Source organism: Cantharellus anzutake, assembly GCF_015039405.1.
Source record: "Cantharellus anzutake strain C23 chromosome Unknown EI90scaffold_48, whole genome shotgun sequence".
In the NCBI taxonomy this organism is placed as follows: Eukaryota; Fungi; Basidiomycota; class Agaricomycetes; order Cantharellales; family Hydnaceae; genus Cantharellus; species Cantharellus anzutake.
In genome coordinates, this window is record NW_024066998.1 from 498145 (window position 1) to 569530 (window position 71386).

At 50.5% G+C, this 71386-nt stretch overlaps 3 protein-coding genes and 1 non-coding gene across 4 annotated transcripts; all 4 read right to left on the reverse strand.

Annotated features, from left to right (window-relative positions):
* Positions 1–10304: 10304 nt before the first annotated feature.
* EI90DRAFT_3128266 (uncharacterized protein) lies at positions 10305–12284 on the reverse strand (the record flags this gene model as incomplete). The annotated part of the gene is made up of 6 exons (XM_039064077.1): positions 10305–10750; positions 10813–11089; positions 11149–11258; positions 11294–11503; positions 11553–11636; positions 11687–12284. The coding sequence occupies 6 exons, from the start codon at positions 12282–12284 to the stop codon at positions 10305–10307; spliced, it is 1725 nt and encodes a 574-aa protein (XP_038912738.1).
* Positions 12285–13039: 755 nt separating this feature from the next.
* On the reverse strand, positions 13040–14340 carry EI90DRAFT_3071564 (uncharacterized protein). The gene is made up of 2 exons (XM_039061317.1): positions 14053–14340; positions 13040–13971 (listed from the first exon to the last, which is right to left on the reverse strand). The coding sequence occupies exon 2, from the start codon at positions 13933–13935 to the stop codon at positions 13393–13395; it is 543 nt and encodes a 180-aa protein (XP_038912739.1). The 5' UTR covers positions 13936–13971; positions 14053–14340; the 3' UTR covers positions 13040–13392.
* Positions 14341–15652: 1312 nt separating this feature from the next.
* Positions 15653–15725, reverse strand: EI90DRAFT_t190. Its single transcript has one exon. It is a non-coding gene; the product is annotated as a tRNA-Thr (tRNA).
* A 70-nt stretch (positions 15726–15795) lies between these two features.
* On the reverse strand, positions 15796–19570 carry EI90DRAFT_3071566 (sterol-sensing domain of SREBP cleavage-activation-domain-containing protein). Its single transcript, XM_039061318.1, has 6 exons — positions 18923–19570; positions 18647–18870; positions 18540–18594; positions 18232–18483; positions 18028–18180; positions 15796–17976 (listed from the first exon to the last, which is right to left on the reverse strand). The coding sequence occupies exons 1-6, from the start codon at positions 19412–19414 to the stop codon at positions 15946–15948; spliced, it is 3207 nt and encodes a 1068-aa protein (XP_038912740.1). The 5' UTR covers positions 19415–19570; the 3' UTR covers positions 15796–15945.
* Between the last annotated feature and the right edge of the window lie 51816 nt (positions 19571–71386).

The following is a 71386-nucleotide window of genomic DNA, read 5'->3' on the forward strand; positions in this document are numbered from 1 at the left end:
TGTGGTCTCCCATGTGTCATCATTTGACCCCTCCGCTTGCAGCTGCCTTGTGAGTTGACTTCTGTCCTCCTTGCACTGCATTCCCGAACTCCGCGGTCATGTTGAGTGGACTCTTGTCCTCCATGCGCCGCACCTCTGAATCTGGGACATGATGTGAGTTGCCCAACCGGCCTCCATCTGTCGCCTCCGCACCCTTCGGGCCAATTAGGCCACTTCACTTCCGCTACCCAGATCCCTGGACTCATAGGAAGCATGGTAGGGAGGCCAAGTTTGAGTTAAGAGACAAGTCCACTAGCTTGTTCTCCTCCGACCTCCCAGTCCATCATCGCTGACCCCATCTCCGACTTCCATTTTGAGTACCATATCAATCCCGCGCCGACTTCGCCTCCGTTTGAGGCATTCTGCTTTTCCTGCGCTGCCGCTTGCGGCGTTCCGACTTTGTCTCCTTGAGGGACACCCTCTGCCGTACCCTCTGCTGATTCCGGACTCGGTGCCACATGCGCTGACTGGATACCGAAGCAAGGTACCGTGCCCTTGTCCTTTTATGGACACCAAGCCCCTGCCGAGATGTCGGCAGCATTCATCTTGCACCTTTTTCTCTTCCGACCCCGGTGCTGTGCTGTAGCTGGCATTCCTGACATCACCACTCTTAGGCCTTCAAGGGTTCAGGCCCTAAGAGGGGGATACTGTCACGACCATGCATCCCGGCCCGTTAGCCGCCCGTCCCGATGCTGCCCGAGCCTATTCCCGCTGTGCGAGCGTGAGCGCGAGCCCCGACCTCAGCCCTATCCTCCCTGAGGGCCCCCTGCTCACTCCCCCACTTGCCCCTAGGCTCCCCTACACTTGGCCGACTCCCCCACAGCCACACCGACCTCCCTGCCCCGAGTCCGCCTCTGGTACCGACCTAGCGTGACTCCGCGACATCGCCTACTCCGCTATGATACCATCGCCGCTATCGCGGCCCTACACCCCTTCATTTATTTATCTGTTATTGTTTGTTTTGACCCTCGGTCATTGCCGGCCGCGGTGCGGCCAACCCCGCTCTTTGTTCCTATTTGCTTCCGGACCCTTCGGCCTTCGGCCCGGGTCCGCTTCTATTCATTCCACCTTCATATATATATCCTGTATACTACATTATAGTACCTTAGCTCTAATATCGATGTGACCACGACCCCTAAGTCCTGACCCCAACAAGGCAACCCCAGTGAGTCCGAAATGAGGGCCAAGAGACAGCTAGGGGGCACAGCACTCCCTTTAGAGTTGCTGAGGCCAAATGCCCTACCCCCGGGCCTTGTCTGAGGCATCGCGGCCATTGCGGCCAATAGCGGCCCGCATCGGCGACCTTCGGTGCCGACCCCCGGACCAGTGTCTAACAGCCAGCCAGGGTGGCATAGGAACGTCATCGGAAGAGAGGAGGACGTAGTATCAACCAACGGGATGAGGTCCGGAGGAAGATGGGGCCAGATGGGATGGAAGCAGAGCATGGCTCGCTATCCCGGAGTAGGGTGCTCAGCATTACTGATGGAATGCCAGGCAGTGGGGAGTGCAACGGGGAATCGGGTGGAAGCGTCTACCATAGGACAAGGAGTCCAAAGTGGAGACTGGGGGGTGATCACGGAATGGCAGACTGGGTTGTTCCAAAGCACAGACTAGGTAACTGCTCTTAAACCCGTCGATCAACGGATCGAAGTTGGGCGAGTCAGTAGGTGTCCCAGAACTTAAGGGACAAGGACCATCTGCGAGTGACGAAGGTTCGTCCAGGTTGATTCAGACCGAAGCGAAGCGGATGGGGTAAGTCGAAGGCCTGGGTACTGGCGTGCCAGCAGTGCCTAATCGACAGTTGAGTGATGACCAGCAAGGAGCCGGTGCATCGGAAGGTGGGGGAGGTCAAGGACGAGGTGTCCAAGACAGGGGTGTGGAGGTCCGGAAGGACCGAGAGGCAGGGGGAAAACGAGGGGCGAGGTGTGGGAGTGAAGGTGATAGAAGGCGGCTCCCAGGGACCTAAAAGTGGTGTCGGGGCGCGTGTCAAACGCGTCCGACAGTGTCGAAGGGTATGGACCAGACTGGTCCGTACGATGGAAGGCAGTTCCCATGCGACGCAGCGGGTGTACTGCGAAGCGACAAGGGACCGAGGAAGAAGGAAGGTGGGGGTTGGGTGGCTTACCCGAAGCCAAGACAGAGGGTGCGGTTGACTGCTGGAGGTGGAGGCAGTCGGGCGCCAGGTGCTCGATGTCGGAACTAGACAACAGCAACGTGGAGTCCGAAATACTGTTAGAATGGGCGGAAACGGACGACTCCGGAGTGGAATCGGAGACTTAGCGTGGAGGGACCTTGGCCTCAGCGACTCAAGCGGAGCGCTGTGCCATTGCTGTTTGTCCATTTGGTCCTTAATTTCACAGTAGGTGAGCAGGAAGTCTCTTGGGGGCATTTCAGGTCGTAACTTGGCGGAAGGGTGGTGGAGGAGTAACGGAGGGAGGAGAGAGTGGCAGAAAGGAGAGTAGTCAGGTCCAAAGGTGAGTATCGGAGCGGACGGGGGAAGCGTAGGAGGATAACGGGAGGGTGGAGGTGTTGTGAAGGGGAGCGGAGTAGTAGGAGGAGGTGTGTTGCCAGGACCGAAGGTGAGTATCGGAACGGCAGCGGTAGGTTATGACTCCGGAGGTGAAGAGGGTGGAGGTCCGGAAGTCGGGTCGGGGTCGGGTATGCACGGATATGACAGTACCTACGTTGTGTGTTGGTGAATTTTTTGGACATGAATGCAGCCGGGCGGCAAGTCTGCCACTTTTTGCCTTGTCCAATTAATGTGCCCATGCCCGCTGGGCATGTGTCTGTTATGACCCAGACATGGAGTTTGGTCCTCTCTTCTTCTGAGAGGCTTTCCAGTGGATTCCACTGGACAGGCTTCAGGATCAGAGCCCTGCATGCTAGACGTTTGATTTCATCGAAGCATTTTTGGTGGAGTGGTGTCCACCTGAATGTCTGCTTGTTTGAGCAGATTGTTTGCAGTGGTCCTGTGTAACCGCTGACATTTGGCATGAATATCAATAGATATTCTACCATTCCCAAGAATCTTAGGACTCCTGTGTGGTCTACTGGCTCTTGCCAGTTGCGGATTTTTTCCATTTTATCCGCTTGAGCGTGGATGCCCTGTGTTAGAACGGGCAGATTCGGACGACTCCGGAATGGAATCAGAGACTTAGCATGGAAGGACCTCGGCCTCAGCGACTCAAGCGGAGCGCTGTGCCATTGCTGGTTGTCCTAGGGGTCCCTAATTTCGGATCTAGCAGAGGGAAAGTCTCTTGGGGGGAATTCATGTCGATTTCGGACTGAGGTTACAAGTTACTAGGTACATTGTATATAAGGAGGGGTCCGGAATCAAAAGGAACAAGGGTAGGACAAAAGGAGACAAAGGGAGATGGAAAGAGGAACAACACCGAGGGTCAAGTGTTTGACTCAATGGTGTTTCCCAAAGGAGGAATGAAGGGCCAAGGCCCAAGAAGGAAGGAAGGAGGATGGGAGTCGGGAATGGCTAGCTGACTGAATAGAAAGGAAGCAGCAGCCCAAATAGGAATGAGGGAGAATAGCGGAATTGAAATGGACAATGCAATAGTTGCAAGGTCCGGAGTAAGTCCGGAAAGTCCGAACTCGGAGGTTAAACTCCGGAATATTGGCAAAGGTAATTAAATGGAATGAGCTAACCAATACAATGGATATAAGCGGAGGTGGGGTCAAAGTCCGAGGTCGGAGCTAAGACCAGAGGTTCCGGAGACGGAGATGCGAACGGGATTCCGGAGCGGAGGTCCGGAGTCGGGAGCATAGGTTTTGCGTACTCGTCTGGAAGGTGTCGAGGTTGGGGTCGGACCCGGAATGTTCCGGAGTCGGACCGAAGGTGGTGTTGGAGCCGGAGGTGGGATAACCTCTTGGGAGTCGGCAAGGAGAAGGTGACGGAAGGGAAGGAGGGCTCCAGAAGTCGGAGTTCGGAGTTCCAGGAGCCCGGAGCGGAGGTCGGGATTGTATGGATATGACACCCTGTTCATCCACTCGGCTTCCTAGAACGTCTAGGATTGGGGCAAATGGCTGGAATTTTTTCCGGCTTATGTAGAATTTCACCCCTTTTAGGCAAGTGAATAACCACAATAGTGCTTTATTGTGGTTTTCCACTGAGCTTGTGCTGGTGAATATATCGTCGAACCAGACATGTAGGCGTCTGCCTACTTCTCCTCGTAGTTCCCAGGTCAGTGCGCGCTGGAAGGCACAGGGAGCGTTGCAGTCTCCTTGCTGCATCGTGTTCGAGTTGTACATCCTGTGGGGCGTGGAGAATGTCGTCCTATGGACGTCGTCTGGATCCACACGTATTTGTTCGTACGCGTCCGACATATCGATCTTGGATCGGTATGTTGCTCTGGCGACTGATTCTTGGATCAGTCGCATGTCTGGCATTGGTGTGACGTCGAGGATCGTGTTTGAGTTACGGTTCCTCGCATCTATTACCGTGTGCAAAGATCCATCTGCTTTGCGGATGCACAGTAGCAGGCATGCTCGCTCGCTGTTTGCGGGATACCACCATCCTGCTTTTACATAGCGATCTATTTTGGTCGCTAGTGCTTCCTGCAGTGCTGTGGGACATCTCGGGGTGTTTTCCCAAAATTTCTTGTTCGGATCCTTCAACGGGATTTGATGGTTCACCTCCCTCAAGGGAGGCATTTCTAATGGCACTGGCACCATTACAGTTTCAAATTTTTCTCTCCACCATTCCCTGAGTATTTCGAACTCGGGGTTGTTCATGGAGAGACCTTCCAGGTGTGGTACGTCTGGAAGTTCTAGTCCTTCCAGACTAGGATTGGGCCAACCTTCAGGGTATTTTCTTTTGATTACCCTGAGGTGCATTTCAATCCCACCTCCCTGTCAGGGGGGCTTCTTTTTTGGTTGTTCTCGGGCTCTTGCTCGAGTTTTCCATCCATGTGATCTCGTCACACGGTCTTCGCTTATTCCAACTTGGGTGTCTATGTTGCCCTTGTTCACCGTTCTCACTTTGTGGGACCGGAAGTCTAAGCTTACCTGGTTTTTGTTTAACCAGGGGGCACCGAAGATGGCATCATATCTGTCGATGTTAATTACATCGAAGTAGTGTTTTTCTATGTGGCCGTTGATCTCAATGTCCATGTTGGTTCCGAACAGGATCTGTGATCTTGTTCCTTTTGTCCCCATTTGAAGGATGACTGGGTTCTCCAATTGGAGAATTGGGATGTGGACCGCACAGACAAAGTCCGGCGATAAAGCGTCTGTTTTGGCTCCACTATCGAATAGCGCATAGGCTTTTATGCCTGCTATTTTTATGTGAGCCGTTAGCATTCTCTTCGTTGAGAGCGGTCTGTTTGTGGGGTATTTTCCCGCGTCTTTTGAGATGTGGAATTTCGCATCAAACAAGGGGGACTGGGTTTCGATGGACTTTTGGTCCTTCTTCCCTTTGTCCTTGTTTTCCTTGGGTACTTTGGTGTATTTCCCCAAGGCGTCTTTTCTTGGTGCTTCCACCAAGGCTTCGGCAACTTTTTCATCTGCCATGTTTTCTAACTGGTGTGCTACAGCCAGTTTGATTTTGTAATTTATGTCGTTGTGATCGACGACTGACATTGGGCCCATCCTTATGGTCCCGACGTTGACTTCCTCACCCTCTGAGTCAGGTGAGTATTGAGGTCCTTCATATGGGTCCTCTACTTCGAAGCTTGATGCTTCGGAGTTACCAGAGTTGTTCTCTAGTTTCTCATCTGATGAGCCTTTCGACTCTTCATCCGTTGAGTTCGCAATCTCCATGGCAGCTATGCGCCTTGGTTTTTCATCGCTCGTTATATTGTGTCTTGGGCAATCTTTCATTTGCCCTATTTTGCTGCATTTGCCGCAAATTGGAACTGACTTTTGGTCAGTTTTCCTCGAGTTTTTCGAGGATGTATCCTCTTTCCATCTGGGTTTCAGCTCTTCCGCCTTCTTTCCTGATGGGAGGGCTCTGCTGCAGCTCGTGGTTGCCGTGGTAGTTGTTCGGGTATAGTAACCTGATTTGTAGGCTGAAGACATCTTCAGCCCGTCAATTATCTTGTCTACACGAGATATTGCTTTTAACATCTCCTCGTTTGAGGAGAAGTCTGCTCTGATTCTATCATGAGCAATCATTTCCCTCTTCCATTCAAGGGGAATGTAGTTTAGGAACCTGGCGTTGAAGGATGCCTGGTCTGGTGGCGTCACCATCTGGGACGCTGCTTTTGACAGTTCTAAGTAGAACTGTTTTAGGCCTTTTTCCACTTCGTATTTGACGTTGCGGTATTTCTTTGTCGCGTTCAACGCGGCGGAGGCTTTGATGAAGGTTCTCATCAATATGTTGAGAACTTCGAGGAACATGCCCTCGTCTCCTCTGAGGAGAGTTTCGTCTCGGAGTCTAATTCCGAGGTCGAACACGGGCCCCCCTAATCCACGAATCAAGCAGTCCAGGTGGACTTCATCAAATTGGGGACCTTTGCATCCTCACAAGGTGAGGAATCCCATGTCAGGGCCCGGCCTCGGACTCGGAGGCTCCCTGACCTCAACCCCCATCTAACCTGTCCTCACACTATGCAGGGCATGAGATGTATAGTAAAAGAAAGGGAATATATACACTTGCCTATGCGGGGCATGAGATGAGAAGAAGGGTAAAGGTCTCATCTCCCCGCATGGTTGCTATATAAAGGAATGGGTCACATGCCCACAACTATACAGCTCCTAGAGTTGTGTAGTGTGACCCGGAGGGAACATCCAGGTGGCAGTGCCCAGTAAGCGTGGGAACGTTCTGGGGGAGTTGCTCGCCCAGAACTGTGGCTGTGACCCATGGGAACATTCTGGGCGAGCTGCTCGCTCAGAAAGTTCCCACGCTATCCCGTGCGTGCGTGTACACAATGCACAAAGGCAACAACAAGGCAACAGTCAAAGAATAAAAGGGGGTAAAGTAGGTGGGGAGTCCGGGGCACCCTAAGGCAGGGTGCTGAACCCTGACATCCCAGTAGTTCTGTGAACCACTGCCAGAACGATTCCATGTTGTTCTCCCCTGACCATTTCTTGTCAGGGAATGCTGGCCCATTCTTTAGGGCTTCTGGCTTCACTCCTTCTGGGTAGGGAGTGAGTATTCTCACTTCGGCCATTCTTATGGCCTTTTCGTACCATTTCTCCAGGTACTCTTCTTGCTCCCCTGCCTTCGTGGGGTCACTATCCAATGGAGATCTCTCCTTTGGGGGGTTTTTGCTGGGGGAAATCTTCCTCACAGCGTTTCTTTGGTTTCAGGCGAATTCACCTGAAGTTGTATTTGTATTCTCTCATTGTTTTGAGAGGGTGTGAATGAGTTACCTCTCTGTTTGAGAGGTCCATCATAAGTGGACGTTTGGCCGAACCTTTGGTACGTGCCAATTCTCCTCCTAATCTCTGAACGATGCCTTCTTTCGGCATCGTCTTCTCCTATCCTTGGGAGAAGGATCTCCTTAGCGTCTCTGTCGAGTTGCTGATGATATTCCAGTGTGCTTTCACTGGTGGTTCTTTTCGTGAATTTTTCATGAGTTCTATTTATGTCTTGGACTGTGGTCCAGGGGTGTTTATTTGTTTCCTCACTTTTTTGTGAGAAATTTATTTCCTTCAGCAAGTCTGTTTGTTCGCTGATTTTTTCAGTCAATGCATCGATTGCGTTGGCCATTCTTTCTAGAGTTATCTCTAGACGAGCCATACTATTATGGTTCGTTTCCTCGATCTTTTTTTGGATCGAGTTTATCATGTTTATTATGTGCGATTCCTGGTTTTCCAGGAGGAAGTTTGGTTGGGCGAGCAGAGACTCTCCCCAGTTGACATTTCCGCTTCTGGGGGTTCCAGAATGGGTTCTTGGAGTGAACACTCCACGCTCACTTTGTTTAGGCGAGGCCATTGCGGAGGGTGCTTCCCTTTCATAGAGGGGTCTGTTCGCTGGTTTTTCCTTACTTTTACGTAAGGCTTCCTCAGCAAACTCCCTCATTTCAGTTCGCCTCCTCTTCATTATCTCGGAGACCTCCTCCAAGGTTGGCGACCTTGCCTTGTCTGGCATGGTGTGTGGGAGTGTAAACAGCAGAAGTTCTTTTGGAGCTTCCGCGCTCTGGGAGATCCTGCTCTTGGGGTGTATCTTCACGCCTTCTCGGGCTTTCAGCCTGAGAAGAAGTTGATCATCACTTTCCATCCTCCATTCAGACGGAACCTGGAACAAGTCCAGTAGTTTTTTGGATAGCCGACGCGGGGGCTCTTCCCTTTGTTTCCCTTTGTCTGCCTTTGGGGCTTGACTTGGGGACGTGAGGGGGGACTCCAGGGGATAGTGGGGCCCTGGAGTTTCCTGCGACTCTATCCGATCAGCTTTTTGGGCTGATCGTTCGGCGCTTACGTGTTTTTTGCACAAGTCGATCACCTCGTGAGGAGGTGAGGGATCTTCCCCAGCTTGGGTTAGATCAGTATGTTGTGGAGTTCTGGGGGTATTTTGCCCTGCACTTACTCCACGTAAGTTTCTAAAACCTTCAGGGACCAGCCCTGAGGTGGTTGCTAATGCCGGATCATGTTGATCCTCGTTGTCGTCTGACGACGGCTTTTGGTTTGAATCTCCCATGATGGGAGATTGCAGTTTCTTAATAAACCGCTCGTTTCTTTTTAGTGTCGCTGCAGATGCGACCTTGCCCTTGTGGGCATGTTTAGGCGCCATAGGCGCTTCCGAGTCAGATGTTAAGATTGTAGAGTTGTGGGTTGTGTTGTAAAACACACCTCATGCACTTAAAAAAGTGTGAGGTCTTTGGGTAGCTCAGCACACAAGGCCGTAAGTGATACAAGTTTGTGTATTTTACGGTGGTGTGTAAGCAGTTACCCGGAGGTTCCCGCTTGCCCACGTGACTATATGTATCTAATTTACATGTGGCTCAGGGTTCGGGGCTATTGCCCTGACACCAGGGGATGCAGGTACAGTCAACTCCCTCATAACACATACCCATCGGGAGAGGCCACAATGTATGGGTTGTGTGAGAGATGTGTGACTGGCAAGACAAAAAAGTTTCAGTGTGTCTATAGCTTCTATGGATATTAGGGTAGTATGTATGAGGAAAGTAGTCTGTCAAGTTAATAAGATATCTAAAGGAGTGACTCAGTCTCTACAGCGAGAACTAAGATAGATTATCCTAACCTAAAGGAGTGACTAACTACAATGTAAGATAGGAGCTAAATATGAAGTTGGATAAAAGGGACTGACCTCAGTCTCTACAGCGAGAACTGAGGAAAAAAGAAAAGAATTCAAAAAATAAGCATGACTATACTCTAACAGAAGTCACATGCAAATCACGTGACAATAGAGATCGGTTAATGCATGGTGTTCCTCCAACACAAGTGAGTGTCCTTCATGCTTTGCATCTCCATGGCTCATGCCCACTGTCCCAAAGATGCAAGCATCACCTCAGCATTTCAAAAGAAAGGCCGGGTCATTAATTGTCTTTGTGCATTTGTGCAGTCTCAACTGCCTGGAGTGCCTCATGACAAGTAACAGCCAGTTTGTCAGAGTCAGGCATGCCAGAACTGTCTGCATTGATGCAGTCTCCAGTTCTCCTATAACACGCTCCTCATTAACCAGATTTCCAGTATTATCCAAACATTCTTCATCAACCTCTGAAATTGGTTGTAGTGCCTGTAAGTCGGCCTGAAAGGTTTGCTTACTATTTTGGGGATGGTACGTTCCGTTCCCCCGTTCGCCTCAGGCCTCAGGTAGTCCATCTAAATATAAGCTTTAATGTGCTGTATATTCAACGGGGTAGAGGTAAAAGGCTACCGGGCCTTTACAACTACTCCGAGGTATTTACATATCTCGGCGCAAATAAATAAAGAAATAATAGCATCACTATAATGGGAATTATAGCGATGCAACATAATGATATCACTATAATCGGAATTATAGTGAAGTAAGGTTAATCCCTTACACGGCCTCAAGCTTCCGTTTCTGGTCTGAAGTCTCATCTTCAACCCCTTTTTGAGAACGTCGACTTGTTTCATCACAACATGGGAGGGAATGAGTTCAGTGTTGGCAGTCAGGGATTAACACTCAGCATTACCCAACTCAAGGTATGGGTTATTGTACTTGAAGATAGCTATGGGGTATGGGGTATGGGGTATATACTTGAACTTACTGTAAACCAACTTGGGAAATTCAAAAATCTATGGGTTAGAAGAGAGTATGGGTTATGCAGGGTATGTGTTATGAGGGAGTCGACTGTAGCGTATTAGCCATCTACGATGACATAAAGCTATTATAGTGAAGAAAGATCTGGGAGAATGTACAAGGGACAACCCAATGATAACCTGTACGGTAACTTAGTGACATCATTCAGAGTCATGCCCTCACGAAACTTCATTGCCATGCGATCGAAACCTAGAGCGCTGAACGGTTTGACACTGGAAAGTTCACCTTGGATAATGCGGCTCGATGGATCAAGGAAAGGTGGCAGGGAGAATTGGTCAGATTTCCCTGTTGTGGATAAGAAGAGGGTCCAGATAGGGAACAACCGTAAACCCCGCAAAGCGCGTCTCATCGATGAGAATGCGGACCACCCTCTACCAGTATTTGAAGGCACCAAGGTGTGGGCTTCATCAAATGCCAAAGTCAATATGGGAGTATGCTGCGCTTTGAGCTTGAAACGAGGGTTGATCTTCTCTAACACTTGTCGGACGACAGTAGCAAGTTCAACATCCGTGCCTTGTGTATAAAAAAGACATTGTATCAGTCAAGACCATGCTTAGGGAAGTAATGGGGAATACCATTTGTTTTTGTCGTGAATCTCCCGGGCGGTGTTTTCTGTTTTGAAGGAGTCATCGGCCTATTACTTGAATAGAGCTGCCTCGATTGTGAGTGACCTAGCGGCGACACAAAACAGAGACTTGCCTCCTCCGCTCTGACCAATACTTCTTCGTAAAACTGCACACGTAGAGGAGCTTGCTGTCCAAACCGCTGTCCAACTGTCATAAAAAGTCGAAACTGCCCCGCAAGGGATTTAGGATAGCGCATTAATGCCGCTGACTTCTCGGCCGATGAGAGCTTAGAAAAGAAGCGATGATACTTTTTATTGAGTTACGTGGTCCAATGACGTTGGATACCCTCTCGAACAATGCAGTGAGAAATGCGCTGAAACGAGTATCGCTTTCATGCTCTTTAAGGTTAATCCTTGTGAACCAATTCAAGACATCATGGTCAGGAGCCGGATATCCTAAATTGAAACATTAGAATCACACAGAAGAATACGGGAAGAGAATATCACCTTCAGCTCCCCGACGGGGACTACAAAGTGCTTCTTGGAGAACTCGTCGACCATTCGCGATTTCCCCATGCCAGAGGACTGTACGATTGGTAAGAGGCGAGCATATGTATCAGCGATATTTTGTCTCATCATGTACTGGTAAAGAATGTTGGCAGCGTCTCCTCTGTATTCGGAAGACCACGACTTGACTGTCGCTGGAAGGAGGTCGGAAAGGAAGACACAAGCAGGCGACGCTCTACCCACCATCTTCAGATGATTGAGAATCAAGTATCGCTTCAGGGTCGGGAGGACCCGCAGGCTGGACTGTTGGAAGAAGAATTTCTGTAACTATCACAGTTTATCAGAGCCATCCAACGACGCCCGCCTACGGTGCATACCCGAGTTTCGTATCTTCTTGAACGATTGAGCCTTCCATGCTTCCTCTAACCCATCCCCCAACTCCGGATGTTGTGCGATTAAATCACTCAGTGGCGGTAACTTTTTTAAGCCGGGTATTCCGACTGACTGGAGGACAATTTGGTTGAGAAGAAGAGCACAAAAGTCATTTCTGGTGAGTTTCTTGGCATAGTGGCGCGCGAACTCCACGATAAGTGCGTCTTCGTCCAGGACATTGGGATGAACCGCGAGAGTCGTGGGTGCACGCTTAGAGGAGGGCCCACCTGCTGACGGCCCAATCTCCAAATTGGATCTCTTTAGAGCTGACCGATTTGGGAGCGGGACTTGAATTTCGCGACTGCCGTGCGGATGTTGCTGGGGAGGCGTCAAGTCTCCTGAAGATCCGTCGTGGTCTTGGACTTGTACCACGCCGTACTCGTCAGCGCACGTCGCTGGTTCGGCGTCCACTCCCGGATTCCCGAAGGCAGGCTCGGCGACTTCCACCGACGAACCTCCGATGTGCACAGGTCCTAGTGTTCCTGGGGCCAAGGTATCTAATGAAACGGCCCGGGTATACCTACCGCTTCGCAAAGTCGGCATGTTGCAACGCGTTTAGTAGAGTAGGAGGACTTGAGATAGACAGTCCCAAGTCGATCGAGGAATGCGAACTGTTAATGTAATAACTGATGGACGCCGCCTGCTGCGGCATTACCCGCTACTCTTATCGTAGACTAGTCGAACTGCCTTCGGCTGGCTTTGGACATATGATGATGGTAGAACTGAGTGAAATCCGAAGTACAGTGGTACAAATAGAAAGGCAAGCACAGTTACTGATGACGGGACAACAACAATACACGTATAATCGCAAAGTGCGTGCGCGAGAATCGCGCGAATTCCAAGCCCACGATCTTGACAGCCAGAGCCCTGCCTGCCTTACATTTTTTTAGGCTCAATAGGCTTATTCCCACGCACGAATCTTGCACTAAACCTAATAACAATTAGCCATTAAGCCGAAGCACCACCGACGTAATCTCAGGACTTAATTTGTAAATATGCTTCTATTTACGTCACAAATATGGAAATCTGGAATCAAACTCATTTTATGTAAGTTTTCGAGAAAAATTGGGAGTGCACGTGTCAGTGCACTATAGGGCGTTACTAGGATTGCTGTGCTAATACATTCGCAGAGTCGCAGCCCCTCGAAAGCATGCTTACCCAACAAGGCGATCTACAGACTTCTGGACGTCCTCGGAATGCCTTCATTCTCAAGACCCGTTGAGAATGAGATTTCTACGATGCCATTGCTGTGGCTCCTGGCCCTCCTCCGCGGCATATCTGGGGTTGTTAGCCTCAGACAGCTTATTGAGGGTTCGTCCCATGCTCGGCGCTTTGGCGCGGATTTCCGTGATGGACAATGAGCCATGGCCTCGATGTCATGTTGGCGAACTCTAACCTCTTACTGTTCCTGCCCCGAGGTAAAAGTCCTTTACGCGATCCCGAAACATTTCAAGTGGTTTAGAAGCCCACCAGGCCAAGGTCGAGTAGATTCTTGCCTTACAACTATCAACATAATGAGACACCAAATGGGTCCAATTTCATTCGTTGGTTGGGGTTCAGCTTGTCTGGTGGCCTATCAACCAGTCATCTACCAATAAGGATGTGTTAAAACTCTCTTCTCATCTGCCAAACTACCTCGTCAAACACCATTTCAAAGTTCACCGATAAGATCTCCGACAGTTCTTGCGAGCGAGCTATCGCCCTCCCCCTTAGCACTCGTCGTGCGGGCTTCGTCTATCAGCGTGAAACCTTCCTGGAGCACTTCAGGCAATTCCGTGTATCCGCCAACCAGCTTCTCGAGCGTCATTGTGCTCTTTGACAGTCCATACACAGAAACGACATCCACTTTACCCGCTTCGGTATTAGGGATCTTGAGTTTGTAGATGGGAAAGTCCGTCCTCGGATGGAAAATCCTCCACTGATTATTGTATCCTCCAGCTAGAGGGATCTTGTCGGAAGTAGCACGACTGAGAATCTGGTAGATGGCCCCTTTTTCCTCTTCTGAGTTAAGTTGGAGAACGCGTCCTTCAGTGTCTATGACGAAATCGGGAACGAAAAAGGCGGCGACGAGTTGCCGCGGATAAAGATGAGTGGAGCGAATGACGCCAGCTATGAGTGTATCGCTAGAGGGCGTAAAGGTTCCTCGGGACGGGTGGGGATGGGAACGAGTATGCCACCCTGACAACCCTGACATTGGGAACAAGATGTTTCCTCAGATGAGGCAGATCCGCTACAAGATCAGGAATGGCCCGCAATCAGCATCGCAGGGACGACAGAGACAAGTATGAGAGCAACAAGCTGTTTGACTGACAATATTTCCTCTGGGAGGGAGTGACGAAGCGGTGTTAGTTAAGAGAGGTTGTTGGACTCCGTCCTTTAACATTCCCAGAGGGCTCAAGATCGATACCGCTGAGTGTTACTAAAAAAGGGGACTGCGCCCTCCTGTAACTTGCGCTGCCTCACGCGCTGCGGCCGCACCCATCGGTCTGCTTCCCAGCTTTGGCGACACGTGCAAATGCCACACACCGCCACCTCCACGAGTCTTCCCCAAAATGTCAGCTGTAGGAATGTATTTCACCATCAGCACGACTTCCAGCCCATAGGGTGCCCTTAGTTTATGGCACTTTTGTTCCCCTGTAACGGGGTACGGCGAGTCGCCAAGTGGTGTGAGGTGCAATTCCCGTGCCAGAAAGGCTGCGTTTCCCCAAGATCACCTTTGTCCCACTGGCATAGCGCCTATGGATACTGCCGCAAGGCGCTTCGTCTCTTAAGCAACTTCGTATAGACACAGTCATTAACTCTGTATGGGGCCCTTGGGTGCCATCGATCCAAGCACCCGACAGTCAGCTCCTGTGCGAGGTTAACTTGGTTAGTGTCATCATCTGTCGTGCATACTTTCACCATGGGCGCAAGACATCCTAATCGAGTCACCTATTGCTGCATTTACTAGTGCTTGTCGCTTTCGAGGACAAATCCGCGTCTGACAGTCCAGGCTCTCTCTATCTAAAATTACGAAGTCATAGAGGCTGGAGTCATGCCTAGGTCCAGGCGTGAATAGGAGGCCGGGGTGCGCCCGCGCCCCCGCGTCCGGTCTCGCTTCGCCCGCTTCATGGAGGTGAGCGACTCCGCAGTGCAATGACGTTCCCCTGCTAGTGCTGTGGGATTTCTGGATTACGAGGTTCATGCTAGCCACGCTTTGGCTCCTCGTCGCATTGGCACTTGTGTTTGGTGTGGCAATGAAGGAAATCTAATCCCGTTGGCGCAGCCAGATTCAGGGGTGCGAGTGTATCGTGGACGTTATTCGGAAGAGAGCAATTCTACAAGTACCTCGTTCAGTGTTGTCCAGTTAGTGGAACCGTTGACAGCGTAATTACATTAGGCAGAATTTACATAAGTCTCATTCTCAGGCCTAGGGGCCAATGCTTCCCGAGTTAGAATACCCACACGGGTGCTTTCCTGATTACTAGAACTTCTGAGTCCGGCAATACTGCAGGACCCATATGATGTCAACAATTCCAGGGTTGACTTGCATCACTACATCAACATCGACCACTACGTTTGCAACAGCAGGAGTATACGTGAAATCGCACAGATGCCATCCCAAGTGGCGGTCCATAGCTGGTGATGTCCATTGCCTGTTCTCGCTCAAGTAAACGTAAACCACAGTCCACCTGTGAGTGTTCGCTTACCATTAATTGTCGGATATATATCGAAGATGAGGATGAGTCCCGTCTGTCCCAATGGGGACTGATAACATAAAAGTCGCGCCACATGTAGCAGGTAGGCGACCTTCTGCTCAATAGGGTAATAGCTGCAGCTGACCGAGCAATTTATGTGTGTGTGTTACTTTCGATATTTTACGTGCCTGTGAGCAATTTATGTAATGAATTTCGAGGGTACCACAAAAGGTATTCCCCACAGCCGACTCGAACGACTGACCTCGTCATTACTAGTGACGCGCTCTACCAACTGAGCTAGCGGGGAGAACTAACTGCCGTGACTCCTTAAGCCATCCTTGTCAGTACAAGACCTAATCGGGCGAGCCGCCAATACGAATGAAGACTTGCTATCTAGTCGTGCTAAAACATTCTTGCAGAGTCCAAGTAATTAGTTTATGTAGGTGCAATCGTACAATACTGGGCTACATAAGCAAGATACAAATGAATTCCAAGGATACGGGCGCTCTAGTGTTCCAAGAGAGGGATTAGGAGAAACGAAAAACTCCAAGAGTATTCCCAAAACTAGTGATAGAGATCGATGGAGTGACCGACAAAAAGGGACCTGCCCTTGTGAAAGGAATGCGAGGGAAGGTAGAGCTTGTGGAGGCACTGGAGTGCACCTGAGTGGGCATGGAGGCTTCGGGCGGTGGGTGGAAGAATAACTCGGAGACGCTAGATGAACGGGATGTCCTTGGACTTGATGAATCAGCATGTGAGGAAAGTTCAGAAATAGGAGAAACTCGTAAATTCCCATATAGGTCGAGAGACCAGAGCTCCCATCGCTCAAACGGCGACTTGGGCTGTGGCCGGCTGCTTGGCGAGAGTTCGTTCCGACTTGATCTCGGCTGGAAGGCAGGCGGCCGTCTTCGTACTCCAAGAATAAGATTATTGCATACGTCCCAGCTTCCTCTTTCGATGGAAATCTCAGCGACCTTAGTGGCAGTTCGAAGCCGCCGTGAGGAATCGATGGCAGATCCAATGGAGGCCATTGGAAGCGGGACGGGGAAGGTTTGTAAACGTGTAGGAGGTGAAGTTGCCGAGATGAAGGTCATACTGGTTCGACGTGAAATGCTCCCATCTTGAACCACGTTATGTGCATCAAGCATATCATGTCGAAGACATGAACATAACTTCCCTTCAGGAACGCATGGGAGATGGTATATCTTCAGCACTTCCTCCGTTCCCAAGGCAATGACCAGAGTACTATCCCGATCATTTAAACATTTTGCGCATTCCCTGGCAGACAATCCGATGACCCGAATCTGGTCTACTACACTGCACTGAGCCTCAACAACTCCAGCAAGCTCTCGCGAATCCTCTCTGAAGATAAATACTTGGCGATTTTGTGTGATAATGATAAGGATTGGAAAGTTGACATCGCCAACGCGCAGTATTTGAGGATGCACGCTGATGATAGTATCTGTCACACCCAATCCGGCAAGCCGCATGGAGTAGAACGTCATCGACGGCTTGACTCCCTCGCGGGGAGATCTGGGGACAATAGGGGTAGATTCTTTGTGAACATTCGAGCCTGGGGGGACCACAAACGCGGAGCTAAGCTGAGGAATAGCTTCGGCTCCTCTGGAAGGCAACGATGAAGAAAAAAAGTCCCAGATGTACGTTTCCCCATCATCCACTGATATGGCGAGGGTTAATGGCCGTCGGAGGTTTAGTTTCGACTTGGTTCGGTGTGTGAGCACGTTTGGGGTGTATCCAAACCGAACCGAACGAATCCTTCCCGGTAACAGCGCACTAGCTTGAAATAGGACCGAACGAATGAAGATTGACCAGACCGCAAGTATTCCCTCACTACTACCAATAGCGCAGTAGGCGCCAGACGGATCAACAGCGAGGCTCGTTATTTCCCCAAGTGACTGTGAGCGGGAATAAAGAGCGGAGGTAGTATCAAGGGTCAGATGAGATCCATCCTCGAACCATATGGCAAGTTCATTATCGCTGACAGCAGCAATAATAGATGTGTCTTGACTGTAAGCAATCATCGCCACATTTTGAGAACATGCACGCAGCAACGGCGTAAATGAGACATTGCCTTCAACCAGGTTGGTGCGAGGCTTCGAAGGGCGATCGCCATCCTCGCGATGCCCCTGCGCGGCGACCAACTCTGGATCTTTCTGCAAATATCGAAGTAATATGTAGAGCAGGAAATTGGTAGCAACTGAAGGAAATATCACGATCCTCATCAATCGATTGAGTTGGGAAGTCATGCGAGATGCAAAGAAGCGAGGCTGATGACGACGCTCCGCTTGTGGTTGTGAAGTGGAGATGGCTAACTCAATGACAGTAGGAGGCTCGATTTTGACGAAGAGAAGTGGGTCATCCTCAGGGTTGAGGACGTCCCATATCTTCCTGCCTACGACGTCTTGAACGACTTCGGTGGGAGGTGCCGGTCGAGTGCTGTTCATGCGGTGCGCCACAGCCGTAACTCGTGGCTCCATATCATACCTGTCCGGAAATGAATAAGTGGCATAGTACAATGTTGCTGACACAGCCAGCATCTATACCGATCGTCTCAGCAGCAATTTTGAATGGGTGCTGATAATACTGACGAGTAGTAAACTCCCGTTGGTCGCCGCCTCCGATTTCAGGAACTGTTGCACCTTGTTGCGCTTTTTCACGGGGCTGAGGCTGGTGCGCTTCAGACCATTCGCTCCATTAGGTACGGACGGCTTCTTTGAACCCTGATGCAAAAGTTCGCTGAGCTGTCAAAAATGATAAGCTACGACGTTCGAGATCATGTTCATCACACTTACCTCCAGACGGTACAGGTCGATGGCCAATACTGCGACAAACATGGTATGCACCAGAAACCAGTGAGCCACAAGCACAACGATTGCAAAGACACAAAATTGGCGAGTGGCACCATACGCGAAAAAACCGATGGTCCCAAGAATTACATTGCAACCCACAACACGAAAAGTATTGAAAGTTCCAGCATGGGAAAGACCCAAGGCTAGACGCTCTTTAACAGGGAGAGTCACACGGGTTGAAACCACCTTGTCGATCTGGTGGTCCAGTCTCAGTACTAATCACTGTAAGTGCGGTTGGAATGGGTACATGCCAGCGTAAACATGTTTTCAGCACCCACAAGCACAATCACCACAGGTAAAATCCCCCTACCGGAATGGTGCATCAATATGTCAATTCTATATGCACTGGACTACGCACCAAGGTACCATGGTAATATGATAACCCCAAAGAGCGCAAACGCTTACACTGCACAACGTGCTGGCAATGATCTCCACGATCCCGGTTAACGCTAGACCGTAACGCGAATGCACAGTGTCCATACGCTTGAGAGAACCGGAAAAGTGAACGAACACAACGGCATAGGTGATGTACAGCACAACAGCCATTAGAGAAATCCGAGATTTGTCGTCACTGACATCATACTGTGATCATGTCATGATGTGGACAATATTTAGAAAAAGGTGTGAAACGCACCTGAATAGAAAGTAATTTTGGTGCAGAAGAGGATGACTTTATTCTCCCCATCCCAGAGCCCACAGCTTGAAGGCGTTTCAACCAAGCATTGTGCTTTGCCTCGTTCTGACAATCGTCTCCATGGAAGTAATAAGTGAATGTGAGGAAATCAGGGTCCTCGATCTGGTCATCCTCCTGAGGCTGGCCAGAAAGTAATGACTGAGCCGGGACAGGAAGTCCGTCAACCATCGGGACCCTGTTGACACGCCTGAATACCTCATCGGCATCCAGAAATGCAAAGTCTGTAAAATTCCAACTTTTCAACGGGTCCGTAATAAAACATTCTCCGCGGTAGTTCTGAACACAGGGGAGAGAATTTTTTCCGCGTAGAACCTCATCTACGATCCGTCGTTGAAGCGCTGCAGAAGCGGTCAGAACGCTAAGATCTAAGGTACCATATGTCTCGTATGCTCCTTGCACGAATAATCGTTCAATGGACACAGTTCGGTCCATTCCACACCGAGCCAAGAAGGAAGGATCGGATGTTACGCGAAAAGCGTCATGGCCTTCCCATAATTCCCGGACTTGAGGAAAGGTACTTCCATACAGCGACCATATGTCCGTAAGTCCAGTAGAGAAATCTATAAAATTATGGCGTGAAAGATGGATGGCAAGTGCTGGATAGACGAGAATAGTGATCACAAAGCCCGATATAATAAGCACGCGTGTAGTGTTCTTAGCGCAGTGACTGCGGAGCATCGAGCAACGTGGCTAAGGTTTTTGTTTATATGGAGCCGATACTAGGACTCACAGCCCGAACAGGTAAAAGAATCGACTCGTTAAGTGCCTCACTTGAGCTAGAGACACCGTCAGCTTGAGGTTGGGACACATTAGGCCCTTCGAGAGTACTTGCCAATCATAATCAGATATGTTTAGCTGAGATGGTCGGAAGTGACCGCGCGAGCGGTAACAGGAACCGGTAGTACGCTTCAACTTACGCTTAACCTTTTTGAAAACGACCGCCCAGTTTGCTAAATGTGATGAAACAGCTGGAGACGGATGCAATCAGTGGCTGTACGCCGCCCCAAACGTTCCCGGCGCCGATCGTTTCTCAACAAATACAGTGTGGAGATCGGCTTTAATGCCTGGAGCGCTTACCTATTTCTTCCCATCACATGGGGGTGAGGAAATCCAAACGAGTCGGGGATACGGAAGTCACCTAGTCGCACCGTAGTACAAGCCGACATCGCTAAAGGAATGCCCAGGATAGTCAACACAAAGGGCCGTCCAAATAACTCCGCCCCCGACCGCGACGTCGTTAAACTACAGTGGTAAGATACAATGCCAGAGGACAAATACTCAGTACGAAACGAACCGGGATGAAACCATCCCATAATGCCGGCTCTGTCAACCAGGGGGGCTAAAGCTCAGGCGGCGCCAAGGCGAGACTCGCGCTGATCTCGAGCCCAAGGCCGTCTACTACGAGCGTCCAGCCTCCCAAGAGCGGCTGGATCCCACTGGGTAGATCCGCACGATCTAGGATAGTTCCTTGGAACTTCCACATGGCCTACGCGCCGTAGGCTAGGTATCCCACCATAAGAGACTCATAGAGTCACACACAGAGGCGAGCCCTCAAGTCCCACTCACACCCACCCCCTGACGTGGGCGCAGACAACCGCGCTAATATTGAGCCCCCCAACTACACATGGGAGTGGGCAACCCAGGTTGCGCCGTGGAACCTGCTTATGTAAGCATATACTATTGAACAACCACAGAAAAGTGGGACCCAACATCGCCGAAGTTTTGTGCATTCCACAGGACATTTGGTGAAGAATACCATTAGTAAATGTTCTTCATAATCATGTTTAGGGTGTTTTGGTGGTTTTACATATTGTTATTTCTCAATTACAAGGAGTGTTGTTCCAATAAATTCTTCATAACACCACTAATACTGCATCTGCGCAAAATTCCAACCACCAAAACATTATAACTAGCCATTGCATGCCTAGACACCCATAATTATCTTGAAATGTATCACCATTCCCTCCAAAAACTTCGGCGAAAAAATTTATTTACAATTATTTGTTCCGAGCCTACATTTCACATCAAAAAGGAAACTGCGCCTCCCCCCCTCCAATTTTGTCCCTCAGCACACATAGCCTCTGCCAATTTGCTTGAAAATAGGCAGACTGACAACTTTCAGATAATACTACGAGGATCTGAATTTAAATGGGATCGACATCTCGGTCTTCATATAAGAAGAGAAGAAGATCACCAGGCCGTATATCCCACACTCTATTGATCACTGGCTTCTGGGGCAACTCAAAACATTCTAAAGACAAAGAGAATGCTGTAAAAGATTCATATGGCCAGCCAGGGGGGAATACACTACCTGATAGTGGCAAAAAAAAATTGATTGCCCCGGGGCCCACATCCCAACCCCACTATGTGTAGACAATTCTAATCTGAAACGAAAGCTTGGTGCAGCAAGCCGAAAGCTTCACTGCAAGCCGAAAGCTTCATGATAGTGATGCCTTGCATAAAGCTGCGATTTCAAAGGCGGGTCATTATCAAAAGACCACCCGAAATGCAAAGCGGCAACTGGAATGGGCCCTCACTAGCCGGGGGCAGGCCTGGTGAAGACGAACTCATATTGCCCCGGACAAAGGCCCGAAGCCTCAAATCTGGCCCAAGGAAGGCCCATCTTAAACAAATAGTCGATCGATATGTAGATCAGCTGTCTTCTGCTTCATCAGTAGCCACATAGTTTCATACTCACGATCTCGACAAATAATGCATCAAAATAATTTAATTATAGGCTCAAAATACACTATATATGCTTCTCTCATGCAGGTCGCTGCGCAATCCCCAGCATATGCACTGTGGAATGAGGTAGAGGAGCAACAAGTTGCATCCCATCATTTGAGCGGAAAGTGCTTATGTAAGCGTCCCGTGGGCAACCTTTGGTTGCCCACCCCCACTACACAGTTTCCCTACCGCAAAAGGCATCCCCGTAAACCCCGCACACGTGACCCGAACGACAAGCCAATAGTGCCCTGACCACCACGACTTGGAAAAGACCCAACCCCCCAAACACTAGAGTGCTTGCGCTTCGCACTTTGCTTGACTCTGCACAGTGCATGTTTCCTTTCACCTGTCCCAGCATGAATCTATTTCTATTTCGTTTCGCGAATATACTTAGGCTATAAAAATAACTGGTGATCGCCACCTGATGCGGCAGAACCCACCACTCTTTTGCTCGATACAACATGTATTTGGATGAGTACAAAGAGAGGATTAAAAAAGAGGAACAGAAGAATAAAAGTGAGGACCATCCATTATAGATGCTTATGAAGCCAATGTCAAAATATCCTGGTGCAACATATTGGAATGGAGGCAACTAACACTGGAGACGATTGAGAGGGAAAGGGCTTATGATTTGGCCACAGGAGCAGCCATCTACTGTCTCACCCGCTTTTGCCATCAGCAATTAGTTCCCCTAGCAGCACTGGGGTATACGCCCCACTTCGATTTTGGCCCAAAAATGCACCAGTTCATGAACCAGTTGCGTCTGCACAAGTGGACATGCGATTGCATGAGGTTGACATGAAATTGGGGGGGGTTGGTGGTGCTGGAGTGGGCAATTTGAGAGGAAAATCGGCTGGGATGGGCTGGGAGCGCGTCAGAATGGTGCTGGAAGGCCTCATCTCAAACAGATATGAGGCAACGGCCTTCTTGACGTGTTTGAAATGTGAATAGAACTTGTCTAGTCGCTCAATCACAAAACCCCAAGCCAGATGAAAGAGACTCAGCTGAGAACACCCCAATGCCAACCAACAATCGTCATGTGGGTCCACCTCAAAATCGTCCAAGCGGTCAGTTTCACCACATTTGGTCACTCCAACTCCCCTTCCAGCCCCTCAGCACCCTCCAGCGCCGCTGCAATCGCCAATTTCGACATGCTTGCCACTTCCCCCTCCATGTCTGGATGTCCCACCACCCATTCCCTGGTACACCTGGCCGATTTCCATGTGCCCCTCACACACTCTTGGTGCCCCAATCACAGAACGCTAAGTGCCAACAGTGGTCAATGGTAGGCTGTGAGTAGGAGAAGCAATAGTGCTGGGTTGACATCATGTCAGGGCACACCCGCCTCACCTGGCTGTCAGGGACGGCTCGAGGGAGGCAGAGGTAGCAGCGTAGCGCTCGGCGCTAGCGGCCCGGACGGCGGCAGGGCGGTAAGACTGTATAGTGGGCAGCCCTCACTCGGGCTTACGTCCCTGTGTGGCTTCTTAGGCTGAAGTGGGAAATCTATTGTTATTAGGGTGGGAAGCTAGACTAAACTAGGGTACTTGCCTGAAGCGGGAAATGAGAAGAAGGTTACTTCTTCGGTCCTGCTTCGCCTTAGTTTATATACATGTGTGAACGGGTCACGTGGCAGTGCCACGTCACCTTCGGACGAAGCCGGGTTACCGTGGGTGGCTCTGCGGTCGATCCCGAGTGTTGGAGGGGAAGTGCAAGTACAGTAGGAGTGCACAGCACGTCCGGCGTGGCAGTGCCCCTACAGGGTGCTCAGCGTCGGGCACATCCGTGCTACAAGTGTAGTAAAGAAAGAGAGAGATCGTCTGTATAAAGATAGAAAAAGAGAAGAGGGAAAGAAGAGAGAAAAAGAGGATGAGACGAAAGGAAAGGAGGTGGCGGCAGCGTGCCCTGACACTGGCTCCACCCGGCTCCACTCCACCCGCTACCCCCTTCTCCCCCTTCCTATCTCCTCCTCCCTCCACTTCCCCCTCTTCTTATTTCTTCTCTGTCTCATTCTCTATTCTTTCTATTTCTATTTACATGGACGACTTCCCTTGATCAATGTACTACTAACCTGCCCACGACCCATGCATGACACACCCAGCCCCAGATGCTCCAGACGACCCCCGGGTACACCCAGCATGCATGCCTGCAGCGGATCCCTTTGGGATCCCCCATGGGGATACCCGGGTGGCTGGGGCTGTGCATGGGGATGACGTGGCAACTCTCATGTGACCTGAGCACCATGTATATAAACATACCTGGGGTGGGAACCAGAGAAGCAGTCTTCTTCTCACCATTCCCACTTCAGGTAAGTAGCTTAGTTTTCCTTTTAATGATAATTAACACCATTCCCACTTCAGGGATGTCTGCCTGCACCAGACTGTCAGGGACAGCTCTGAAAGCGGCAAGGTCCCGGTGCGAGGGACTCGATGGGACAGGTGTCGGCTATGCATAGTGGCGGTCCCGTTGTGGGGTGAGCGTCCCCGACCACTTAGTCTGAAGTGGGAAGTTGAGAAGAAGGCTGCTTCTTCTGTTCCCACCCCAGGTGCTATTATATACATGCGGTTGGGGTCACGTGGGAGGAGCCACATCATCCCTGCACACAGCCGCACTCCCCTGGGTATCTCCGTGGGAGATCCCGGAGGTGTGCTGCTCTGTGAGTGGGAATGCGCGCGGTGGGCATGGTGATCGGGGGAGCAGGGTTAGGTGTGTAGTAATACATAGAGAAGGGGAAGTCGACCATGGAACGGAAATAGAAAGAAAGAAGGAAAGGGGAAAGAAGAAACAGGGAGTGATAGTGGGGGAGCAGAGTAGGGCGGCGCGGCGTGGGGTCAGGTGGGGTGTGCCCTGACACAGACCCGTTGCCGCACATGCCTGCTTCATACCCCACCGGGCCCTCAGCACTGGGCGATATACCCGGACGCTCTCGACCCTGGACCGGTCCCTGACACATCAGTTGTCAATATTGTACACTGTCAGAGACCGGATTCGAGACGAAAGAGTGTCTCCGTAGCGGAGGGCTTTGGCCTCAGTGACTTCTGCCAAGAGCGCTGTGCCTAGTGACACGTCCATGCCCTAACTGTCAGGGGACATGCGTGCTCGCGCAAGATGCTCCGATAACCTAGTTGTGATTAAAGCTGGGGGAAAGGGATGTCCCCATCTTAGGGTCAGCTATATACATGTAGAGTCCGGCAATAAGGAAACCAAACAGATTGCCGATAGAATCACGTGATCATAGAATGTTCCAGAACAATGCCGGAGATGATCCGGGTCACCGGGGCTTAGGTAAGCGGAGTAGACGGGAATTACCGGCATACTTCCCACGCGCATACGCGCAGCCGGCATAGGGTCCAGGGTCATTGCTGATCCCTGACACTAACTTACTGACTGGCAATCAGAACCTAAGGGGGGTAACTCTAGTTGATTTTATTACTGGAGTGTAACCTATGTACAAGTGGGATATATATATGGTTACAGCGAAGACGGGTCCGCAATTGGCGGAGCCGAACGGAGCGGAGCTAACGGGGTTAAACATTAGCCGACTGAATATTACTGACGAGTCGGGTCGCGGGGTTAGCAGAAAGGCAGGCGATAACCCAGAAATGGAAAGGAGGGATAGGCCCGAAGGTGGGCTCTGCAGGGCAGGCGATTGTATTGCCCAGCGGAGGCGGGGGTGCGCTAGCGGACATCGGAGCTGTCCGGAAGTCTTCGGGGCTCCGTACTTAGGGAGGCATAGGTAATAAATTGAAATGAGGGGGTGGTGACCATCGAGGGGTACCGAGAGGATTGCGGAATACAAGAGCTCCGAGGTTAGTGAAGAAGGAGTGGAGTTAGACCGGAGGGAATGGAGGGACCGGAAGTCGATGGCCAGGGATGGATATGACATACACTCTCTTGTTGCTTGCATGGGCGATTGGACCCCGGTGCTAAGTCGCTTATCCATATAAGGAATCCTATTTTGTTGAACCTGATCCTTCCAACTTTTTTAGGAAAATGAATGACCAGGGTCACATACCTGATAAATTCAAGAGGGCAGATTTTTCTGCAAACAGCTGTAAGCCGAGACTTTAAGGACAAGAGCCGAGTGGGAGTGGAAATGGTGGAAGGAAAGTAAAGGACAGGCAAGATGACGTAAAAGAAAGCATGTAAAGAAAAGCAAACAACTCAAAAGGGAAGATGATGACAAATTTTCAGCATCGCCAATTGCGTAATATCAGGAGTGGTTAGTGACTCTGTGTGCAGAGTAAAAACAATGACCACGCAAAAACCATCAGAACTTAGTATGCATGAACTGCGCCCACTCCTGCCCGAATACGTCAGTAATCTGACAAAAATGTGACATTTACTTAGGCACTTAAAACTCCAAGCCACCATGAGGGCAAACTAGTATGCCCAGCAATACATCCCCCCCACACCTCCTCATGCAAGCACCCCCCTTCTTGCCAGCTTGGCCACACCCTCACATGCCTCGTCTGGACCCTAAAGTCCTGTCGAAAACTCCTCATGCAGTGCCTACACCACCCACCTCTGCCATAAGACCGGGAGCGAACCTCACAACCAAAGCTCCACCACCAAACCCCTTGTGCGCACAACACGACCCACATGAAGCTCTAGGAACCTGACAAACCAACTGACCAACCATAAAGCAACACAGTACAGCCCTGGTATTGCAGTATCTGAACTACCCCGAATGCGCACCCCACCTGAACCAGGTCTGCCAGGTCTCCCAGCTTGAACTGCCAGACACCACCACCCCCAGCCAGCTGGCCCCATCTCGCCGACCACAACCCCATAAACTCCTACCCCCCAAGACTGCCCACACAACCCACAAGCCACAGAGTAAATAATGCATAAACAACTCACTGAGCCACGAGACAAACTCCCCTAGTCTTGCCCCACTACCCTCGATGTGGGCGAGGCCCGACCAGTCCGCTGCACCCCCAGGAATACTGCCTCCCCGCCCCCCCCCCCTTAGAGTCCATCTATCCCCTAACCTCCACTAGAATCATGACGACGTCTAAACATGATGTCTGCCACCAACCCTGTAAGATAGCTTATCCCACTAGAACATAGCTTAAAAACACCCAAAATAATACGCCACAAAACTCGCCATGTACATGTTGGAACCCCAACCACCACCTGGATGCATAGATCAATCCACCCCAACTAGGGACCTAAGGGGACGTGACCCAAACCACCCCCCTCATCCTCCACACCCCCATGACCTGGCATGCCGCGCGCTTAACCCCTAGTGCCCCACTTGAAAGTAAAACCCTGCCTCTGCCATCATCACATGCATAACAGCCTGTGATCCATCCATGAGTCCCTGTCAGGGACAGCTCCGAAAGCGGCAAGGTCCCTGTGCACGGGACTCGGTGGGACAAATAGCGGCTGTGCATAGCGGCGATCCCGTCATGGGGTGAGCATCCCCAACCACTTAGTCTGAAGTGGGAAGTTGAGATTATCATTAAAGGGGAAAGCTACGGTACTTACCTGAAGTGGGAAGTTGAGAAGAAGGCTGCTTCTTCTGTTCCCACCCCAGGCACTATTATATACATGCAGCTAGGGTCATGTGGAGGAAGCCACGTCATCTCCGCACACAGCCGCACCTCCCTGGGTGTCTCCGCAAAAGATCCCGGAGGTGGCCACTCAGTAGGCAGGAGTGTGCATGGCGCATGCGGTGATCAGGGGGGGGCGGGGTTAGGTATGTAGTGGTACATAGAGAAAGGGAAATCGACTGTAGAATAGAAATAGAAATAGAGATAGTGTCAGGGCACGCCGCCGCTGCCACCTCCTTTCCTTTCGTCTCATTGTCTCATTCTCTCTTCTTTCCTTCTCCTCTTTTTCTATCTTTATACAGATGATCTCTCTTTTTCTTTCCTACACTTGTAGCACGGATGCACCCGATGCTGAGCACCCCGTAGGGGCACCGCAACGCCGGATGCGCCACGCACTCCTACTTGTACTTCCCCTCCAACACTCGGGATCGACCGTGGAGCCACCCGTGGTTACCTGGCTTCGTCCGAAGGTGACGTGGCACTTCCATGTGACCCATTCACACATGTATATAAACTAAGCCGAAGCAGGACCAAAGAAGTAACCTTCTTCTCATTTCCCACTTCAGGCAAGTACCCTAGTTTAGTCTAGCTTCCCACCCTAATAACAATACATTTCCCGCTTCAGCCTAAGAAGCCACACAGGGACGTAAGCCCGAGTGAGGGCTGCCCACTATATGGTCTTACCACCCTGCCACCGTCCGGGCTGCTAGCGCCAAGTGCTACGCCGCTACCTCCACCTCCCTTGAGCTGTCCCTGACAGCAGAAGAAGGTTTCAACCTAATCTCCCCCACCTCCTCCAGCATGGTGACCGAAGAGCAGTACCAGGACCTGCTGACTAGGTTTCAGGAACTGCAGGCCATCCTCGAGAGCCACATCCAGAACCCACCGGCCCCACCTGCGCCCACACCCGCACCCACACCCAAGCCCAAAGCACCCAAGGTCGCCCCCCCACCGCCTTTGCCGGAGCGAGCGAGGACCTCGACCGCTTCAAAGCGGAATGCAGAATCTACTTCCATGTCCGCGCCATGGAGTTCCCCGACACCCTATCCCAAATCCTTTTTGTCCTGTCGTACATAAAAGGAGGAGCTGCGGGAGCATGGGCAACACAGCACACGATCGCGCTGCTGATGGCGGGATCCCCCGCGATCACTATGGACGAGTTCATGGCAGAGCTGGACGCCATGTTTCAAGACCCCAACTGGGAAGCCACCACCAGGCAGAAGCTCGCCGCTTTATGGCAAGGCACTGACTCTGTGGATAAAATCATCCAGGAGTTCGAAATCCACAGTCCCGCTTCACAGCTAGGTGATGTAGGGTTGGTAGACCGCTTCGAACAAGCGATCAATGCCCGGCTCCATGAGAGCATCTACCATCTGTGCCCCATGCCAAGGACCTGGGCAGAATGGAAACGAGAGGCCACCCTCCTCGACAACCAATGGCAGCGCTTCCAGGCAACTCAACCCCGACTCCCCCTGTTCAAGTCACCCCTCCCCCCGCCAGACTGTTGCCATCACTCTCTCAAACCCCCCTGCACCCGCCACCGGGGCCACCGCCGTGACCCGCTGCGACCCCTACTACCCCCACGACTATGGCCCCACTGCCTCAGCCGATGGACCTCGACCGCTCAAGGGCAGACCAACGATGAGGGCTATGCCACAATTGCAATGCCCCCAGGCACTTTGCACGAGACTGCCCCCTCCCAAAGGTCTGCCAAGTGCGCCGCATGCACCCGGAAGACCTCCGAGTACTCACAGAAGGGCTGAGGAGCCAACTGATGGGGACACCTGAGGGGAACGAGGAGGAGAGGGAGGAAGGGAACCCCTCTGCAGATTTTCAAGAAGGCGACCGGTGTAGGAGAAATAACGGTCACACTATGGAAACCCATTATGGAAATATGCCAGATAAATCACAAAACCTCATACGACAAGTAGATATGAGAAAACAGAAGGACACAAATTTTTACGAATTATTATGACTATACATGATAAATCAAAAGAAAGAAAAATAGCAAAAATACTTCAAGCTTACCATCAACGAGACGGAATTCTCGGGGGAATTTATAGTAAATATTAAACCAAGAATTAGGACAATCAACCAAGATCTGACTATAAAAACAATCAGAGAACCTCCACAGAAACTACTTTCTGTCAGGGCACACCCCACCTGACCCCGTGCCGCGCTGCCGTACCCCACTCCCCCGCTATCACTCCCTGTTTCTTCTTTCCCCTTTTCCTTCTTTCTTTCTATTTCCGTTCCATGGTCGACTTCCCCTTCTCTATGTATTACTACACACCTAACCCCGCTCCCCCGATCGCCGCACCCGCCGTGTGCATTCTGCTCACAGAGCGGCACACCTCCAGGATCTCCCATGGAGATACCCAGGGGAGTGCAGCTATGTGCAGGGATGACGTGGCTCCTCCCACATGACCCCAACCGCATGTATATAATAGCACCTGGGGTGGGAACAGAAGAAGCAGCCTTCTTCTCAACTTCCCACTTCAGGTAAGTATTGTAGCTTCCCCTTTTAATGATAATTCAACTTCCCACTTCAGACTAAGTGGTCAGGGATGCTCACCCTGTAATGGGACCGCCACTATGCATAGCCGACATCTGTCCCATTGGGTCCCTCGCACCGGGACCTCGCCGCTTTCGGAGCTGTCCCTGACAGCAGAAGAAGGCTTTAACCTCATTTCCCCCACCTCCCCCATCTCCCCCGCTATGGTGACCGAAGAGCAGTATGACGAGCTGCTGTCCCGATTCCAAGAGCTCCAAGCTATTGTAGAGAGCCAAGTCCAGAACCAACCCCCAGCTGCACCCGCACCCGCCCCCGCCCCCAGACCCAAACCGCCTAAAGTTGCCCCCCCCCACCCCCTTCTCTGGAGCAACAGAAGACCTTGACCGCTTCAAGGCTGAATGTGGCATCTACTTCCACGTTCGGGTGGTGGAGTTTCCTGACGCCCTCTCCCAGATCCTCTTTGTCCTGTCCTACATGAAAGGAGGGACTGCGGGAGCATGGGCAACACAGCGTACCATCGCGCTGCTGACGACGGGCTCCCCCGGGCTTACCATGGCAGAAGCTGGCCACCTTGCGACAAGGCACCGACTCTGTGGACAAGGTCATCCAAGAGTTTGAGATCCTCGGCCCTGCCTCGCGGCTAGGAGACATAGGGCTAGTAGACCGCTTCGAACAGGCGATCAACTCCCGACTCCGAGAAAGCATCTACCGCCTCCACCCCATGCCGACTACCTGGGCCAAGTGGAAACACGAGGCCACCCTCCTTGACAACCAGTGGCGACGCTTCCAGGCAACCCAACCCCGCTTCCCCCCAGCCAGGCCCCAGCCCCCACCTGCGAGATTCCCACTCCCTACCACCCTCTGTCAGGGCACACCTGCCTGACCCGGGTCCACCCGGACCCACCCGGCCACACCACACCCGCTCCCCGCTGTCCAACCCTCTCCCTCCTCCTTCCTCTGTCTCTCCTCCTCTTTCCTTTCTCTCTTTCTTCCCCTTTCTTTATCTCATTCCTCTCATCTTCCTTTTCTTGTTTATTTCCTTCTATCTACACGGACCACCCTCCTTTGTATCAATGTACTACTGACCCGTCCGGCCCACACACCCCGGACGGCTCCCCACTGTGCCCAGCACGCGCGCATGCAGTGGACGCTCTCGGGATCCCCCACGGGGATACCCGGATGCCTGCGGCTGTCTCCGAGGGTGATGTGGCACTCGTCATGTGACTCAAGCCGCATGTACATAAATGTACCTGAAGTGGGAACCGAAGAAGTAACCTTCTTCTCACATTCTCCACTTCAGGTAAGTAGTATAGTTTTCCCTTTTAATAACAATAACACATTCTCCACTTCAGTCTAAGTGGCCAGGGACTGCTGTCCCTTCCTGTGTCAGAGACCAGATTCGAGATGAAGGAATGTCTCCATAACGGAGGGCTTCGGCCTCAGCGACTTCTGCCAAGAGCACTGTGCCTAGTGACACGTCCGTGCCCTAACTTACTGACTGGCAATTAGAACCTAGGGGGGTAACTCTAGTTGATTTTACTACTGGGGTGTAACCTATGTACAAGTGGGATATATATATGGTTACAGCGGAGACAGTTCCGCAATTGGCGGAGCCGAACGGAGCGGAGCTAACGGGGTTTAACCATTAGCTGACTGAATATTACTGACGAGTCGGTTCGCGGGGTTAGCGGAAAGGCAGGCGATAACTGTCAGGGATGCGTCCGGGGTAGAGGAGGCCCAGGTGAGATGCCCGACACTAGAAGCCTCGCGGGGTGTGGAGCGGGCATGCATACTGGCGGGCCCGGCTCAGGAGGCAGTCCCTGGCCACTTAGACTGAAGTGGAAAAGGGTGAGAAGAAGGCTACTTCTTCGGTTCCCACTTCAGGTATGTTTATATACATGCGGCTTAGGTCACATGACGGGTGCCACGTCATCCTCGCATACAGCCGTAGTCACCCGGGTGTCCCTGTGGGGGATCCCGAGGGCGTCCGCTGTGAACGCGTGAGCTGGACATAGCGGGGGTCGCCCGAGGCGCCCGGGCTGGGCGTGTCGTGAGCGCGCTGCAGGTGGGTCAATGGTACATTGATACAAGGAAAGGTCGTCCATGTAGAATAAAGAGAAAATAAAGAGAAGGTGAGATAAGTAAAGAGAGAGTGGAATGGAGGAAGAAAGAAAGAAGAAGGGGGGAGGAGGTAGGGGAAGACTGGGTGGTGGGGTACCGGGTGAAGTGGGGCCGGGTGGGGCCGGGTCAGGTGGGTGTGCCCTGACAATAACCCAGAAACGGAAAGGAGGGATAGGCCCGAAGGTGGGCTCTGCAGGGCAGGCGAGTGTATTGCCCAGCGGAGGCGGGGGTGCGCTAGCGGACGTCGGAGCTGTCCGGAAGTCTTCGGGGCTCCGTACTTAGGGAGGTGTAGGTAATAAATTGAAATGGGGGGGTGGTGACCATCAAGGGGTGCCAAGAGGATTGCAGAATACGGGGGCTCCGAGGTTAGTGAGGGAGGAGCGGAGTTAGAACGGAGAGATCGGAGGGACCGGAAGTCGATGGCTGGGGATGGATATGACATCCCGGACCTGCCAGCACGCACGCCCGGTTTGCACCCCGCGAGGGCCCTTCTGCCGGGCGATACATCCGGACCCCCTCTACCCCGGACGCGTCCCTGACACCCTCCCACAAGCCTGCCCAGCCCCCACACCGCCGTGCCCCCAACCTGCTGCCGCACCGCCGCCTCCTGCACCGCGCCCTGTGGCGGGAGGAGGGCCACAACCTATGGACCTTGGCCACTCGAGGATAGACCAAAGATGAGGCAGCCTCTGCTACAATTGCAACGCACCAGGGTACATCGCGCGGGACTGCCCGCAGCCAAAAACCCGCCGAGCCAGGCGGATGCACCCAGAGGACCTCAGGGCACTCATGGAGGGGCTGAGGAGGCAATTGGTGGATGAACCAGGGACAGAGACAGAAGGAGGAGAAGGGCAAGAGGTAGAAGCCCAAGAGGATTTTCAGGAAGGCGACCGGTGAGGGACGCGTCCTGGCCGCCTGTAGGCAATAGTACTAGCTCGTGTAGATACCGTGACATGCCTAAACCGGCGCTGATGTCCAAATTCCACCAAGTCATCACCAAGAAAAAGAGGAAAACCGTGTCCTCGAACAGTAAGGACAGAGAAACACCAAGCGCGGTGCCGGAAGTAGCGGTCCTGCCACCCGCCATCTACGTGCTGTCCAAGCAACCCCCCAGATCCCTCAACCTAGCCGTAAAGCTGACTACCCTGACCTCCCTCGCCACTGTCTCTGCGTCAGCCCTCCTAGACTCGGGGGCCACTGGGAACTTCGTAAGCCCCGAGTTTGTCAGAAAACACCGGCTTGAGACGATCCCGCTCCCCCAACCCATCCCCGTCCACAATGTCGATGGCACCCCAAATGAGAATGGGGCCATAACCGAGGAACTAGAGGCACTCCTGACGTTTGGATGGCACACAGAGCGGGCCCGCTTCGCTGTTGTAATGGGTCTATTGCCTAGACTCGAGACAGAGAGAAGGGGGAGGGTGGTAGTGTGCACAGGTGTGGTTCGTTGGGCCGGGTTTTGGTCCTGGGGCACTACCGAGTCTGCAAAAACCTCAAACAAACACTCACCTACGTCTCTCTTGGACGTCAAGGCTGAGTATTATGATGAGAGGGGTCTTAGACGTGAGCAACAATCTCAAGGGGGGCGTTAGGGTCGTGGATGGTGTCTTTGCCACTTGGATGCAACTTCTGCTTGTCCCTTCACGGGTCTATTCAATACCAACTTGTTATGTACAAGTTGTTATCTAGTTTATATATGTTTGAAATGAAATGAATGGACTGGGAGAATGTAAACGGGCCGTTAGGCAACCGTAAATGATGAATATCCAATTGGGAACAAAGAAACAATAAAAGAAATATGAATGAATGGGGAACATATCATAACGGGTCCGAAATGGGAAATGTAAAAGTTAACTCCGCAACGCTTCGCCACAGCGCCCGCCTATCCTCCCGTCAGCAACCTCCTCGTCTCCAGCTTTCCAACGAGCCCCTATTCATCCCATTTGGTGCAGTACTTCTTGAGATGTGGCCATTGACAGGTGCTGTCAAGACCACGTGAGAGTATACTCCGTGCTGAACCATCCGGATGTGGGATTGCCATTCTGGGAAATGCTCCGGGGGTGAAGAAGGGTGGTAGAGCATCACTATCGGGTGGAAAAACGGCTAGGTTGTGTGTGTGGGTATGGAGGTCTGGAGAGGGGGTGAAATTGGCGGCGTGGTTGGGCGTGGGAATTTTGCTTGGGGTTGTCGGGAATGGTGGGGAAAATATGGAAAAATATGGAATGAGTGTAAGGAGTGTTGGATAGTGATAGAATGAGTATCGGGAGCGTCAGCGGATATGTACTGCATGTTGGTGACCAAATTCCGCAGAATCCGACTTTTTGCGGTACATGGAGTTGTCCCCACAACACCGTTGCAAACCTCGGGCAACAGTCCCTCATCATCGGACACTCGTGGTTGCTGCACCACAACCCAGAGGTAGACTGGACGCGGCAAAAGGTCAGTATGTCCCACTGCCCATCCTCCTGCTGGTCAGCGCAAGGACACGCCGACTTGGACCCCACAGTGGAACCCGGGGACAGGATTTACGCTGCCATCATCCCTCCAGGGTGGGGACACGAACTGAGAGCAACCACGACGCCATCTCAGTGGATGGCCCAGGAAGCCTGCAAACCAGAAGTGGAACCCGCGCCGTTTGAGGCACTAGTCCCAGAACAGTACCAGGACTTCCGGGACATGTTCTCGAAAGAGGCCTTCGACCAGCTGCCCCCCCGGAAGCCCTGGGACCACACGATAGACCTGGCGCCGGATGCCAAACTCCCAAGAGGAAGGACCTTCCCCCTGTCACGACCAGAACAGAAGGAGCTGGACGAGTTCCTGTGCGAAAACCTGCGGAACAGGTGCATACGAGCATCCAAATCCCTGATGGGAGCCCCAGTCTTCTTTGTCAAGAAGAAGGATGGATCTTTGCACCTAGTCCAGGACTACCGAAAGCTCAATGAGATCACAGTCAAAAACTCATACCCCCTCCCACTCATTTCGGACGTTCTCGCACGCCTCCGAAACGCTAAGTACTTCTCGGCGCTAGACCTGTGCTGGGGATTTAACAACGTCCACATCAAAGACAGTGATGAGTGGAAGGCGGCGTTTTCGACCAACCGGGGATTATTTGAGCCTACCGTCATGTTCTTCGGCTTGTGTAACTCCCCAGTGACGTTCCAAACAATGATGAACGACATTCTCCGAGACTTCATTGACCGAGAGGTCGTCATCTGCTACATGGATGACATCTTGATCTTCACTGCCACCCTGGAAGAACACCGGAAGGTCGTCCGAGAGGTCCTGGAGACATTGCGGAAGCGGAGGCTCTTCTTGAAGCCGGAAAAGTGCAAGTTTGAGCGGAAGTGGATCGAGTACCTCAGCCTCATCATCTCCAAGGGAAGTGTCGCGATGGACCCCGTGAAAGTCTGCGGTGTCCTTGACTGGCCAACCCCAACCAAGGTCAAGGAAGTACAGTCCTTCTTGGGGTTCGTCAACTTCTATCGCCGGTTCATCAAAGACTTTTCCGAGACAGCCCGCCCCCTCCATGTGCTGACCCGCAAAACCAAGTCATGGACCTGGGGACCTGACGAAAACCGCGCTTTTCAGGCCCTCAAAGACGCCGTCACCTCCGCCCCAGTCCTCACCTTCCCCACTGATACGGGCCGCTTCAAACTCGAGTGCGACCCCTCTAACTTCGTGACCAGCGCAGTCCTATCCCAGCTCCAGACAGACGGAGAGTTCCACCCTGTAGCTTTCATGTCCAAGAGTTTTACAGATGTAGAGCATAACTACGAGGTGTACGACAAGGAGATGCTCGCGATCGTATGCGCCCTCGAGGAGTGGCAGCATTTCCTACAAGGAGCGGAGGAGAAAGTTGAAGTCTACTCCGACCACCGCAACCTAGGGTACTTCCGCACCACGCAACGACTGAATCGCCGCCAAGCGTGGTGGTCACTCTTCCTCTCCCAATTCCACTTCACCCTCATCCACCACCCAGGGAAACTCATGGGGAAACCTGATGCGCTCTCACGCCGTGCTGACCACCCGAAAGGCAACGACGACAACGACACGTTGACTCTCCTCCAACCTGCCTGGTTTGAGGCCCACACGGCGGAGGCAGTCATGGTGGAAGGCGAAGGGGTGACCATCCTCGAGAGGATCAGCAGGGCAAAGGACCTGGATGAGAAGGTGGTAAAGGCGATGTGGGAACTGGGAGAGGGCACGCTGAGGTCGGATGAGTGGGAGAAACAAGGAGAGCTGGTTCTGTACAGAGGAAAAGTATATGTCCCGAAAGACCCACAACTCCACCACGACCTGGTGCACCTGTACCATGACGTGCGCGCAACGGGGCATCCAGGGCAGTGGAAGACCCTGGAACTCGTCTCCCGCGACTACTGGTGGCCACGGATGGTGGAGTATGTTGGGTGGTATGTACATGGATGCGACACCTGCAACCGTGTCAAATCCTTCCCCTCTCATAAAGTAGGAAAGCTCATCCCGAACAAGATCCCTGCCTGCTGCTGGCAAGTAATCTCAGTAGACATGATTGGAGAACTCCCTGAGTCCAAGGGCTACAACGCCGTCCTGGTTGTAGTGGACCACCTATCCAAACGCATCCATGCAATTCCAATGGTGACAACAGTGGACTCAGCAGGGATCGCGCGGCTTTTCCTCGAACACGTCTGGAAACACCACGGTCTCCCTGAAGAGATCCTCAGTGACAGAGGGAGCGCATTTGTCTCGCGATTCTCGAAAGAACTTGCGGACCTCCTCGGTGTCAAACTCACCCCCTCAACGCCCTACCACCCCCAGACAGACGGGCAGACGGAGAGAGTAAACCAAGAGGTAGAAGCTGTCATGACCGACAAATCCCAGGGCTCCGTCAGCGGCGAACCAATGCCGATAGGCGAATCCGCCGACCCGAAACCCATCCTAACCAGCCCCCAACCCCATGTCTGGCCTCCTGCCTTACTGCATGAGACTTGGCCAGTAATCAGAACCTAGACCCTGCCGGTATTCCGACCTTACCTCCAGTTCCTGAGCCCTTGGTGCTCCCGGCATTCAGTCATGCCTGCCTTGTCTCCATCCGAACCACACTCATCACTTCCCGCTATGTGGTCACAGCCATGCCCCGCTTCCGTGCATTCTGCACCCTCTGCCCACTCCACACCCTCTGCCCATCTCTGCACCTTCTGGCCACTTCTGGTTGCCCTTGACACCTCTGGTCAGGTCAACACCTCTGTACCTCTGTTGGCCTTCATGCTGTCCTTGTGTGACAGTGCTGGCAGATCAACCTCTGTTGCGGACTTGTGTCGGCACCGCACTGACCCCGCTTATTTGCGGACTTGTATCGGCGCCGCGTGCTGACCTCCGCTTTTCCTCCAGCCATTTGTCACTTGGCAGCTTGTCATTCATTCTTTGCCGAGTGCCATTCATTGTTTGCTTCCTGCCAATATCGGCATTTGATCCCCTCTTTATTGGCACTAGGTTATTGATCTCATTCAGTTATTCATCAATAACCCTTGCCACTTATTGTTTATTGATCTGTTCCTTGTTTCCAGTTCCCGGGCTCTTGTCCTATTTAGTTTGACAATCCCCGCTTATCTCCGCGCCGGACCGCGCCGGACTGACCGGCCTTTCTATATTCCCTCTTGCCTATTTATCTACCTTGTAAATACTTTCGGGGACCCCAGTCTGAAATCAACTAGAGTACCCCCCTGTCTGTTCTGAGTCTCTTCTTCTGCAAAGGGGCTTCCCCCCCTCTGAGTCCGTGCTCGCGGAGTCCGCGCTCCTCCTACAGGTCCGCTCCGCCTGCAAGTCTTGTTTGAAGTCCGCTGTGAGTGTCAATCCGTAAATACGGGATCTCCCCCAAACGTCAAGCTCAGGGCACAGCGCTCCACCTGAGTCGCTGAGGCCGCGATCCCACTCTGCTAACCTTGAACAGCGCTTCCGGACGCGCCGCATATTTCCGCCCGCATATCCGCGCGTGCGCGCTCCAACAGACCTCTGCATCACCTCCGACTCCGACAATATCCCAGCCTCTGACAATAATCCCGACTCTGACAGAAGCTTACCTCCGGGTATTTGTCAACCATCGCCAAGATGACTGGGCAGACTGGCTCCCGCTAGCGGAGTTTGCCTATAACAACCGCATCCACTCCTCCACCCGCCGAACCCCTTTCAAGCTCGACACTGGCCAACACCCTAGGATGGGGACAGAGCCCACATGCACATCTGAAGTAGAAGCCGCTGATGCCTTCTCATCGAGGATGATGAAGATGCAAGAAGAGGTGAAGGCGGTGCTAGAGCACGCAGCGGACGAGATGGCCCGCTACTATGACCGGAACCGTGAGGCGGCCCCTACGTACCAAGAAGGCGACCAGGTCTGGCTCAGCACCCAGAATTACATGATAGACCGCCCAACCAAGAAGCTGGACCATAAATGGACCGGCCCCTTCACGATTATTAAAGTTGTCTCCCCCGCCGCTGTCAAACTCCAGCTCACCACCCAACAAAGAGGGATCCACCCAGTCGTATCTGTAACAAACATCAGACCGCACCGCCCTGACGAGATTGCGGAACGCCCCACCAACCCCCACCCAGGCCCAGACCTCGTGGATGGAGAAGAGGAGTACGAAGTAGAGAAAATCCTGGACTCTAAGTGGCTACACCGAAAACTCCGGTACCTGGTAAAGTATACAGGCTGGCCACACTCAGAAAACCAATGGCTCGCGCACGACGACCTAACCCATGCCTCAGACCTAGTCGAGGAGTTCCACCGGATGCACCCACATGCCCCAGGGAGAGAAAGAGAGAACTGCCCAGCCGCTTCGAGGCGGAGCGGCTTAGGAGGGGGTGATGTCAGGGCACACCCCACCTGACCCTGCACCACACCGCCCTACCCCGCTCCCCCGCTATCACTCCCTGTTTCTTCTTTCCCCTTTTCCTTCTTTCTTTCTATTTCCATTCCATGGTCGACTTCCCCTTCTCTATGTATTACTACACACCTAACCCCACTCCCCCGATTGCCGCGCCTGCTGTGCACATTCCGCTCACAGAGCGGCACACCTCCGGGATCTCCCACAGAGATACCCAGGGGAGTGCGGCTATGTGCAGGGATGATGTGGCTCCTCCCATGTGACCCCAACCGCATGTATATAATAGCACCTGGGGTGGGAACAGAAGAAGCAGCCGTCTTCTCAACTTCCCACTTCAGGTAAGTATTGTAGCTTCCCCTTTTAATGATAATTCAACTTCCCACTTCAGACTAAGTGGTCGGGGACGCTCACCCTGTAATGGGACCGCTGCTACACATAGCCGACATCTGTCCCATCGGGTCCCTCGTGCCAGGACCTCGCCGCTTTCGGAGCTGTCCCTGACACTTTCCCACATCTGCACACGTAGCCAAGGATGGAAGTACCACGGAACAAGGATTCCTCAGGAACTAATGCAAAATTCAAAGTCGTGTTTATAATAAGAAATGTAGATGTCCCCCAAACGGACCCAATGAGAGTAATTACAGGGGAAACTACCCATAAACGACGGAGATATGACCAAAACTCCTGCAAAATGAGGACAATGTCTAAAAGGCAAGCGCAAAGATTAACCAGTAACGACCGAGACAAGCTTGATAGCCCATTAGAAAGGAAGGGATCTAATCTTAATCCTCCCAAATTTTTATAATAAAAGGATCATGCGTTAATGAGATATCCAATAATGGGAATAGCGACATCAAAAGTCCGAGCTCAGGGTAAAGACGATGATTGCGTAGGATCCATAATTAAAACATACAACGAAATTTACACGGAAATTATTAAAAATGGGGAACTATAGTTATGCAATTTTTCAGCCCAAACAGTCCAGCCGTTGTGAAGTTATACCCATGACGGGAATATAGAAATCCGCATCATGTATAATGACACATGAGGGTGGCGATGTGCAGGGAACCAGCCGTCGGAACCGAGATCCACACTTCGGCAGATCGCGAAGACCAATTTCCATCCAGATAAGGAAGAGCCCGGTCAAAACAAAGCACGGAAAGTGCAAAACAACCTTAGATCATGAGGGAAAAATCTGAAATAAATCACAGAAGCCCATATGAAAGAAATAAACACCCATGCATATCATAAATCCCGAACAATTAAACAAAAACGGTGCCCACATACGAACGACTATGGGAACGATGCACGTGATTACCGAATGTGCACGCAAACCTTTGCTAACTCAACGAATACCAGGAAATAGGACACAACCTTAGCACCATTGGAAAGGTGGGAATAAATAAAAATTTATGATACCAAGAACGTGAGAAAACATCCAGAAATGAATGAGATACAAGGACATGAAGTTAGAAACCTGAAAATGCACGGGAAGACAGCTTCAAGAGGTCCAGAGTCCTAAATAAAATACATAAAAATATGATATCTTCAAGGACGACCTACTATAACAACAAACAATACATATGGAGGATTAGGATGTGATAATACAAAGGGGAATCAGGGAATATGAACGAAATTCACGAAAACCACTAAACTATGACGGACCATGGCGGGAATTTTAGGGAACGATGTTCTAATGAAGTGGAGAGCTATAACACATTTGTTTGAGTAATTCTTGACTACTAGCAACTTTTTCTTTCAGTTTGAAACCTGAATAATTCACTCATTTATCATTTCAGTCTCATTTTAACTAAATGTCACTAAATAAAATTGGAATAAATCAGCTGAAGGTCTCAGCACAGCCGTACACATAGTAATGCGAAGTTTGAATTCAGAATCATCGAGTCATAGCAAATTTAATGGTATATATAGGGAATTTGAAATAGGTAACTGCAACAAATACAGCGCAGCCAAGTTCTAATTAACCATTAAAATAGCTTAGGCAAGGGAGGACAATAAGGATTCTAGGTGCAGTCTGACCGCAGTAGAACCGCAGTTCAGTGCAGCAAAAGTGCAGTAGAACTATAGCGTGAAATTTTCATTTTTTATTCAGTTTGAGAAAAATACACTGTAAATAAATCCTGTAAATAGAAGGTAGAGCGTGAAAAAGGAAGGCGACCCAAGGAGTATAAAAGGGAGACCCTTTCTGCGACTTTTCGCCCCCCTTAGAGAAGTAAGAAAGTAGAGTATTATTTTTCTCAAGCATTTCTGGTTGTCACTCCAGTGCGAAAAAGTGATATACAGTTAAGATTGCCACTGTAGTAAAAGGCAGCAATAAAGGAGAGAAATATTAAGTAAATATTTCAACAGGAGAGCTGGTTAACACTCCAGATTTCAAAGTGTAAACACAAAACAGTTATCTTGCTACTGTCATATCCATCCCCGGCCATCGACTTCCGGTCCCTCTGATCCCTCCGGTCTAACTCCGCTCCTTCCTCACTAACCTCAGAGCTCCCATATTCCGCAATCCTCTCGGTACCCCTTGATGGTCACCACCCCCTCCTTTCAATTTATTACCTATGCCTCCCTAAGTACGGTGAAGGAGAGAACGAAGGAAGGTCAGTTGGGAGGTTCAAACGAGACCACCACCAAGCTGTTCCCTGGTTCTTTAGTTAGGATGGGGAAGTGTACTAGTGTTATTTATTGTAAATATAGTACCAATCCGGGTGTTTTGGCTAATTCTATTTTTATGGGTTAGTTTTAAAGTTCCTGAGAATTGACTTACAGATAAACCGAGCCCTGTGGAGCTGTTTCTTTATTGAAATTTATTAATTTGTCTAGGTGTAATTCTGTGTAGTGTTGTTTAATTTGGATTTAAACTTGAATTTAATCTTCTACTTGGTGAAGTTTCGAAGATTCTATTCAGTTAGTGAATTTGGATTGTTTCTGGAGTGTCCCTTGGGTTTATTTTATTTTTGTCTTATTTTATTGCTTGTTTTAACAGTAGCAAGATAACTGTTTTGTGTTTACACTTTGAAATCTGGAGTGTTAACCAGCTCTCCTGTTGAAATATCTACTTAATATTTCTCTCCTTTATTGCTGCCTTTTACTACAGTGGCAATCTTAACTGTATATCACTTTTTCGCACTGGAGTGACAACCAGAAATGCTTGAGAAAAATAATACTCTATTTTCTTACTTCTCTAAGGGGGGCGAAAAGTCACAGAAAGGGTCTCCCTTTTATACTCCTTGGGTCGCCTTCCTTTTTCACGCTCTACCTTCTATTTACAGGATTTATTTACAGTGTATTTTTCTCAAACTGAATAAAAATGAAATTTTCATGCTATAGTTCTACTGCGCTTTTGCTGCACTGAACTGCGGTTCTACTGTGGTCAGACTGCGCCTAGAATTCTTATTGTCCTCCCTCGCCTAAGCTATTTTAATGGTTAATTGGAACTTGGCTGCACTGCATTTGCCGCAGTTACCTATTTCAAATTCCCTATATATACCATTAAATTTGCTATGACTCGATGATTCTGAATTCAAACTTCGCATTACTATGCGTACGGCTGTGCTGAGACCTTCAGCTGATTTATTCCATTTTTATTTAGTGACATTTAGTTAAAATGAGACTGAAATGGTAAATGAGTGAATTATTCAGGTTTAAAACTGAAAGAAAAAGTTGCTAGTAGTCAAGAATTACTCAAACGAATGTGTTATAGCTCTCCACTTCATTAGAATATCGTTCCCTAAAATTCCCACCATGGTCCGTCGTAGTTTAGTGGTTTTCGTGAATTTCGTTCATATTCCCTGATTCCCTTTTGTATTATCACATCCTAATCCTCCATATGTATTGTTCGTTGTTATAGTAGGTCGTCCTTGAAGATATCATATTTTTATGTATTTTATTTAGGACACTGGACCTCTTGAAGCTGTTTTCCCGCGCATTTTCAGGTTTCTAACTTCATGTCCCTATATCTCATTCATTTCTGGATGTTTTCTCACGTTCTTGGTATCATAAATTTTCATTTATTCCCACCTTTCCAATGGTACCAAGGTTGTGTCCTATTTCCTGGTATTTGTTGAGTTAGCAAAAGTTCACGTGCACATTCGGTAATCACGTGCGTCATTCCCATAGTCGTTCGTATGCGGGCGCCGTTTCCGTTTAATTGTTCGGGATTTATAATATGCGTGGGTGTTTATTTCTTTCATATGGGCTTCTGTGATTTATTTCAGATTTTTCCCTCATGATTTAAGGTTGTTTTGCACTTTCCATGCTTTGTTTTGACCGGGCTCTTCCTTATTTGGATGGAAATTGGTCTTCGCGATCTGCCGAAGTGCGGATCTCGGTTCCGACGGCCGGTTCCCTGCACATCGCCACCCTCACATGTCATTACACATGATGCGGATTTCTATATTCCCGTCATGGGTATAACTTCACAACGGCTGGACTGTTTGGGCTGAAAATTTGCATAACTATAGTTCCCCATTTTTAATAATTTCCGTGTAAATTTCGTTGTATGTTTTAATTATGGATCCTACGCAAACATCGTCTTTTCCCTAAGCTCGGACTTTTGATGTCACTATTCCCGTTATTGGATATCTCATTAACGCATGCTCCTTTTATTATGAAAATTTGGGAGGATTAAGATTGGATCCCTTCCTTTCTAATGGGCTATCAAGCTTGTCTCGGTCGTTACTGGTTAATCTTCGCGCTTCCCTTTTAGGCATTGTCCTCGTTTTTGCAGGAGTTTTTAGTCATATCTCCGTTGTTTATGAGTAGTTTCCCCTGTAATTACTCTCATTGGGTCTGTTTGGTGGACATCTATATTTCCTATTATAAACACGACTTTGAATTTTGCATTAGTTCCTGAGGAATCCTTGTTCCGTGGTACTTCCATCCTTGGCTACATGTGCGGACGTGGGAAAGTAGTTTCCGTGGAGGTTCTCTGATTGTTTTTATAGTCAAATCTTGGTCGATTGTCCTAATTCTTGGTTTAATATTTGCTATAAATTCCCCCGAGAATTCCGTCTCGTTGATGGTAAGCTTGAAGTATTTTTGCTATTTTTCTTTCTTTCGATTTATTGTGTGTAGTCATAATAATTCGTAAAAATTCGTAAAATTCGTTAAAATTCAGGCCCTTCTATTTTCTCATATCTACTTGTCGTATGAGGTTTTGTGATTTATCTGACATATTTCCATAATGGGTTTCCATAGCGTGGCCGTTATTTCTCCTACAACGTAGCCCCGAAGACTTCCGGACAGCTCCGACGTCCGCTAGCGCACTCCTGCCTCCGCTGGGCAATACACTCGCCTGCCCTGCAGAGCCCACCTTCGGGCCTATCCCTCCTTTCCATTTCTGGGTTATCGCCTGCCTTTCCGCTAACCCCGCGACCCAACTTGTTGGTAATATTCAGTCAGCTAATGTTTAACCCCATTAGCTCCGCTCCGTTCGGCTCCGCCATTTGCGGACCCATCTTCGCTGTAACCATATAAATATCCAACTTGTACATAGGTTACACTCCAGTAATAAAATCGACTAGAGTTACCCCCCCTTCAGTTCTGATTGCCAGTCAGTAAGTTAGGGCACGGACGTGTCACTAGGCACAGCGCTCTTGGCATAAGTCGCTGAGGCCAAAGCCCTCTGCCATGGAGACTCTCCCTTGTCTCGAATCTGGTCTCTGACAGCCACTGTTAAAACAAGCAATAAAATAAGACAAAAATAAAACAAACCCAAGGGACACTCCAGACACAATCCAAATTCATTAACTGAATAGAATCATTGAAACTTCACCAAGTAGAAGATTAAATTCAAGTTTAAATCCAAATTAAATAACACTACACAGAATTACACCTAGACAAATTAAGAAATTTCAATAAAGAAACAGCTCCGCAGGGCTCGGTTTATCTGTAAGTCAATTCCCAGGAACTTTAAAACTAACCCATAAAAATAGAATTAGCCAAAACACTTGGATTGGTACTATATTTACAATAAATAACACTAGTACACTTCCCCATCCTAACTAAAGAACCAGGGAACAGCTTGGTGGTGGTCTTGTTTGAACCTCCCAACTGACCTTCCTTCGTTCTCTCCTTCAGCGGTGAAGGAGGTGAACAGAAATCCTATAAAAGGCTGTTCTTTCTTCTGATACTTATATGTTAGTATTGGTACTTTAACTCAACCACTGTAGCGTTTTGGTTGCTTTGTGTATTGATATTTGTATGTGTTACTAATTATTTGTGTGTGTATGTAACTCTCAGGGTTCAATTCACTTGTCTACCTGATTGTTCCACACGAAAATCGCGCTATAGACCTACTATTTTTAGTCGTTTCACCTCTGTCTTGTCACTTTTAACTCGGAGCGACTCCAACCATCTTGACTCAACATCACTATTTCTTAACTTCTTCTTAACTTTTTACTGAGGGTTGATCACTTTTACTCAGATGTGATCTGAACTGCACACTTATACTAATAAAACTTAATTTTTATTAGGACGCCTTATGACCTATGAGTGTCAGGGCACACCTGCCTGACCCCGCACCGCACCGCACGCCGTACCGCACTACCCCGCTATCACTCCCCGTCTCCCCTCCTCCACTTTCCTCTCTCTCTCTATCTCTATTTCTATTTCTATTCTACAGTCAATTTCCCTTTCTCTATGTACCACTACATACTTAACCCCGCCCCCCCGATCGCTGCACACGCTGCGCACACTCCTGCCTACTGAGCAGTGTAGGCGGGATAATCGCCCACACACAGACTCGGCTCGGATATCCGATTCTATGATTAGGAAACGACCTTCATTCACACAACGACTCGGTACAAATTTGGTATCTAGAAATAGTGCTAAATCCTACGATTCCGACGATATCAAGAACGTCCCAATCGGTGGAGATTTGACGGAGTTCTATGTTGGGCAAGTTAGTCACGGGCATGTGCGGGCGTGGGAATCTCAAGCGGCAACCCAGAATTCCAGCCTCACTCGTTCCCACGGCGTCTAATAAATTGGTAAAAATGCTCATTGGCTGCGTGAGAGTTATCTCCGGCTTTATTTCCAATTTTGGCTCTTAATTCCGTAAATCCGTTGAGAAATCGCTTATTTTCTTTTATTTTCATATTTTGCCATCATTTCAGATATTGATTGATATTCTTTTATTGTTACTGTTACCCTTTTTTTATTATTTCGCCTAATAAGGTACCCAGGTGCCATATGGCACCAATATTTGCCATCTATTCTTTCTAAAAATGATTATTAGATATAATCCTGTACATACCGGATTTTTGAAAAGTTCTCCCCTCCCCCAATTTTCTCTAAGGTGCTAGGACGCGCTAGAGTGGGTGTGAGTGAGTGGATTCCAACAGTAGGAATAAGGGCAACAATCTAGCCTGCAATGAGTGGGTAGTGGATTTGTTGAGCCCGGACCTTGCGGAAATCCCGGAGAACTCACTGCAGAGTTAAGGATTGAGAGCATAGCGAGTTTAGTCAAGAAAGTAGGATTTTGGAGAGTTTGCCCCCACGAGCTTAGTCGGCATAGAGAGCTGCGAGCCCTCTTGCAGCGGCCACCTCCGGGATCTCCCGCGGAGACACCCAGGGAGGTGCGGCTGTGTGCGGAGATGACGTGGCTTCCTCCACATGACCCTAGCCGCATGTATATAATAGTGCCTGGGGTGGGAACAGAAGAAGCAGCCTTCTTCTCAATTTCCCACTTCAGGTAAGTACTGTAGCTTTGCCCTTTAATGATAACCTCAATTTCCCACTTCAGTGGTTGGGGACGCTCACCCTGCGACGGGATCGCCGCTACGCACAGCCGCTACTCGTCCCACTGAGTCCCGCGCGCAGGGACCTTGCCGCTTTCGGAGCGGTTACAGGGTTAATGGAAAGGTAGGCAATAACCCAGAAATGGAAAGGAGGGATAGGCCTGAAGGTGGGCTTTGCAGGGCAAGCGAGTGTATTGCCCAGCGGAGGTGGGGGTGCGCTAGCAGACGTCAGAGCTGTCCAGAAGCCTTCGGGGCTCCGTACTTAGGGAGGCATAGGTAATAAATTGAAAGGAGGGGGTGGTGACCATCAAGGGGTACCGAGGGGATTGCGGAATATGGGAGCTCCGAGGTTAGTGAAGAAGGAGCAGAGGTAGACCAGAGGGATTGGAGGGATCGGAAGTCGATGGCCAGGGATGGATATGACAGCAACCACTCAAAACCTGCCTGGAACCACTTAAGTCATGAGCAATCATGACCCCCCATGCAGGTTCATGACATCTCATGAAATTCCATGATGGTTTGTCATGAACCAGCATGACTGTGTATGACACTTCATGCAGATTCATGAAATGTCATGACTTCCATGATGGTTCATGAACCGCCATTACACTTTTTGCAAGTTACTGGAAGTTGTAGTCCAGAAGATTGGGGTTATAGAAAATATCAAATGATAAAACAATAAGATTATCAAAACCGGAGGTAATATAGGAATGAGGAGGTACCGGAAGGGAGGAGGTACCGGAGGTGAGGAGATACCAGAGGTGTGGAGACCGGAGGTAGGAAGGAGGGTGGAATGACAAGTTGGGATTCATCAACAATGAGCAAGCCCATCTCCTTTGAACAAGGGTTCCAAGGAGGTGGAGGTATGGTGGTGGAGGTATGGTGGTGGAGGTCCGGAGGTGATGCGGACATCGGTGGGTGGCAGAGTGGGAGAGAGTCGGAGCAGGAGGTAGTCCTAGGTTCATTGGCATCGACTGGAGGTAGCGGAGAGAGATTGGGAGGGCTAGTGGAGTTGTGTATGGATAGAGTGGAGGGAGGCGGAAGATCCAGGATATGACAGTTGCACCGTGAGGCCATCCGGGTCATCCAGGGCTGGGTGTGTCATGCGCATGTCGTGGGTGGGTCAATAATACATAGATATGGGGAAAGGTTGTCCATGTAGATAAAGATAGAACAAAGAACAAAAGAGCAAAAGAACAAAAGGACAAAAGGAAGGACAAGAAATGAGGAACAGTGATGAAGGGTGGGGAATAGAGGAGAGCAGGATACCGGGTGAGGGCAGGTGGAGCCGGGTCAGGTGGGTGTGCCCTGACACCGAGTCCGTTGCACATGAAGCAGCAATCGTGAGGGGGCTGGGTGTTGTGAGTCCTGTCTGTGAGGCAGGCCATTGCAATAGTTAGCCTGTTCATACAGTCTTAAAGGTCTTCCATGTTGGACTTGAAGTTCGGATTCTGGGGTACTTCCACTTTGGCCTCGATGGCCTTGGTGTCTTCGCTGGGTTCAGTGGTTCTGTACTTGGTTTTCTTCATCATCTTCCTGCTGGGTGGCTTAGCTAGTTTCCGACGTGACGAGGTTGGAGGTTCTGGCTCAGCCTCAGTTGCCTCATTATCTGAATCATTGCCATCAGAATAATCGCTGTCTTCTGGGGAACTCTTGGGGGAATATTCACTTGCAGAGTCTGAGTTGCTGTCAGATTCGTCTACATGGTACAGGTCATGCTGCAAGAGCTCCTTGGCTGTAGTAACAACATGATCCATAGGGAGAGTGCAGGTTAGGTCGGTCCAACGGTTGTGGGCCTTCAATTCTTGCTTGACTCTTTTGCGGAATGCAGGGGACTTGATCCCTTGATAGAAATAATCATCCTTGTCACCAGCATTAAGTGCATGCCTTTGCTCAAGTGATTTGGCAATAACCTGGAACTGTCTGCGGTAATCATCAAAGTCTTTACAGTTCCTGAGCTTGTGCTTCTTTTCGACAAGTTTTCTGAGATCCTTGGGGCGGTAAACGTGGTCTTCTTGTTCAGCAGGGTAAAAGTTGAGGTCTTGCTTCAACGCATCCCAATCTTTATTCTGGAGGCTGTCAGGAGTGTGAATAAACTTTGCCTCCTTCTCTGTGCAGTAGGAGACAATATAGTCGCATTTTTGTGGGTTGGTAAGATTTGCGGAGTTGGCTTGAAGTTCAAAATTGTGGAGAAACTTCTTCAGCTTGGTTCCCTTGAACCTGGGGGCTTCCCTGGAGTGGGCGCTGGGCATACAGCTGACTGTAGTAGTGTGGATTGTGGGGATGGGGTTTCCAGCAGGGCCAGCAGTGGGAATGGCATGAGAGGTGTGAGACATCTTGCATGTACTGTAGTAACTTGGGTTATAATTGAATAAAAGTTGTCCTGAGTGCGTATATGAGTGCTAGGTCTGTCTACGCAAGGTTTTGGAACAGGTATGGAAGTTGGGGAAAATGGAGAGGCACAAACACTGCTGAAATCCCTCCCCTGGAAGGACCACCAGTTTTGTAACAGGTCAACCACCTTGACTTGAGACAGAGAAGAGGGGGAGGGTTGTAGTGTCTGCAGGTGTGGTTCGTGGGGCCGGGATTTGGTCCTGGGGTGCTACCAGGTCTGCTAGAACCTCAACTAAACACTCACCTACATCTCTCTTGGACGTCAAGGCTGAGAGTTATGAGCAGAGGGATCTTAGACGTAAGCAACAAGCTCAAGGGGGGTGTTAGGGTCGTGGATGGTGTCAGAAACTATGTTCGAGGGGGTCGCGGGAAGCGGGGCGGAGTACGGCGGCGTAAGTGGACACTTAGCTAATGAGCTACTCCGTTGCAAGGCGTCGAGGGGGTTGGGACTTCGGCTTCAACGACTTTGCCAGAGCGTTGCGCCACGCGTTCTAGGCTGTCCCGTATTTCACGTTAGCGGGAAAGACCTTGCGGCGACGTTGACTTTAAGCGGGATGAAGTTGAGGGGCGAACTTAAGATGAAAGTACTTGGGGGGAATTCTAGTCGATATCCGAACTGAGGTACATCGACAGTAAACTACAAGTATAAATAGGAAAGGAGAACAGAGAAGGGACCGGTCGGTCCGGCGCGGGACGGGAACGAGATGATAAGTACGACAGAACTAAAGAGCGATGAGGACCAGGGTAATGGAACAGAAGAGATGAATGGAACAGAGAACGGCGAAGTTGGGAGGCAGAAAGGATAAGCCGACAATCTAGGCGCGCGGGTCAGAATGTCAATATACGTATAAATCAAATATCAATAAAGGAATAATCAATTGTCAATAAGGAATGTCCATAAGGAGCGGATCAATGGCGACCATAACAACCGCTAGTTAGTTAAGCGAGTGAATAGAATAAAACGATACCGGCCGAATGGTTGAGGAACCCAAGTGGTGGCGGGAAAACGAAGGAGGCGCTGCTACGGGGCCGTAGAACGGGAACCACTATCGGCGCTGCTAAGTGATGGGCAATGGCGAGATTAACGGGCGCGAGTAACGGCGTAAGAATGGGGGTGCAGAAAGTGGTAGAGGGGCGGGGACTTTGCGGGGCCGTGACAGATGGCATCTTTGCCACTTGGATGTAACTCTTTCTTTGTCCTTCACGGGTCTATTTGTCAGGGCACACCCGCCTGACCCGGTTCCACCCAGGCCCACCTGGGCCCACCTCACCCGCTCACCCGCTCACCCGCTCACCCGCTCCCCGCTACCCATCCTTCCTCCCTCTTCCCCTTCCTCCCTTTCCTCCCTCTTCCCTCTTTCCTCTTTCTCCTTTATTTCACTCTCCCTTTCTGTTTATTCTTTCTATTTACATGGACCACCTTCCCTTGTATCATTGTACTGTTGACCTGTCCAGCTCGGACACCCCGGACGACTTCCCGCTACGCCCAGCATGCGCACCTGCAGCGGACGCCCTCGGGATCCCCCATGGGGATACCCGGATGGCTGCGGCCCTCTCTGTAGATGACGTGGCACCCGTCATGTGACCCAAGCCGCATGTACATAAATGTACCTGAAGTGGGAACTGAAGAAGTAACCTTCTTCTCACGTTTTCCACTTCAGGTAAGTAGTGTAGTTCTTCCTTTTAATAACAATTCACGTTTTCCACTTCAGTCTAAGTGGCCAGGGACTACAGTCCCAGATCGGGCCCGTCAGTACGTGCGCCCGCTTCGTCCCCCGAGAGGGTCCCTCCGCCGGGCGCTACAGCTGGGCCCCCTCCACCCCGGACACGTCCCTGACAGCAGAAGAAGGTTTCAACCTCGTCTCCCCCACCTCCCCTATCTCCCCTGCCTCCCCAGCCATGGTGTCAGAAGAGCAGTATGAGGAGCTGCTAGCTCGCTTCCAAGAGCTCCAAGCCATTGTGGAGAGCCAGGCCCGCAACCATCCCCCACCCCCACCTGCTCCAGCACCCGCTCCCGCACCAGCCCCTGCACCCGCTCCCGCACCCAGACCCAAACCACCCAAGGTCGCCCCCCCACTCCCTTCTCAGGAGCCAGCGAGGACCTGGACCGCTTCAAGGCCGAGTGCGGGATTTACTTCCACGTTTGCGTGGCTGAATTCCCCACCGCCCTCTCCCAAATTCTTTTCGTGCTGTCCTACATGAAAGGAGGACCTGCAGGGGCATGGGCAATGCAACGCACGATCACGTTGCTGACAGCCGGATCCCCCTCCCTCACCATGGACGAGTTCAACACTGAACTCAACACCATGTTCCAGGACCCGAACCGGGAGGCCACGGCCAGACAGAAGCTGGCAGCCATCCGACAGGGAAGCGACTCTGTGGACAAGGTCATCCAAGAGTTCGAGATACTGGGGCCCGCCTCGAGGCTGGGCGATGTGGGACTGGTTGACTGTTTCGAGCAGGCCATTAACTCCCGCCTCCAGGAGAGCATATACCGGCTCCGCCCCATGCCCACTACTTGGGCAGAGTGGAAACGCAAGGCCACCCTCCTAGACAACCAGTGGCGACGCTTCCAAGCCACCCAACCGCGTGCGTTTCCACCCAAACCCCCGCTCCCGTCAACCCGACCCCTGTCGACCGTGACCCCACCTCACGCACGACCCACACCCACACCCCCTCGACTCGCACCTGCTCCTCCACCTCCTACCCCAGCAGCCCGCCCCACAATGGGAGCGGGCCCACAGCCAATGGATCTCGACCGCTCGAGAACTGACCAGAGGCGGTGCTACAACTGTAACACCCCGGGGCACATCCAACGAGACTGCCCACACCCCAAGGTCCGCCGGGCACGATGCCTCCACCCTGAAGACCTTCGGGCACTGATGGAAGGGCTGAAAAGGCAGTTGACTGAAGGACCAGAGGCAGAGGAAGCAGAGCCGGAAACAGAGACTCAGGGGGATTTTCAGGAAGGCGACCGGTGAGGGATGCGTCCCGGCCGCCCGTAGAGGATAGCTCATGTAAATACCGCAGCGTGCGTAAGGCAGCGCCAATGCCAAAACTTCACCGAGTTATCGCAAAGAAAAAGAGGAAAACCGCATCCTCAACCCGTGAGAGTAGAAGGACCGCAGAGGGAATGCCCGAAGTGGCAGTATCCCCGCCCGCTATCTACGTTCTTTCCAAGCAATCCCCCCGGTCCCTTAACCTCACGGTCAAACTGACCACCCTAACCTCACTCACGTCAGTGTCTGTATCGGCCCTCCTGGACTCAGGAGCCACCGGGAACTTCGTGAGCCCCGAATTCATCCGGAAGCACAAGCTTGAGACAACCCCACTCCTGCAACCTATCCCCGTCCGTAACGTCGATGGGACCCCGAACGAGAATGGAGCCATAACTGAGGAGCTGGAAGCCCTCCTGACGTTCGGGCAGCACACAGAGCGAGCCCGCTTCGCGGTCACAAACCTCGGGCGGCAATCCCTCATCATTGGTCACTCGTGGCTGCTACACCACAACCCAGAGGTGGACTGGGCACGGCAGAAGGTCGTCATGTCTTGCTGCCCATCCTCCTGCAGACAGCCACAAGCACGAGAGGACCAAGACCCTGCCCTAGAGCCTGGGGATGGGATCTATGCTGCAATCATCCCCCCAGGCTGGGGACACGACCTAAGAGCCACCACGACCCCCTCTCAGCGGATGGCCCAGGAGGCCTGCAACCTGGGTGCAGAACCCGCGTCGTTTGAGACGCTAGTGCCAGAGCACTACCAAGACTTCCGGGACGTGTTCTCGAAGGAAGCTTTCGACCAGCTTCCCCCCCGGAAGCCCTGGGACCACGCCATAGACCTGGTACCAGATGCCAAGCTGCCCAGGGGAAAGACCTTCCCCCTCTCACGGCTGGAACAGAAAGAGCTGGACGAGTTCTTGTGCAAGAACTTGCAGAACGGGCGCATATGACCATCCAAGTCCCCAATGGGGGCACCAGTCTTCTTTGTCAAAAAGAAAGACGGGTCACTACGCCTAGTACAGGACTACCGGAAGCTGAACGAGATTACCGTAAAGAACTCGTACCCACTCCCGCTGATCTCAGACGTCCTCGCCCACCTCTGGAGCGCTAAGTACTTCTCCGCCCTGGACCTATGCTGGGGGTTCAACAACGTCCGGATCAAGGATGGGGATGAGTGGAAGGCAGCGTTCGCAACCAACCGAGGGTTGTTCGAGCCCATGGTAATGTTCTTCGGGCTGTGTAACTCCCCCGCGACCTTCCAAACGATGATGAACGATATCCTCAGGGACTTCATCGACCGGGAGGTCGTCATTTGCTACATGGACGATATCCTCATCTTCACGGCTACCCTAGAGGAGCACCGGAAGGTCGTCCGGGAGGTCCTGGAAACGCTACGGAAGAGGAGGCTGTTCCTGAAGCCGGAGAAGTGCAAATTCGAGCGGACCCAGATCGAGTACCTCAGCCTCGTCATCTCAGAGGGTAGCATTGCGATGGACCCCATAAAGATCCGTGGAGTCCTTGACTGGCCCACCCCAACCAAGGTGAAGGAGGTGCAGTCCTTCCTGGGGTTCGTAAATTTCTACCGCCGGTTCATCAAGGACTTCTCTGAAAAGGCACGCCCGCTCCACAAGCTGACCCGGAAGACCCAGGCTTGGAACTGGGGCACGGACGAAGACAATGCCTTCCGTGCCCTTAAGGAAGCTGTCACCACTGCCCCAGTCCTCTCCTTCCCCACTGACTCGGGCCGCTTCAGGCTCGAGTGTGACGCCTCCAACTTCGCAACCGGTGCAGTCCTCTCCCAGCTCCAACCCGATGGGGAGTTCCACCCGGTGGCGTTCATGTCCAAGAGCTTCACGGACGTGGAGCGTAACTACGAGGCGTACGACAAGGAGATGCTCGCGATCGTCCGGGCTCTCGAAGAGTGGCGACACTTCCTAGAAGGTGTGGAGGAGAAAGTCGAGGTCTATACCGACCACCGTAACCTGGGGTACTTCTGGATGGCCCAGAGGCTGAATCGACACCAGGCTAGGTGGTCCCTCTTCCTCTCTCGCTTCCACTTTACCCTTGTCCACCGTCCCGGGAAGCTCATGGGAAAACCGGACGCACTCTCCCGTCGTGCTGACCACCCAAAAGGGAAGGACGACAACAAAGGGCTAACCCTCCTCCAACCAGCCTGGTTTGAGGCTCGTGCAACAGAGGGAATCTCAGTAGAAGGAGAGGAGGTAGGAATTCTAGAGCGGATACGCAAAGCAAAGGACCACGACGAGAAGGTGGTAAAGGCAATGCGAGAGCTGGGAGAAGGGACGCTAAGGTCGGACGAATGGGAGAGGCAGGGTGAACTAGTTCTGTACCGGGGGAGGGTGTACGTCCCTAAAGACCCCCAACTCCGCCATGATCTTGTGTGGCTACACCACGATGCGCGGGCGATGGGACACCCAGGGCGATGGAAAACCCTGGAACTTGTCTCCCGCGACTACTGGTGGCCCCAGATGGCAGAGTATGTCGGGCGGTACGTACACGGGTGCGACACCTGCAACCACGTCAAATCTTTCCCCTCACGAAAAGTTGGGAAGCTCACCCCAAACAAGGTCCCCACCCGCCGCTGGCAAGTGATCTCAGTAGATATGGTGGGAGAGCTCCCAGAGTCCAAAGGCTATAATGCCATCTTGGTGGTAGTAGACCGCCTGTCATATCCATACAATCCCGACCTCCGCTCCGGGCTCCTGGAACTCCGAACTCCGACTTCCGGAGCCCTACTTCCCTTCCGTCACCTTCTCCTTGCCGACTCCCAAGAGGTTATCCCACCTCCGGCTCGGACACCACCTTCGGTCCGACTCCGGAACATTCTGGGTCCGACCCCAACCTCGACACCTTCCAGACGAGTACGCAAAACCTATGCTCCCGACTCCGGACCTCCGCTCCGGTATCCCATTCACGTCTCGTCTCCGGAACCTCCGGTCTTAGCTCCGACCTCGGACTTTGACCCACCTCCGCTTATATCCATTGTATTGGTTAGCTCATTCCATTTAATTACCTTTGCCAATATTCCGGAGTTTAACCTCCGAGTTCGGACTTTCCGGACTTACTCCGGACCTTGCAACTATTGCATTGTCCATTTCAATTCCGCTATTCTCCCTCATTCCTATTTGGGCTGCTGCTTCCTTTCTATTCAGTCAGCTAGCCATTCCCGACTCCCATCCTCCTTCCTTCCTTCTTGGGCCTTGGCCCTTCATTCCTCCTTTGGGAAACACCATTGAGTCAAACACTTGACCCTCGGTGTTGTTCCTCTTTCCATCTCCCTTTGTCTCCTTTTGTCCTACCCTTGTTCCTTTTGATTCCGGACCCCTCCTTATATACAATGTACCTAGTAACTTGTAACCTCAGTCCGAAATCGACTTGAATTCCCCCAAGAGACTTCCCCTCTGCTAGATCTGAAATTAGGGACCCCTAGGACAACCAGCAATGGCACAGCGCTCCGCCTGAGTCGCTGAGGCCGAGGTCCTTCCATGCTAAGTCTCCGATTCCGCTCCGGAGTCGTCCGAATCCGCTAGTTCTAACACCGCCTGTCCAAGCGTATCCACGTGGTCCCCACCGTGACGACCGTAGACTCGGAGGGTATCGCACGGCTCTTTCTAGAGCAGGTCTGGAGGCACCATGGGCTCCCAGAGGAGATCCTCAGCGACAGAGGGAGCACCTTCGTCTCCCGCTTCTCGAAAGAGCTCGCGGACCTTCTAGGCGTCAAACTGACCCCTTCGACGCCCTACCACCCCCAGACGGACGGACAGACTGAGCGGGTCAACCAAGAGATCGAAGCTTATCTCCGGGTGTTCGTCAACCACCGACAAGACGACTGGGCCGACTGGCTTCCGCTGGTGGAATTCTCCTACAACAACCGCATCCACTCATCCACCCACCAAACCCCTTTCAAACTCGACACCAGCCAACACCCCAGGATGGGGACAGAGCCCACACGCACGTCCGAGGTGGAAGCTGCTGACGCGTTCTCATCGAGGATGATGAAAATGCAAGAGGAGGCGAAGGCCGCACTGGAACATGCAGCGGACGAGATGGCCCGTTACTACGACCGAGACCGCGAAACAGCCCCAAAGTACCAAGAAGGCGACCGAGTCTGGCTCAGTGCGCAAAACTACACAACTGACCGCCCAACCAAAAAGTTGGACCACAAATGGCTCGGCCCCTTCAAAATCGTCAAAGTCGTCTCCCCTGCTGCCGTCAAACTCCAACTTACCGCACGCCAGAAAGGAATCCACCCGGTTGTATCCGTAACGAACATCAGACCACACTGCCCGGACGATATCCCAGAACGACCCACTGACCCCCGCCCAGGTCCGGAACTTGTAGACGGAGAAGAAGAGTACGAGGTCGAGAAGGTATTGGACTCTAAGTGGCTACGCCGGAAACTCTGGTATCTGGTAAAGTTCGTTGGTTGGCCAAGCTCAGAGAACCAATGGCTCCAATGGGACCACTTAGCCCATGCCCCCAACCGGATCGAGGAATTCCACAGGACGCACCCCCAAGCCCCAGGGAGAGAAAGAGAGAACCATCTGGCCGCTTCGAGGCGAAGCGGCTTAAGGAGGGGGTGATGTCAGGGCACACCCGCCTGACCCGGTTCCACCCGGGCCCACCTGGGCCCACCTCACCCGCTCACCTGCTCACCCGCTCACCCACTCCCCGCTACCCATCCTTCCTCCCTCTTCCCTCTTTCCTCTTTCTCCTTTATTTCACTCTCCCTTTCTGTTTATTCTTTCTATTTACACGGACCACCTTCCCTTGTATCATTGTACTGTTGACCCGTCCGGCTCGGACACCCCGGACGACTTCCCGCTACGCCCAGCATGCGCACCTGCAGTGGACGCCCTCGGGATCCCCTGCGGGGATACCCGGATGGCTGCGGCCCTCTCTGTAGATGACGTGGCACCCGTCATGTGACCCAAGCCGCATGTACATAAATGTACCTGAAGTGGGAACTGAAGAAGTAACCTTCTTCTCACGTTTTCCACTTCAGGTAAGTAGTGTAGTTCTTCCTTTTAATAACAATTCACGTTTTCCACTTCAGTCTAAGTGGCCAGGGACTACAGTCCCAGATCGGGCCCATCAGTACACGCGCCCACTTCGTCCCCCGAGAGGGTCCCTCCACCGGGCGCTACAGCCGGGCCCCCTCCACCCCGGACGCGTCCCTGACACTATTCAGTACTAACTTGTTATGTACAAGTGTCAGAACCGTGCAAGGCTTTGCCAATGATAGCGACTGAACATTGGCCGCTAGTGATACAGGCGTCCTACTCATGACCGAGCTTTAGCAAGGATTAACCTCACCGATCTCGAGGTCGAGGCTACTTAGGCAAGCAGGCCAGGATTTCGGCTTCAATGACTCAGGGAGGAGCGTTGCACCTCATTCTCAATGCAGTCCCAATACTTCAGAAGGCAGAGGTCTTACAGGGAACAGAGGTAAGCTTAGGGGGGGATTTTAGTTGATTTCGAACTACTGTCATATCCGTACATACCCAATCCTGATCCGACTCCCAGGCCCCCATCTTCATCACCTCCAGAGTCCTACCCTACTTCCGTCCGCTCCGATACTCACCTTCAGACTGAACATCACTCCTCTCACTACCCTCCTCCTCTTACTCCTCCTCACTCCTCCCAACACCTCCACCCTTCCATCACTCTCCTACCCTACTTCCGTCCACTCCGATACTCACCTTCGGACCTGACACCATTCCTCCTCCACTCCTCTCCCCACTCCTCTCATCACCCTCCTCCCTCCAACCCTCTTCTGCCAAACCTCCGGCAAGTTACGACCTTCCACCACTGTCCTGTACCCTGTACTCAGACACCGCTCGTACCTTCGCTCCGAGATTCTGTCATAGTTCTGACCTTGGACTTTGACTCCACCTTGGCCTTAGTCTATTGCATTGGTGACCTCATACTACATAAACACCATTTCCAACATTCCTCAGACTTTCAACTCCACCTCTGTAACCTCCACAACCTCTGCAACCTCCAAGCTCCATGGATCTGTCAGGGCCCGGCCTTGGACTCGGAGGCTCCCTGACCTCAGCCCCCATCTAACCTGTCCTCACACTATGCGGGGCATGAGATGTATAGTAAAAGGAAAGATAATATATACACTTGCCTATGCGGGGCATGAGATGAGAAGAAGGGTAAAGGTCTCATCTCCCCGCATGGTTGCTATATAAAGGAATGGGTCACATGCCCACAACTATACAGCTCCTAGAGTTGTGTAGTGTGACCCAGAGGGAACATCCAGGTGGCAGTGCCCAGTAAGTGTGGGAACGTTCTGGGCAAGTTGCTCGCCCAGAACTGTGGCTGTGACCCATGGGAACATTCTGGGCGAGCTGCTCGCTCAGAAAGTTCCCACGCTATCCTGTGTGTGCGTGTGTACACAACACAGAAAGGCAACAACAAGGCAACAATGAAGGAATGGAAGGAAGGGATTGGTTGGGGAGTCTGGGGCACCCTAGGGCAGGGTGCTGAACCCTGACAGGATCATACTTGGCACTTTCACCAATCGTAATGTATCTTTCACACTTTCCCCTCATCCTTATTTGGACTGCTGCTTCTCTCCATTCTAGCCAGTTAGTCATCATCCCCACTTCACCTCATCTTCCTGCCCCTCTGGGCTTTGCCCTCCCTATCTCATGTACCACCAGTTCTAACCTATGACCTCTCGGTGCCACTCCACTTCTGTCATCCCTTTGTTCCCATTTGGATGCCTTTGTTCCATTTCAGACCCCCTTTGATTTCCTTGTGCTTTCATCTCCCTATTATATACAGGCACTTGTACAGTGCCCCGAAAAACTGTTGCAATGTTTTGCACTTTTCACTTCACAAGCTTATTGCACCCTGGGAAGGGATCCTAAAATTGCATGAAAATATGAAAATAATGCGCTAGTGGCTCATTAATAGCTCCACCAATTCTCTAATAAATGTGTCCATTTTTGGTAAAGTTATTTACTTTACAAAGGACCCATGTCTGTCAGGGCACAGACGGTTATCCGGCCGGCCCGGACCCCTATCCGGATAGGTTGAGTACCCGTAAGCCGATATCTGCGTGTGACTTGCCGTAGTTAGAACGCGGGCTGTATTCAATGCGCTATTTCCGCTATCGCGTCATCCCTCACCCGTTATTGCCCCCTTATCCGCATGATCTATTCTCCTATTTCATGTCGCTTCTCTATCGGCTACCATGTGTTCCCAATGTAGCCGCGCTCTTATGAGTTGCGGAACTCATGTATATAAGGCCTTATCGCCAGCTGGGTTGGCCCCTCAGCTTTTACAACGACTAGTTTCCCGGGGAGATTCTTACACGCGAACTGACGCGCGGACTCTGACAATGTCATTGCAACGGTTTTTTGGTGTGCATTTTGGAGAAAGGAAAATCACATTAACTAGTATTTAGTATGACTACCTTTTGCCCTAAGTAGTGCCTCAATCCTCCTAGGCATACTCTTGATTAAATCCTGGCAGACACTTGGTCCTATCCTCTCCCACTCCTCCTGAAACTTATCCCACAGCTCATGAACACTACTTGGAGGTTCTTCATACACCCCAAGCTTCCTCTTTACATGGTTCCATGAATGTTTGATTGGATTAAGGTCTGGGGACTTGGAGGGCCACTCCATGACCCTGATACCATGGTTATTGAACCAGCTATGGGCCCTTTTGCTGGTGTGTTTTGGGTCATCATCCTGTTGGAAGAGGATGTGGGCTGGGTTTTTGTCATAATATGAGGGGGTTTGCTGGAAGTCCTCTTCCAGGATTTGGCAGTAGAGCTCTCCATCCATCTTCCTATCAATCTTGCATGCCATTCCAACTCCATCTGATGTCATACATCCTCAAACCATGACAAAACCACCACCAAACTTTTTTGTGCCTTGCACCAGCCTGTCTGTAAGAGGTTCATCCCCCCATGTCCACACCCATTTCCTCCCATCTGAGCCCAGGTAATTCACCTTAGTCTCACCAGACCACACCACTCTCTTCCAATCCTCCAGAGTCCACTCTTTGTGGCTGATTGCGAAGTCCATTCTCTCCATCTTATGATGTCTGCTGAGCATAGGCTGCTTCTTCTTCACCACTATAAGCTCTTGAAGTCAAAGGTGCAAAACATTGCAACAGTTTTTTGGGGCACTGTACATACTCGTTTTGGACCTTCAGTCTAAAATCGACCTGAAATGCCCCCTAGAGACTTCCTGCTCACTGCCTCTGAAATTAAGGACCAAATGGACAAACAGCAATGGCACAGTGCTCTGCATGAGTCGCTGAGGCCAAGGTCCCTCCTTGCTAAGTCTCCGGTTCCCCTCCAGAATCGTCCACCCTCGCCCAGTTCTAACAACTACAGTACAAGCAATAGTTACAAGCTGTATATAAGCGCTAGGGAACTGAATAGAGAATAAGTCGCCAGATCTTGCGGAGATTGCGGGTGGAGAAAAGAAAAAGGAAAACAAACCAGAAGCATGTGGTTAAGACAGCAAAGGTCAAACATGACCTTTGCTGCGAGATAACAGGGTGCAGCAAAACATGGGACAAAAGGTTGTGGCGCTCTGCACTGCTAGGTCATTCAACAACAATTAGGAGAGGGGTCGTTGAGAAGTGGTGGGAAGTGGTTAGATGGTGATGGGTGGCAAGTGGAGTGTGCAGGGAGTGTTTGGGCATGGGAAAAGGTTGGGGAGGAGGTCGTCTGACTCTGGGGAACACCGGGTCATGACAGTATCCCCCTCTTAGGACTGAACCCTTGAAGTTCCAAGGAACCGGTGTGGGAATCGGTTCTGCTGAGCCCAAAATTTTGGTTCCACCAGCACAGTGATCAAACTTACCACCACAACATCCTGATCTTCCATCCTCATGGCTCCCAAGAAAAATCCAGTGGATATAAGGACATGGAGCAAGGAGGACATCATCAATCAGTCCAATGATGATGTAGAGCTGATGGAACAGAAGCACACAGAGAGGTTGCAGCATTGCAAGGCTGAGATTGCGTGTCATGAGGCCCAACAACAAGAGGAGGCAGCCAGGGCTCGAGCTGAGGCTGCATGCCTTGCCGCTGAGGAGGAGAGGCGATCAATGGCATCAGATGTGGTCGCGGGCAAGGTGAGTACCCCAATCAGTGTGATCTTTTTGCCAGGGACCTTTACTGATCATCCTGATCAAAGCATCCTGCTGCTACATCAGTAGCAGGGGAAGGACTACCCCCCTGCAAACGTTGCGTGAAGAGAGGCATGGAGTGTGTTAAAGGCAACTGTCATATCCATACAATCCCGACCTCTGCTCCGGGCTCCCGGAACTCCGAAACTGACTCCGGAGCCCTACTTCCCTTCCATCACCTTCTCCTTGCCAACTCCCAAGAGGTTATCCCACCTCTGGCTCCGACACCACCTTCGGTCCGACTCCGGAACATTCCAGGTCCGACCTCAACCTCGACACCTTCCAGATGAGCATGCAACACCTATGCTCCCGACTCCGGACCTCTGCTCTGGAATCCCATTTGCATCTCCGTCTCCGGAACCTCCGGTCTTAGCTCCGACCTCGGACTTTGACCCCACCTCCGCTTATACCCATTGTATTGGTTAGCTCATTCCATTTAATTACCTTTGCCAATATTCCGGAGTTTAACTCCCGAGTTCGGACTTTCCGGACTTACTTCAGACCTTGCAACTATTGCATTGTCCCATTCAATTCCGCTATACTCCCTCATTCCTATTTGGGCTGCTGCTTCCTTTCTATTCAGTCAGCTAGCCATTCCCCACTCCCATCCTCCTTCCTTCCTCCTTGGGCCTTGGCCCTTCACTCCTCCTTTGGGAAACACCATTGAGTCAAACCCTTGACCCTCGGTGTTGTTCCTCCTTCCAGCTCCCTTTGTCTCCTTTCATCCTACCCTTGTTCCTTTTGATTCTGGACCCCTCCTTATATACAATGTACCTAGTAAATTGTAACCTCAGTCCGAAATCAACTTGATTTCCCCCCAAGAGACTTTCCTTTGCTAGATCCAAAATTAGGGACCCCCAGGACAACCAGCAATGGCACAGCGCTCTGCCTGAGTCACTGAGGCCAAGGTCCTTCCACGCTAAGTCTCCGATTCCATTCCGGAGTCGTCCAAATCCACCCGATCTAACAGGCCCAAGGTTCTTATCAGCAAGCTTTGCCAAAGGCCTAGTGGTGTGGAAGTACTTGGCCTTCACGAATGCGGAGCTGCCAATGTCAAATGGGGGAGCAGGTAGCTGTCGAGCATCCGCAGGGCCTTGGTAGCGTTGCTGTGCGTGGTTCATTTCCTTGCATAGAAATTGGTGGAGAGAGTCAAGATCAACCGAGTATTCCTGGGCTCACACCGAAGTTAGATCTCGCTTGGGGTGTACGGCAAGGTTTGGGTGGTAACCTTTGTTTGCAAAGAACAGTGAAACACCAGTTGTAGCATTCGGTGCATTATTGTAGGCAAACTCCGCCAGAGGCAGGAGCTCAGACCAATTGTCCTGCTGGTAGTTACAATAGATGTGCAGATACTGCTCCAGTGTTTGGTTCATTCGTTTGGTCTGACCGTCACCTTCAGGATGGTAACCTGAGGTGAAGTGTAGGCGAATGTCCAAAGCCTTACCAAGAGAGTGGAAGAAGTGGGAGACGAATTCTGAACCCCTATCAGAGGTTATGTGGGATGGAACCCCGTGCTTGGAGAAGACGTGAAGGAGGAACAACTTCACTAACTCCGGGGCTGTTATGGTATCGGTCGTTGGCACAAAGATGCACTGCTTTGATAGCCAATCGACGATAACCAAGATAGCTGTGAAGCCGGAGGAGTCAGGAAGGTGCTCAATGAAATCCATTGATATGGAGTGCCATGGGCATTCAAGAATAGGTAGCTCTTTGAGCAAGCCATACAGCTTGTGTCATGGAGCCTTGGCGTGGGCGCAAGCCGTACAAGAAGACACATAGTCCTTGATGAATGTGCAGATGCCCGGCCAGGTGCACTCTCGGTGTAACAGATCCAAGGTTCAGTTCTGCCTGAAGTGTCCAGAGAGCAGGTGGTCATGCTTATACCTCAGGATGCGAAGCCAGAGGTCGTTGGCATCAGGGACATAGATTTGGTTGTCTAGCTGTAATAGGCCATCTACATCTTAAGACCAATGGGAGTCCTCTGGGATCGGGCCAGTGAGGTAGTTGGCGATGGCAGGATCAGCCGGGAGGGCGGCTAGGATGTTGTCAGGGCTCGGTCCTTGATCGGGGACAGCCTGACCTCAGCCCTAGGTGTGTGCGGTGTTCCGGGTGGCTGGGCACTAGACCCTGTCCTCAGCTCCTCAAACTCACTGAAGGGACTAAGTGGGGACTGAGTTGAGAAGAAGGGTAAGTTTCCCTATTCCCCGCTTGGCTACTATAAAAGGGAAGTGTACTGTACAGTTCGTAACGTGACTCTGGGTAGAAGCCGAGCATGTTCCTGCAACTCGGAAAAGGTGTCACATGGGTTAAGGCGAGTTGCTCGCCTTGACCCACGTGATTTTTCCCGTGGGCTCACATGTGGGCTGAAGTTGTGAGAGATATGTAGGGATGGGGAGGTCAGGGAAGTGGGGGAAGTCTGGGAGGGTGGTTCTGGGGTGTGGTTGGGTGCCCTGACAGCGGGGTCAGGGGCCAATCCCTGACAGATGTCTTTGTGGATGGCGTCAACGTCAATGAGGGAGCTCGCTTGTAGCACGGGTTTGGCAAGGTATGTAGCTCTTAGGGAGGATGCAAGCTGCTCCTGCATGAACACCGGTCAGAAGTTCTGGGGGTTTACGCAAGTGTAGTCCCTATCCCCCTCTTTGGGGTAGACATCCCAGTGTCTAGTCAATGCATCTGGTTTTGCACCGAGTCTTCCCAGGCAGAAATGGACAACCAAGTTAAATTGAGAGAGAAACTCAGACCAACGAGCCTGGCGGTGCATTAGGAGCTTCATGGTGCAGAAGTATTCCAAGTTCTTGTGGTCAGTAACTACATCAATGGGGGTACTGGAACCTTCCAAATAATGCTGCCACCCTCGGAATGCTTCATAGATTGCTAGAAGCTCCTTGTCATGGGTGTCATAGTTGAGTTCCAGCACTGTCAATGTCCTCAAATGAAAAGTGACAGGGCATATCTCGTCATCTGCACAGTGGATAGAGATAATGCCTGAAATTGCATAATCGGAGGGGCATGTCAGGAACCCAATGGGTCAAAATGGGGGCGGAAGCGAAGGCGTCCTTAAGTCATTGGAAAGCCAAACGACAATTGTTGGTGAATACCCAGGGGGCCCCCTTTTGGGTGAGCCACCACAATATCAGAATACTCGTGGATGAATCGCCAATAGAAATTAGCAAATCCCAAGAAGGACTGAATGCCCTTTACCTTACAGGGTTCGGGCCAATCTTGAATGGCCTTCACCTTCTCTGAGGACATGGCAAGTCCACTAGGAGAAAGTACGTGCCCAAGGTACTCCGTAGTCTCGGTATGGAACTCACATTTCTTTGGGTTGGCAAATAGCCCATGCTGTCGAAGCCTTCGGAGGACTTCCCAGACATGCTCCTCATGGGAGGCCCCACCCCCAGAGTACACTAGGATATCATCCAGGTATACGACAACACAGACGTCTAAGAGGTCAGCAAAGATAGAATTGACAAACTGCTGGAACGCCACAGGTGCATTTGTAAGCCCGAATGGCATGACTAGCCACTCATACGGGTTTGGAACAAGGTCTTCCACTCGTCGCCTGTGGCGATGTGCACAAGGTGGTAGGCATGCCGCAGGTCGAGTTTCATATAGACCTTCGCTTGACTCGGGGCATCTAGCAAATCTGCTATATGAGGCAGCGGGTATCTATCTTTTTTTGTGATCCGATTGAGGCCCCTAAAATCCATGCAAAGATGGAGCGATCCATCTTTCTTGCAGACAAAAAGCACTGGCATGGCATGAGCCAATGAGGATGGCCTAATGAAGCTGGTTGCCAGGTGCTCATCTAGAAATGCTCAAAGAGCCTCAAGTTCGGTCGGGGATAGGGAATACAAGGTTCCCAATGGGGGGTGCGCACCTTCCTCTAGCTCGATCTTCAGGTCGAACTCACAATGTGGCACCAGAGTGTTAGCCTTGCTTTTGCTAAACACATCAGTGAATTCATGATAGACCTTCGGTACGGCGTCGAGGTCAGTGGGCTTGGACAAGGTGGATGAGTGCAGCTCCCTCGCTTGGGATGGGATGCTCAGGCTGAAGGTTACAGAACCTTCGAGTCAGGCAGCGTTGAAAGAGGGCTCGCTGCTCTCTATGCCGACTAAGCTCATGGGGCCAAACTCCCTAAACTCCTACTTTCTTGACTGAACTTCTCTACGCTGTAGGAGAAATAACAGCCACACTATGGAAACCCATTATGGAAATATGCCAGATAAATCACAAAACCTCATACGACAAGTAGATATGAGAACATAGAAGGACCTGAATTTTAACGAATTTTACGAATTATTATGACTATACACGATAAATCGAAAGAAAGAAAAATAACAAAAATACTTCAAGCTTACCATCAACGAGACGGAATTCTCGGGGGAATTTATAGCAAATATTAAACCAAGAATTAGGACAATCGACCAAGATTTGACTATAAAAATAATCAGAGAACCTCCACGGAAACTACTTTCCCACGTCCGCACATGTAGCAAGGATGGAAGTACCACGGAACAAAGATTCCTCAGGAACTAATGCAAAGTCAAAGTCGTGTTTATAATAGGAAATGTAGATGTCCCCCAAACGGAACCAATGAGAGTAATTACAGGGGAAACTACCCATAAACGACGGAGATATGACTAAAACTCCTGCAAAACGAGGACAATGTCTAAAAAGCAAGCGCGAAGATTAACTAGTAACGACCGAGACAAGCTTGATAGCCCATTAGAAAGGAAGGGATCTACTCTTAATCCTCCCAAATTTCCATAATAAAAGGATCATGCGTTAATGAGAAATCCAATAACGGGAATAGCGACATCAAAAGTCCGAGCTCAGGGACAAGACGATGATTGCGTAGGATCCATAATTAAAACATACAACGAAATTTACACGGAAATTATGAAAAATAGGAAACTATAGCTATGCAAATTCTCAGCCCAAACGGTCCAGCCGTTGTGAAGTTATACCCATGATGGGAATATAGGAATCCGCATCATGTGTAATGACACGTGAGGGTGGCGATGCGCAGGGAACCGGCCGTCGGAACCGAGATCCGCACTTCGGCAGATCGCGAAGACCAATTTCCGTCCAAAAAAGGAAGAGCCCGGTCAAAACAAAGCACGGAAAGTGCAAAACAACCTTAGAACATGAGGGAAAAATCTGAAATAAATCACAGAAGCCCATATGAAAGAAATAAACACCCACGCATATCATAAATCCCGAACAAATAAACGAAAACGGCTCCCGCATACGAACAACGCACGTGATTACCGAATGTGCGCGCGAATCTTTGCTAACTCAACGAATACCAGGAAATAGGACACAATATTAGTACCATTGGAAAGGTGGGAATAAATGAAAATTTATGATACTAAGAACGTGAGGAAACATCCAGAAATGAATGAGATAGAAGGACATGAAGTTAGAAACCTGAAAATGCGCGGGAAAACAGCTTCAAGAGGTCCAGAGTCCTAAATAAAATAGATAAAAATATGATATCTTCAAGGACAACCTACTATATCAACCAACGATACATATGGAGGATTAGGATGCGATAATACAAAAGGAAATCAGAGAATATGAACAAAATTCACGAAAACCACTAAACTACGACGGACCATGGCGGGAATTTTAGGGAACGATATTCTAATGAGGTGGAGAGCTATAACACATTCGTTTGAGTAATTCTTGACTACTAGCAACTTTTTCTTTCAGTTTCAAACCTGAATAATTCACTCATTTACCATTTCAGTCTCATTTTAACTAAATGTCACTAAATAAAAATGGAATAAATCAGCTGAAGGTCTCAGCACAGCCATACGCATAGTAATGCGAAGTTTGAATTCAGAGTCATCGAGTCATAGCAAATTTAATGGTATATATATAGAATTTGAAATAGGTAACTGCGGCAAATGCAGTGCAGCCAAGTTCTAATTAACCATTAAAATAGCTTAGGCAAGGGAGGACAATAAGAATTCTAGGTGCAGTCTGACCGCAGTAGAACCGCAGTTCAGCGCAGCAAAAGCGCAGTAGAACTATAGCATGAAAATTTCATTTTTATTCAGTTTGAGAAAAATACACTGTAAATAAATCCTGTAAATAGAAGGTAGAGCGTGAAAAAGGAAGGCGACCCAAGGAGTATAAAAGGGAGACCCTTTCTGCGACTTTTCGCCCCCCTTAGAGAAGTAAGAAAATAGAGTATTATTTTTCTCAAGCATTTCTGGTTGTCACTCCAGTGCGAAAAAGTGATATACAGTTAAGATTGCCACTGTAGTAAAAGGCAGCAATTAAGGAGAGAAATATTAAGTAGATATTTCAACAGGAGAGCTGGTTAACACTCCAGATTTCAAAGTGTAAACACAAAACAGTTATTTTGCTACTGTTAAAACAAGCGATAAAATAAGACAAAAATAAAACGAACTCAAGGGACACTCCAGACACCATCCAAATTCATTAACTGAATAGAATCTTTGAAACTTCACCAAGTAGAAGATTAAATTCAAGTTTAAATCCAAATTAAACAACGCTACACAGAATTACACCTAGACAAATTAATAAATTTCAATAAAGAAACAGCTCCGCAGGGCTCGGTTTATCTGTAAGTCAATTCCCAGGAACTTTAAAACTAACCCATAAAAATAGAATTAGCCAAAACACTCGGATTGGTACTATATTTACAATAAATAACACTAGTACACTCCCCCATCCTAACTAAAGAACCAGGGAACAGCTTGGTGGTGGTCTTGTTTGAACCTCCCAACTGACTTTCCTTTGTTCTCTCCTTCAACGCTCGATCCTTAACTCCGTGGTGGGTTCTCCGGGATTTCCGCAAGGTCCGGGCTCAACTAATCTACTACCCACTCATTATGGGCTAGACAGTTGCCCTTATTCCTACTGTTGGATTCCACACACTCACTCCAACTCTAGCACATCCTAGCACCTTAGAGAAATGGGGAGGGGAGAACTTCTTTTCAAAAATCCGGTATGTACAGGATTATAAGAAATAATTATTTTTAGAAATAATTGATGGTGAATATTGGTACCATATGGCACCTGCATACCTTATTAGGCGAAATAATAAAAAAAGGGTAACAGTAACAATAAAAGAATATCAATCAATAACTGAAATGATGGCAAAATATGAAAATAAAAGAAAATAAGCGATTTCTCAACGGATTTACGGAATTATAAGCCTAAATTAAAAATGTAGCCATAGATAACTCTCACACAGCCGATAAACATTTATACCAATTTATTAGACGCCGTGGGAATGAGTGAAGCTGGAATTCTGGGTTGCCGCTTGAGATTCCCACGCCCGCACATGCCCGTGCCTAACTTGCCCAACATAGAACTCCGCCAAATCTCCACCGATTAGGACGTTCTTGATATCGTCGGAATCGTACGAATTAGCACTATTTTTGGATACCAAATCTGTACTGAGTCGTCGCGTGAATGGAAGTAGATTTCTGAATGTTGGAAGCGGGTATCCGAGCCGAGTCTGTGTGTGGGCAATTATCCCGCCTACAGCGTGGACAAACACTGCAGGGTTGACTAACTCGATCAAAGGAGCCTGGCAGTCGGGATTACTCGGTGTGTCTTTGGATATGGGAACTGATGTGTCCACTGGAGGGACAGCATTCGGCGATGGTTCAGGAGAGCTCTGGGGAATTGGACTGGATTGTTCAGACGTCTGGAAAGTTAAACTGCTCCTTACCCAGTCAATCAACAGATTGTATTGGGCGAGCCAGTTATGTCCAAGGACGATAGCACAAGAGCCATCCAATGGGGTGACAAAGAATGTCATCAGGGTAACATCACCGGTAATAAAACAGACAGGGAGATCAACGGCACGGGTTATCACATTGTTTGTGGTGCTGTTGAATAAGTGGAGCTGCATTGGGGTCACAGTATAGGTCGGGATCTTCATTTTATTAATCAGTTTTGTATCAATAAAACAGTCAGAGGAACCAGAATCTATGAGCAGAGAAAACAACGGAGGGATCACATTTGTCTGAAGAAAGTAGACCATTAGGAGAAAACAAATCCGAATGGGAGACAGAAGTCCCAGAAGTGGAAAACAAAGGAAAGCCAGGGGCATTCCCCCTTGAACTAGGAAATCGACCATCAATGGAACAAAAAGAAACCGGGACAGAGAAAGAATTGGGGCTGGAGAGGGCGGACATGTTTAAGCGTACCTCCCTCTGCACACGAACCAGTTGACCGCAACCATCCAATCATGCATGGTCCGGATGGTTGCCAGCTAATTTTTTGGGTCAGATGACAAGTCTGACTCCGGTTCAGGCGTTGCCACCTTGGCTGCTCTAGCCTTGGAAGAGCTAGAGCCAGCCTTGTAGCAGTCCTTAGCTATGTGACCGGCCTTTCTGCAGAACATACAAAGCTTATTGTTGAAGTGGCGTTGTAGGAGGGCACAGCAAGTACCACACAAACAAGGCCAGAACCACGTTTTTCGAGGCTCCAACGAGCACCCTCAAGCCTCCGACAGATTCACAATGCCCACGGCACATTTCCCCATTTTTTCCAATTTTTTCCATGCTTTTTTTCTCAAGACTCATATTGCCACTTCCCCAAAATTCACGGATATCCACCATTTCCCCCATATCTCCACCAATTTTCCACCAATTCACACGGTTTTAAGCTTGAAGGACAGCGACGGATCAGGAGAAGAGGATGGAAGGACGGGACGGGAGTTAGGATGACGGATATGCGGTGGAGAAGCGAGATTGATGGCTGATATTGACCTTATGGGCCTCAATTATTGATTTTATTGTTACCTTGTGGACATTTTTTTTGCCTTATTGTTTCTTAGCCGAACTCTCAACATTCTTCCTGTTTCCATTGCCACCATCCATCGGCTATTTTACTTGTTTTTTGTTCTGATTTCTCTTTTTTTTCTATATATACACCCAGTTTGCATTGTACTTACAGTTGTTGGACCCCTCATCTGTGCTACAAAGACTGTGGTGTTGAGCGACCCTTCCACACGTTTAAAGAGCTTAGTCTGACTCCCTGACAACTGTCCAAGAAGGACCAGGGTGAGTTCTGAGTTTATTAGTATCGTGCACTTGCACCGGGACCGTGTGCGGCCTTACCGGTAGTAAGATTTTCTTTGCCCCCTTTTTCTTTTCTTGTTTGCTGCTGGGTTACATCCCTAGCATGCTTACAGCGTTGGTGCTCTTCCTTCATGAGCTTGCCATCTTTGCCGAGTTTTGCGGTGAGGTTGGGTTTTGGTTTGCCATTGGACTCCTTGTCCTTCAGCGTTTTGTTACTAGGGTTGGGTGGGGGGTCGGAAGGGCGTTGGTGTTTTGCAGGAGGATTTATGCGGCAATTTGTTGTTAGCATCGTGAGCAGGCTTATTGCACCGCTCAGTCTGAACCTTATGATCCCAGTAGTGGCCATTGATATCTTCAGTGTCAAAAACCCGGATCGTAGGGGTAAATGCGTGAGTCCAAATGCAGGCGGGGCTCAACTAGAGGGGGATCTGAGAGCTCCAGTAGTGGACCAAAGCTTCTCCAGGAAGCCCAGTTCTGCTGGATGGTACAAGAGGCTCTAAGAAGGATGCGGCCTCAGCGACTCAGAGGGAGCGCTGTGCCTCTGTTACGTCTCAGTTAGTCCTTGTATTTCTTATGTCTGAGGTATCTTGTAGAACGGGAACGGGATTCACTCAGAGGGACTTTTGGGTAGCATTTTAGTCGAGATTAGAACTGAGGAACTACAGGTTCTAATCTACGGGTATTTATAAAGGGGAATGGAAAGGACTTAGTCAAAGTCCGAATGACAATGGGACAACACCGAAATGTGCTGAATGATACCGAGAGGTACCGAAAGGTGCCGAACAATATCTTAAACAGGGAACCGAGGTGTCGGACCAAGGAGGGTGGAGTAAGAGGCTGGAAAATGAATGGGAACAAGAAATGGGTAAGGGGGGTTAGCCAACTGAATGGTAGGAAGAAGATAGTTGTGCTAAGAATGGAAGGTGACTAATAAGTGATGACGTGAGTGAGATCACCAAAGGATGTGGGTAACTCCGAAAGCGGAGTTGCATATCCGAAGGATGTTGGGTGACTCAAATAAATGAAATGGGTGGAGAAATGGTTTAAGGGTATGTCACAGGATGTCAGAGGTCCATCAGGATATTGGAGCAATTCCGGAGTCTCCGAATGTTCCGACTCGGGACCGGGCTTCCAGGATGGGAGTGGCCAAGGTTCGGTGTGCCGCAACCAGACCGGAGCTGAGACAGTCAGGAGGGAAGGTGACTTG

Coding starts and splice junctions, on each gene's coding strand:
- EI90DRAFT_3071564 (XM_039061317.1), bottom strand. CDS start 13,935: ATGTCAGGGTTGTCAGGGTGGCATACTCGTTCCCATCCCCACCCGTCC.
- EI90DRAFT_3071566 (XM_039061318.1), bottom strand. CDS start 19,414: ATGGACCGAACTGTGTCCATTGAACGATTATTCGTGCAAGGAGCATAC. Junction 18,595..18,646: donor CATATTACCATGGTACCTTG/GTGCGTAGTCCA, acceptor CCATTCCGGTAG/GGGGATTTTACCTGTGGTGA. Junction 18,484..18,539: donor CTGAAAACATGTTTACGCTG/GCATGTACCCAT, acceptor CTGGACCACCAG/ATCGACAAGGTGGTTTCAAC.